The 60,948-nt window shown below is 32.9% G+C and overlaps 5 protein-coding genes and 1 long non-coding RNA gene across 6 annotated transcripts in view; 4 read left to right on the top strand and 2 right to left on the bottom strand.

Annotated features, from left to right (window-relative positions):
- Nucleotides 1-10,311: 10,311 nt before the first annotated feature.
- On the top strand, nucleotides 10,312-13,242 carry LOC129884791 (uncharacterized). The gene is made up of 4 exons (XR_008765981.1): nucleotides 10,312-10,403; nucleotides 10,497-10,589; nucleotides 11,203-11,249; nucleotides 12,815-13,242. It is a non-coding gene; the product is annotated as an uncharacterized LOC129884791 (long non-coding RNA).
- A 4,141-nt stretch (nucleotides 13,243-17,383) lies between these two features.
- On the top strand, nucleotides 17,384-22,160 carry LOC129886744 (putative late blight resistance protein homolog R1B-14). Its single transcript, XM_055961569.1, has 3 exons — nucleotides 17,384-17,961; nucleotides 19,286-21,513; nucleotides 21,911-22,160. The coding sequence occupies exons 1-2, from the start codon at nucleotides 17,521-17,523 to the stop codon at nucleotides 21,488-21,490; spliced, it is 2,646 nt and encodes an 881-aa protein (XP_055817544.1). The 5' UTR covers nucleotides 17,384-17,520; the 3' UTR covers nucleotides 21,491-21,513; nucleotides 21,911-22,160.
- Nucleotides 22,161-24,058: 1,898 nt separating this feature from the next.
- Nucleotides 24,059-26,819, bottom strand: LOC129886743 (uncharacterized). The gene has a single exon (XM_055961568.1). It carries the CDS (start codon nucleotides 26,817-26,819, stop codon nucleotides 24,351-24,353), a length of 2,469 nt encoding a protein of 822 aa, XP_055817543.1. The 3' UTR covers nucleotides 24,059-24,350.
- Nucleotides 26,820-27,689: 870 nt separating this feature from the next.
- Nucleotides 27,690-35,724, top strand: LOC129886742 (actin-related protein 2/3 complex subunit 5A). The gene is made up of 4 exons (XM_055961567.1): nucleotides 27,690-27,884; nucleotides 28,011-28,083; nucleotides 28,213-28,313; nucleotides 35,406-35,724. Exons 1-4 carry the CDS (start codon nucleotides 27,796-27,798, stop codon nucleotides 35,539-35,541), a joined length of 399 nt encoding a protein of 132 aa, XP_055817542.1. The 5' UTR covers nucleotides 27,690-27,795; the 3' UTR covers nucleotides 35,542-35,724.
- A 1,684-nt stretch (nucleotides 35,725-37,408) lies between these two features.
- On the bottom strand, nucleotides 37,409-40,679 carry LOC129886740 (homeobox-leucine zipper protein HAT3-like). Its single transcript, XM_055961566.1, has 4 exons — nucleotides 40,255-40,679; nucleotides 39,730-40,037; nucleotides 39,067-39,146; nucleotides 37,409-38,090 (listed from the first exon to the last, which is right to left on the bottom strand). The coding sequence occupies exons 1-4, from the start codon at nucleotides 40,385-40,387 to the stop codon at nucleotides 37,751-37,753; spliced, it is 861 nt and encodes a 286-aa protein (XP_055817541.1). The 5' UTR covers nucleotides 40,388-40,679; the 3' UTR covers nucleotides 37,409-37,750.
- A 15,460-nt stretch (nucleotides 40,680-56,139) lies between these two features.
- LOC129886739 (uncharacterized) overlaps nucleotides 56,140-60,948 on the top strand; it is a 7,429-nt gene continuing 2,620 nt past the window's right edge. Inside the window, exons 1-8 of the mRNA XM_055961565.1 lie at nucleotides 56,140-56,271; nucleotides 56,785-56,896; nucleotides 57,117-57,331; nucleotides 57,849-57,921; nucleotides 58,395-58,469; nucleotides 58,558-58,668; nucleotides 59,101-59,143; nucleotides 59,741-59,834. Coding sequence (XP_055817540.1) covers nucleotides 56,801-56,896; nucleotides 57,117-57,331; nucleotides 57,849-57,921; nucleotides 58,395-58,469; nucleotides 58,558-58,668; nucleotides 59,101-59,143; nucleotides 59,741-59,834 — 707 coding nt within the window. The 5' untranslated portion in view covers nucleotides 56,140-56,271; nucleotides 56,785-56,800. The remainder of the gene's footprint in view (nucleotides 56,272-56,784; nucleotides 56,897-57,116; nucleotides 57,332-57,848; nucleotides 57,922-58,394; nucleotides 58,470-58,557; nucleotides 58,669-59,100; nucleotides 59,144-59,740; nucleotides 59,835-60,948) is intronic.

The following is a 60,948-nucleotide window of genomic DNA, read 5'->3' as shown; positions in this document are numbered from 1 at the left end:
AATCAGAAAATGAAAACTTTAAAGGTAAATATTTCTTAACTAAACAAGATTCAATGAATTTGGTTAGAAACAAAAAAAGATATCAACAAATTTAAATATTACAAAGTACTCCCTCCGTATTACTTTTACTTGGTCATTATACTAAAAAATATTTACTCGATCATTTTAACAAATTAGTTTTGATGCACGCGTAGTACACTATTTTTTAAAAAATAATATCAATATTATTAAACTAAAACTTTAAGTAAACGATTGCAAATAGAACAGTAAAAGGCTGGTTATGGTGGGTCCCATAGCTCTCTATTTGAGATAGGTGGCCAAAGTAGGCTTTCAAGGATAATGATTTGCCAAAGGGATAGAAGAGCGCCCCCCCCCCCCAATATGGTGCCTCTTTGCAAAAAGAGACTCCTTTCTTACCCTGTCCGAACGAAGAGCTTCCTCTAACTTCAGTTCTATTTGAAATTGGGCCTCCAAAATATCTTTTTTATGATACTCGTTCAAGGGAGACTCGAAACTATTTAGAACAAGTCAGTCGGTGAGCTCTCGACGCCTCTCTCCATCTTCTTATAACGAATGATAAGGCTCCATAATAGGAGGCGTTGCGGATTCACTAGGGTTGGGAGAGTCCGAGACCGATTATAAGTTCTTGTTAATAATGGAGGTAAACTTTCTTATGATTACTAATCGTGTGCATATTGAAAAGCTGTAAAATCAATATTTGAAAATATTTATATCTCTATAATATAAAGTTAGATATAGATTAAGTGATATGACACCTTTGTATGGCTTCCAATTACATTTATCTTTTTTTATTTTTTTTTGACTTTTTTTTCATTTTAAAATTAATTGTGATATGTAAAAATTAAAAAAGTCACTCTTGAAATCTCGTAATTACACCTCTTAAATATAGCTTCTCCTCTTTCCCCTATAATTCATTGGTTAGTTATTTATAATGACCCAGAAAGCCAGTGATGAAAAGATTTGAGCTAGAAAACTTTTGTGTAGTAACTTAAAATTTTTAGACTAGGTCAATCTTAGATGAAATCTAAGTAATGTGAGGTCTAGGGCAATCCAAAAAAGAATTGGAGATAATGTCTAAGGTTGGGTTGAATTTTCTGTTAGTCAAGATGTTAAGGAGTACGTAAGACTTTTTGGAAGTGAATTCGAGTGAGTAGAACTCCCGATATAAAACTTGGCATGAAAGAGTTATTTTAGAACGTCAAGGTTCGAGGGTGTGTTGAGAAATGGGGGCTTGGGGGAGAATTTGTGCGTTTCTGTCTCCGTGCAAACCGCTATAACGGGTGTAATCCTGATATGGTGGGGGCACTATAGCAGTAGCGGGCTGGTGGATGCTATAGCAGGCCAGTCGCAAATTAAGACGAAAAAAGTCCCAAAATCTATCATTATTCTGCAACTTTATTTTTGAAAAAAGAAAAGGCGACCTAGGACTATTTCGTTCAGTTTCCCTACCAATTTCTTTGGTAAAGGTAAAATAGTTACTCTCCTAACTTGTAATTTGATTCTTAAGCCTTAAAATCTATGATAGTACTCTAGGGGAGGTTTTTGAATTGAATTAATGGGGGAAAATTCCCCAATTTGGGTAAAATGATCATGAAATTGACCTAGGATTAGGATTAAGTAATAATCCAAATTTAATTAGTCCATTGATCATTGATTATGTTATTTTGTAATTATCTTAGACCAAGAACAAGCCAAAGAATTACAAAAGGGGAAAACTCAAGTTCTTTAGAGCGTTCATGTTTGTTTCAAGGTAAGTGATGGTTGTTTGTTTTTCAAAAGTATGTAATGTGTGCATGTTAACGGCTTTATAACATTACTTGTGCAATGCATGTGGAGAAAATACAAGGAATGAATGTGAAATGACATCATGTTGATAATATCATGCAATGAATCTTTTAATTCACTTGTGGCTTCAAGTGTGGTTGTTCATTGTGATTGTGATTGTGATTGTGCATGTTGTTTATGATTACTGGTTGGCACGGGTACCATACCTGGTAAGGGTTTAATCTCGGTTGGTACGGGTATCATGTCTGGTACAGGATATTTGTTGATTGGCTCAAGTACTACGCCTGGTACATATTATCGATTAGCTCGGATACCACGCCTGATATAAGATATCATCGGTTGTCTTACATTCATATCTTAGAACTTAACGTATGATCCTATTAGTACACGATGGTTTGTGTACTGATACTGTACACACCCTTTCTGTGTTGAGTACAGTGCATATTCAGGCGGATGCTTTGAGACCTCAACTATGATTTCCGAGCTAACTAAATTCAATGGTGAGCTACTTCTTCTGGTTTGCCTCGGATTCCTCTTCATTTCTTAGTCCATTTGTTCGGACTCAGACTCTTTAGATTTGTTTTATTGTTTTAGGGGTTGCATCTCCTTATTCTAGACAATATAGAATGTTGGTACGCAACTTTCAGGTTCTAGGAAGTTTTTCCGCGAATGTTTTGACGATAGTTAATATAAAAGACTTGTTTACTCATTCAAAAAATTGTTTTAAGTTGTTGACTGCTTATGTGTTAGTAGATAGTTGATTCTCCCATCGGGGATGTAGTACGAGTGCATCTCACGGCGATTTGGATATATCCTGATATTATTATTATATTGTTGGAGATTATGTTTTTAATATAAAATAGATAAATAAATAACTATAAATATAAATATAAAAGATATACTAAATTTGGTGTTTTTAGTTAGGGTATTATAGTAATTTAATATTCAGGTTAAAGGGTGTTCGAATTCCACTTAACTTAAACTCACTCAACAACTACAAATAACACTTGAGTTTTTTTAAAAAAAGAAGAAGAGTAGAAAACTTTAGAAAATCCATAGTTTAAAAATGGAACAAATTACGCCAAAAGATCATTCGGAATATAAAATTACCAAAAAAATGACTAGTTTTTCCTTTGAACTTCGTACGCTTCTTCTTTTTTCTGCTTCGTCCGTCGTCTTCGTCATTGTCCTCCTCCTCCTCCTTCTTCTTCATCATATTCTTCATTCTTCTCCATCTTCTTCATTTTGCTTCGTTTTCTCTTTTTTTTTAAAAACAAATTCAATTATTTCAAAACGAGAATTATTTTGAACGAATTATATATCAAAAGACTTAAAACATTGAGAGGATTTCATATCTAAATTTTTGGGATTGTTTAGAGGTGATTATGAGTTGATCGAGATTGAATAGTCAGTGTATATTTCCTGTATAATTAAGATATATTCAGTTTTTTGAGTGTATCATCATGCATAGCTCATGTATAGATAAGTTGTATTGTATAGTCAATGTATAGTTTCTATATTGTATAGTTAGTGTACTTTTTGTATGATTTTTGACTATTTTTTATGTAAATAAAATATGAATGTATTTGTCGTAAACTAATGACTTTATTGTATATATTTGTAATCAGTCCTTAAAATGAGAAGGGATTCCTCTATTTATAGCGAGCAAATGGTAGTATGAACATGTGTTTATTGTGCATTTTCAGAAAAGTCACAACCCTAAAAAAAGTCACAATCCTTCGAAAAAGTCACAACTCATCAACAAAATCATAATCCTTTAGAAAAGTCACAACCCTTCAATGTGAAAATGTGTTTGCTTTTAATATAATATAAAATAAATAAATAAATAAATATAAATTATAAAATATATACTAAATTGAGTGTTTTAAATAGGGGATATTATAGTAATTTAACATTCAAGTTAAAGAATAAACACATGTCATTAAATAATTATGCAAAGTAATAATGGTCAAAATTAATTTTTCAAAGCATATTTAACAAGAATAATTTAGTAAAAATAAACCCCTAACAAATAGTTTTTTAAAGGAAGTGTAACCCTCGTACCTTTGGGGGAAAGAATTGGATCATTCGTCACTCGATATCTAGCTTATGAAAAGACTCATGAGTGAAATGCTCAGAGATGCGATCATATCTCGCTCATGCATTCCACATCGCGCACCACATGATTTCATTGATTTTTACAAAACCATGCGTTAGGACATGTGATCACATCTAGTGAGATGCGGATCACATACTCCCACCGCATACCAATGATTTTTTACGGCAATCCATCACGAAATTACAATGGGTTCATGTGGTTGCATTTTGTGAGAAGAGGAGCGCATCACCCTTCGCATACTATTAATTTTTTTTATCGAGCTTCTGTTAAGGAGATGCAATGGGACTTGCGGTCGCATATCAGGAGATGCAGACCGTATACACCCCCCTCGCATACTCATCGACGAGGTTTCTTTTGAAATTCATTTTTTGAGAATTTTTATTATATTTTATTTCTCCAAGTCCTAGACTAGTTTTCTCTTCTCCTCTCAGCTTCCCATACCAAGGAAACTCCCTCCCATGAACTCTTATGTTAATTTTAGTGATTCTACTTGATAGTTATAAATTTCTAACAAGGTTATTAAACCTAGAATTTTCAAGAAAACGCATCTTCAAGGTTCAAGGACGAGTTCTTGTTGTTCTTTTCTCCAAAGACTAGATTTTCTCAAGAATTTGGAGCCTTTAAGGTATACCACGATTACATCTAATGTCTACAAAATTTCACTCATGAATATGCTAGGGTTTAGAGTAAAAAACTCATGTCTTGATATTCTTGATTCCTTTTGAAACTTCAAGAACCATCCTTAAAAATGTTCAACCTCAATGATATTCTTATTCCTTGTGTTATATGAATTTTAACGTGAATATATGAATGAATATGCAAGAAATGTTTTTTATTTGAAAATTAAGTTTAACAATTTCTTTTTTTATGATATGACCCTTATGACATGATGGTATGCTTTTCATGATTTCAATCTAAGTGCACGAAACTCAAGACTTATAAACATGGTAATCTAACGTAAGTTAAATAGCTTAGCTAATTGAGAAGGCATAAGTATGAATGACAAATGTTTGAAACTACATTTACAAACATAGATTAAGGACCATACTATTGATTCAGTCGACTTTTCTATGTTCCCCCGATAAAGGCTAGTTTTATTGACTGTCTTGTTCCTATTTTGTTATGTTTCATGTTTCATTCGGCCATATTACATATAATACAATTCAATATATACTTACATCTATTTTACCAGGGTTATTATTTTTTTAAAATGATGCAAACTTAGATTCGCTGACACACACACTAGGCTGTGCACTTCCTGCCAGGGGCGGATCTATGTTATACATAGGGGGTGTCACACCACCCCTTGGTCTCGATTGAAAATTTGTATATACATATATATTTGTATATATATTTATAAGAAAAGTATAAATCTTAAACGTGGTACCCTTAGAAATAATGAATCTTGTGGTGATAGTGGCTAAAGCACAGGTTTACCACCGTGATGCAAGCTTAATCTTTGTTGTGGGGTATATTTTCTTAAAGCTTTTTTTATTATGCAAGATATCGGTAATGAATTTGTTGTAAAAAAAATTGTGAATAAGTAGATTAGAACTCTAGACCTCTTGTAAGTAAAATATTAACTAAACCAACATAACAAGTCTAAATTTTGAATGCAAATTTGCTAATAAATATTAAGTATTATCTTGCTCTACGCTGGAGTTTTCGCTATAGGTTACTGTTCAAAGTAGTGTGACACCCAGAGATTCAAAATCCTGAATCCGCTTCTGCTTATTGGTAAGCTCCGATTTACTCATGGGGTTAGTCATTACTTATAATACTTTAGTATGTTCAGTTTAAGGTATGTAAGGAGCTTTCTTTTAGCGGACACTTTTCACTTTTTCAGTTATGTTAGAGGTTTCATAGACAGTTATCATGATATGTATCTCAATTCTTGACCTTTGTGTCTTTTTATGAATTTCAGTATTATGATATATAAAAATTATTCATTTATAAAACTCGTTTTCCTCAAATGCTTTAAATCATGTTTTTCACTCATGTCTAGATGTATGCTCGATGTTTCATGTAATGTTATGGGTATGCTCAGATTAACAATGACATGAGGTGTAAATTCTGTTCAGGGCGTGACGGAAATTGTCAAGTCAACAATAGTCAAGTGAAACAAAAATGGAGAAGTACATTTTATTTTATACATTCATATGAACAGTGGAATAGACTCACCAAACAGACTTACTTAGAAGGATATAAGAAAAGGCCTCAATACATCGACAATCTCTTAAACAGTACTAGAAAATCATTATTTTCAAATAGACATAACGATCAAAATACAGTCACAAATTAAAATAATTGTACATTTCATCAAACAAATTTGATCAATCAAAAAATAATAGATCGATAAATGCATATCAATAAAAACGATCAATTTTTTTTACCACAGTAGTCAGATAAAAAAAATTAGTTTGTTGTCAAGTTTTATGTCAATTCAAATTAAAGTTATTGGAACAAATTCGACCACTAAGGTCAGTACGTTTATAATTACAAAAATTATGTAATGTATTTTTCTAATCAACACATGAATCATTAAAGTAATAAAAATAATTAATCATATTTTTCGATCGGAGGTGTCAAATAATGTTTTAAAAAAATAATTAAAGCTTTTGACTGTGATGGTAAAATAATAAAAAGTCTAACATATTTTACGCAATTACAGTAATTAAAAATTGATCAAAAATCTAAAAAATATATAGCTGTTAAGAAATATAAATTTAACTTGACAAAAATTTCTAAAGAGAGATAGTGAGGAAAAGAGGAAAGAGAGAAACTGCAGAGTATATTTCTCGTTTTTCTACCAGTACAAGAATGGCCAAGATTGGCCATTTTATAAGAAAAGATGGCAAGTGAATCAACTTGCCAATTTGCCATGCCAATTTGTCAATAGTGGGTCCATGAAATGGATATCCACTCTATTTGGTTTTCTAACACTCCTTCTTGGATGTCCATGTAAAATAAAATAAAAATTACAAGAAATAATATACATAATTATTATGAATACCCATAAATGTTGTATTTCGTTAAAACCTTACTAGAAAAAATCCAGTGGGAAAAAGCCTAGTGAAGGAAAAAGAGTACACACATCTTGTAATACGTCTTGAGTGTTGCTTCATTAAAAACCTTGTTAGAAAAACCCAGTGGGACAAAACCTAAACTAAAAAAAAAGAGTGCAACGCGTATTATACTCCCCCTAATGAAGACATCATTTAATATCTCGAAGATGACGCATTCTAATCTTGTATCTCAATTTCTCAAAGGTTGAAGTTGTCAATGCCTTGGTAAACATATCTGCTAAATTATCACTTGAGCGGATTTGTTGAACATCTATTTCACCTTTCTTTTGAAGATCATGGGTAAAAAAGAATTTTGGTGAAATATGTTTTGTTCTGTCTCCTTTGATGTATCCTCCCTTTAATTGAGCTATATATGCAGCATTGTCTTCATACAATATTGTTGGAACGTCTCTTTTCAAAGAAAGGCCACACATTTCTTGAATGTGTTGAGTTATTGATCTTAACCAAACACATTCTCGACTTGCTTCATAAATGGTATTATCTCTGCATGATTTGAAGAAGTGGCAACCGTAGTTTGCTTTGTTGAATGCCATGATATAGTTGTACCACCACAGGTAAATAAATAGGTTGTCTGCGATCGACCTTTATGGGATCAGACAAATATCCCTCATCTGCGTAACCAATCAATTGTGACGGGGATTCATTCGAGTAAAACAATCACATATCAATGGTCCCTCGGAGGTATCTAAATATATGCTTAATTCCATTCCAGTGTCTTCGCGTTGGGGAAGAACTAAATCTTGCTAACAAGTTTACTGCGAAAGCTATATTTGGCCTAGAATTATTGGCAAGATACATTAATGCACTAATTGCACTAAGATATGGTATTTCAGCACAAACAAGTTCTTTATCATTTTCATGCGGTCGAAATGGATCTTTATTAATATCAAGAGATCTCACAACCATTGCGGTACTCAATGGGTATGCTTTATCCATGTAAAATCTCCTTAAAATATTTTATGTATATATTAATTGAGGGACAAATATTTCATTTGTAAAATGTTCAATTTGTAGACCAAGACAAAATTTTGTCTTTTCAAGGTCTTTCATTTCAAACTCTTTTTTCAGATATTTTACTGCCTTTGAAAGTTCTTCAGAAGTTCCGATAATATTCAGATCATGAACATATAATGCTATTATGAAAAAATTCAGATCCAGACCTTTTCATAAAGACACAGGGGCAAATTGGATCATTTTTATATCCTTCTTTTAGCAAGTATTCGCTAAGACGATTGTACCACATTCGCCCTGATTGTTTCAGCCCATATAAAGATTTTTAAAATTTTATTCGACAAGTTTTCCGAGAATCTTTATATATTTCAGGCATTTTAAATTCTTCAGGAATTTTCATAAAAATATCGTTATCCAGAGAACTATATAAATAGGCTGTAACATGCCAAGTTTTTCATGAACTGCCAGATTTATAAGATACCTGAAAGTGATTGCATCCACAAGTTGTGCTTTATATCTTACGACTTTATTTTTCTCATTTTTTTTCGCACAAAGACCCATTTGTATCCCACTAGTTTTATACCTTCAGGTGTTTGGACTATCGATCCGAAAACTTTACATTTTTCAAACGAAGCTAATTCAACTTGAATTGCATCTTTTTATTTTGGCCAATCATTCCTCTGTCTACATTTATCGACAGATTTTGGTTCAAGATCCTTATTTTGTTGCATTATTTCCATAACAACATTATAAGCAAAATTATTGTAGACAATTATATTATTTCAATTCCATATTTTTCCTAATGAGACATAATTTATTGAAATTTCTTTATCATTTTCGGGCGTCTTAACCTCTTCCAATGTTTTATCAATTGTTATTTCTCTCCGCTCTTCTTGAGCAGGTTCTGTTATATCATGACCATCTTGATTATTTGCTTCTTTTCTTTTTTAAGGATTTTTATCTTTAGAACCGATCGGTCTGCCACGTTTTAAATGTGGTTTAGACTCATTTGCATTATTTAATTGTCCTATTGGATATCAACTCAAATTGGAGCATTAGCAGCTGGGATATGAGATTTAGTAACTCTTGATAGGTCAGTGAATGCATCTGGCAGTTGATTTGCAATATCTTGCAAATGAATTATCTTTTGAATTTTTAGTTCACATTTATTTGTACGAGGATCTAAATGAGGTAGTGATAATGCATTCCAATCTATTTTCCTTTTCAGCTGCTTATTTTCTCCCCCTAATATTGGGTATACTGATTTATCAAAATGACAATCAGCAAACCTTGCGGTGAATAAATCTCCAGTCATAAATTTTAAATATTTTATGATAGAAGGAGATTCATACCCAACATATATCCCCAATCTTCTTTGGGGTTCCATCTTTGTGCATTGTGGTGGAGCAATCAGAACATATACTGCACACCCAAATATTTTAAGATGGAAAATATTCGGCTCCTGACCAAAAGCCAATTGTAACGGAGAGACTTTATGATAACTTGTGGGTCTGATCCGCACAAGACTTGCTGCATGCAAAATAGCACAATCCCATAATGAAATGGGAAATTTTGTTCTCATAAGCATTGGTCTAGCAATTAATTGGAGATGTTTAATCAATGATTCCGCTAGACCATTTTGAGTATGAACATGAGCAACCGGATGCTCAATTGTTATTCCAGTGGACAAACAATAATCATTAAATACTTGAGATGTGAACTCACCAGCATTATCAAGACGAATTGCCTTTATTGCATAATTTGAAAATTGTGCTCTTAACTTGATTATTTGAGCAAGTAATCTCGCAAATGTCATATTATGAGTTGATAGTAAGCACACATGTGACCATCTTGTAGATGCATCTATTAAAACCATATAATATTTGAATGGTCCACATGATGGGTGAATGGGCCCACATATATCACCATGTATTCATTCCAGAAATGTTAGGGATTCAATGCCCACTTTAATTACTGATGGTCTAGTAATCAATTTGCCTTGAGAACATGCAGCACAAGAGAATTCTTTAAACTGAAGAATCTTTTGGTTCTTCAAAGAGTGTCCATGTGAACTCTTAATTATTTTGCGCATCATATTAGTACCGGTGTGATGTTCATGGACAAATTGGTTTGAAAATATGGAGGAAGGCCGAAGGCAAAATTGGAAATTTTGGAAATTAATTTGTGAATTACTAATAAGACGTATGGTCTTGTTGGGCTCAAATGAGGATAATAGTAATAGAAGAATTGAGGCCCAACACAAGAGGGCCCAAGTCTTGGAAATTTAGCTCCTTAATTAAGGGGCCCATAAATATATGTTGATGACTTTTAAGTCATAGTTATCCATATACTTCATCTACATTCAAGAAAACTCTAGAAAGAAGAAGAGAAGAGAAGAAACTAGAGAGGGAGAAGACCAAGGTTTTGGGAGAAAAAAAAAGGTGAGTCTCCGATTTCGTTCCGTAAATTAATTACTTAGCGTATACTACGATGATATGGAAGTATTAGTAGTATAAAATTATGATTTGGTGTAGCAAAAATCGGACAGCAAGTTGCCATGACGATTCAGCGCGCTAAAAAAAGTTCTGAGGCGCGATTTCGGCAAGTTCTAGCCAATTTCGGGAAAGGTAAGTTCTTCCCCTCTAATTTGGAGTTTATGATGTTAAATTAGGGTGTATTACACACCTTAGGAGCTGCTGGAAGTTGGGGAAAAGGTTTGAAAAGTTCTGCGTTCGAAATAAGCGAAATTGGAATCGCTATAGTTAATTGTAATCGTATAATGCATTGTGCTTGGGGGATGTGACTGCTGGTCATATGATAGTGTGTTGTGATGCTGGAAAATGGGTTAATGAGGGCGTGGGGGGGCTGCTGGTTTCAGCCACATGACCCTCCGCTTTGCAATTAATGAATTCGCGAAAGAAAGATTAAAAACTCTAGTTTTGGTATCTTAGTTTCGAGTGAAGTGTTGGGGGTTTATATTGTGTAATGTTGTCGTAATATGTATATGTATGGGCTGCTGGTTGTATTGTTGGTTGGCTGCAGGTGCTAAGGACATGGTTGGGAATTCGTAAAGGGCACATTATAGGGGAGGTGCTGTTCGATTTCCGTTAACGCCTTAACTAGTTAAGGAACTAGTCGAGAATGCGAACGAGGGGATGAGTTCTAGGAATACTCGTGTGTAACCTAAGGCGCTGAAAAGTCTAAGGTTGTTAATACTCGTATTGATTTCGTGTTACCTAGGTTCAAAGGACGACGAGGCGAACGGGATAAAGAGTAACCCGTAAGAGGTATGTAAAGCTATCTTCTTTTCTTTTGGCATGTCTTAGCCTTAAGTGATTGATATACGGAAGGTGGGGATAATTCCATTCATAGAACTCCAAGTATGAATCATAAGTCTTATTTACTTCTCGATGGTAGAATTCCTATACTAGTTGAGTTATTGCCTCTTAAGGCTTATATACGATGGAGAGTAGCAAGTATGTGAAGCTACCTTTTCTTCTTTTGGCATATTTTGGCATAAGTATGTAAAGCTACACTTCTTATCTCTTGATATGCCCTTGACATAAGTTATTATGTTATGATGAAATGTTTATGGTACCGAGTCCCTTAATGGGCCAAGTATGATATATGTTACTATCTAAGGATCGGGCCGTACGTTCCACGACACACATATGTATATATAATGACTCTATGAGGGAAAGTAGAGGGGATGTAAAGCCTATTCTCTTTCTTCTTTTGGCATGGCCCATAGAAAGCCACGAATGAAGAATGCACAAAGTCTACAAAAAGCTCTTATTCTTAAGTACACTAAGATGGCTAACGTTTTTAATTTCCTAGAACTTATGTCCTTTTGCCTCGATTCATGTGAAAGTATCCAACCATCCTAAGTTGGTATAATTTAGGTTGTGGTATAAATCATGACTCTTATTCACTCCTTTAAGCTAGAACTCTTCCAATAATTGAACTATGACTTCTCAAGTTTTTCTATACCTTGGGAAGTAGTAAGTAGATAAAGTTAATCTTTTTTTCTTTTTTGGCATGAACTTTATGAAACAAATAGATGAAGTATGGGTGATCCCAAGGAAGCCCCATTCTCAAGGCCACTAAGATGGCCATTTTCATAACTTCCAAAAGATATTTTATTATGCTTTGATACGAGTAGATAACTCCAAAAGTGCTACTTTGATGCAAGCCATAAGGACACTCCAAAGGTACTTGTTATGACTGTTGTCTTAATTTTTGAGTGATAGTTCATTTTTGATTATTTTAATACGTCCCCAATGATGGTTTAGATTGCATATGGTTACTTACTACTTCATTCGGGTATACTGTAATACATCTTTCATCGAGTCCCGAGCCGGCTATAATATAATTATATGATATACGGATCGAGCCGAACGTTCCTCGGCATTACTATATAATATATGGATCGAGCTGAACATTCCTCGACATTACTATATAATATATGGATCGGGCCGAACGTTCCTCGACATTACTATATGATATATAGATCGGGCCGAACGCTCCTCGGCATTACTATATGATAAATGAGTCGGGTCGTACGTTCCTCGACATTATTATATGAGATAGCACTAATAGTACATAGATGCTTATGATAACAGAGTGATATGGATGTTACATCGGGTCCCCGAACAGGTCGGGTACAATATGTGATGATAGTATGTACGACTTTATTTTATGAGATGTAGGTACAGTAGTTTGTTGAATGTTATACTTTCCCCTGCATCCCTATGTTAGATGTGCACTCCTTTTGATGTTTTATACTTTACATACTCAGTACATATGCCGTACTGACCCCCTCTTTTCGGGGGGTTGCATTTCATGCCCGCAGGTACAGGCGCGCACTTTGGGGATCCGCTAGCTTAGGATTCCACCCAGCAAATTTGGAAGAAGCTCCATTGAATCGGAGCCGATCTTGGGTACTAAACCTTTTATGTATATATTTACTTGATTACGGGTACGGTGGGGGCCCTGTCCCGACTTATGTTACTTTTCTTACTCTTAGAGGTCTGTAGACATATATGTGGGTTGTATATGTATGTGTGAACAGTTGTGCCTATATGTTACGATAGCCTCATCGACTTATATATTATCTTGCCTGTTGGCACACTATGACTCAAATAGGAGACAGGTTTACTTATAACTAGCAGGGGTATATGCGAGTGTCCAGTTCGGGCACCCGTCACGGCCCACGGGGTTGGGTTGTGACATAATGCTTCATTAATTGTTAAATTTGTTCCCCCAACAAGTATAACTTTAGCTTTTCTGGATCCTTCAATTAACCTTGTACTACCAGATATTGTATTAATATTAGCTTTTTTCATAATCAAATAAGAAAAATATTTCTTATCTCTTAAAATAGTGTGTGTTGTGGCACTATCAATAAGACACATATCATCATAATTGATTTTAGATTCAACTGATGATTGGGGAATTTTTATATTCTTCATAAATAAAAGAGATACATTATAAGAACGTGAAAAACTAACAACATAAAAACTTTAAGAAATTGAACTGCTTTAAGAAATATTTTTACAAAGTACAACATAATATCAAACATATAATTAAGAAAACAGTAACTATTTTATAAGATTTATCCCCCGTTAGATGATCAATTCCTCAATCAATACTCATAAAGTCTTCTGCATCCAAATGAGTAATATTTGGAAGATCTCTGAAATCATCATCTTTATAAGCAATATTTGCCTCAATATTTTCATGTTTATTTGATGGGATTGCTTCATCATCATTATTTCGAAAATGCAAGTGTGCCTCCACATTATTATCTCTTCTTTTGAGAGAGGCTTGATAGAGTTTCACAAAATGATCGGACGTATGACACTCACGTGCCCAATGACCCTTCATACTACACCGGTGACAAATATTGGATTTACCCCTAGAAGAATTATTTTGAGAAACTTTATTGTTCTCATGTCTATTTACAACATGATGACGATAATTGTTTCGTCCTCTACCATGTCCTCGCCTACGTCTACGACCACGGTCACGACCGCAACCATGATAATTATTTTGTCTTGATTCAGACTAATTATGCGCTGCTACAACATTTGCTTCAGGGAATGGAGCAGACCCAGTGGGACGGGCTTCATGATTTTTCATCAGCAAAGTATTATTTTGCTCAGCCATAAGTAAACATGTAATTAATTCAGAATATTTCTTAAATCCCCTTTCACGATATTGTTGTTGTAGCAACACATTTGAAGCGTGAAAAGTGGAAAGAGTTTTCTCAAGTAAGTCATCATCAGTGATAGAATCTCCACATAATTTTAACATGGAACTTACCTTGTGGATAACCGAATTATACTCTGTCACAATTTTAAAATCTTGAAAGCGAAGGTGAATTCAGTCATATCGGGCTTTTGGTAACACCGTAAGTTTTAGGTGGTGATACCGATCCTTCAAATTAGTTCATAATTCAAGAGGGTCTTTCACAGTTAAATATTCAGTTTTTAATCCTTCATGAATATGATGACGGAGAAAAATCATGGCATTTGCTTTATCTTGACTTGATACGTTATTATTTTGTTTAATAGTATCACCAAGACCTTTAGCGTCAAGGTGAATTTCAGCATCAAGGATCTATGATAAGTAATTTTTTTCAGAAATGTCAAGTGCCACAAACTCAAATTTTGATAAATTTGACATGATAAAACTGGGATAGAAATTAAATTTAGAAATAGAAAAGACAACTAAAATAAAATTTCTTTAGTAAATATACCTGATATAGAAGTTAATTTCTCTGGAAAAAATTAAAGCTTTGTACTGATAACATGTTAAGAAATATAAATTTAACTTCACAAAAATTTCTAAAGAGAGATAGTGAGGGCTTCCAGGAAAAAGAGAAACTGTAGAGTATATTTATTGTTTTTCTACCCGTACAAGAATGGCCAAGATTGACCATTTTATCAAAAAAGATGACAAGTGAATCAACTTGCCAATTTGTCAATAGTGGGTCATGAAATGGACATCCACTCCATTTGCTTTTCTAACAATAGCAGAATTATATTATATTTCCAGTCATACCACTTGTCAAATCAGAAAGAAAGAGTTAACAGCAAAGAGAAATAGGGGGGAGTATTTAATAGTATTCACTATAATTCTATTATTTCTTCTCACTTCTCCTTTCTTCTCCTTCTTCTTTCTGTGCGTTGTAGAAAATTAAAGACTCATTACTTATTATGGCTCAAATTAAGCAAATACTATTTCATTTAGCTTATGTTGTTTATCTTTAATGATTTCAATAAGTTTGGTTATAAACAAAATGAAGTGTATGATTGCTGAATTTTGTAGAGTTTGAAAATAATAATTTTGAAGATGATAAATTAATGGGCTACTATTTTTTGAAGCTATAGGTTAAATTTAAAAATTAAAAATTATTGATATCTGTACGAGAAGGTTGTATATCAATTTTGGAGTTACTTAAAGTTGATTTAAACCAATTTTGATGAATAAATGTGTTGGTGAAATTTTTACACATCAAAAATTTGTGGTCAAGTCAAGCAATTTATCGAGATTTTTTATCATAATTTTGATATTCCATCACAAATTCTAGTGATTCATCAAAAATTTTATCATTAAATATTATGAGTCTAAAAACCCAAAGATCTTCAACCCCCTCTCTAGTCCACCCCGAAAAAAATCTTTAAAAATAGTAAATTATATATAAATACAAATATAGATATGAAATAAAAGTAAAATAGCCAAGTTGGATTGAATACAAGTAATGCAAGTAGATATGACATACAAACTACTATATCTGCTAAAATTGCTATAGGTCTTACGACATTATCTATCTTGACCAAGCTATGTGTGCTTACTAGCTATATGATAATGCATGATAAATTTAAACAACTAAACAGATATCACAAGTAAATATTATCAACAACTCAAAGGTAAATGAGTGATAAACATGCTGAACAACTAAATAGTGTCACTACAAATCAAAGAACCTGGTAGAAGTATCAATCAATGCATCACTACAAGCATAGGAATTAGATGATTTAAATACATACAAACAACACATGCATCATGTTTTTAAGGAAGAACAAACAATCGAATTAGTTAAAGTCTGCCTTATATCAGCTAAACAAATCTTTCTTGAAATATTCAAATCTGTTCAAACAACCTCCAATAATATTAATATGTTCAAAGCTACGAATAACATGTCCACATTAGTGCGTGTAGAAAACTTATCCCATAATTTTAGAATACCTTGTATTAAAATCAATCTCGATCAATTCCCGCCCCTCAGATAAATTGTTTTATGTTTGAAATTGATTGCATAATTGTGTTACTTATAAGCTATGTAGTTCGATTCAATAATCTAAATTAGATTTTGACATCATTTGCTAAGTCAAATTAATAATTTTTCAATTCTATATAGGTCTAAATTTAAGCCGTTAAAATCACATGTTGGCAAATGGCAAGTGTGCACAAAATCAATGAGTACAATAAGTGATTTTCCTAGAATCTTGATCTCAATGAATGTCGTCAGGGTGGATCTAGGCCTTCAACAAGGTGGTTTAGAACCCAATATTACATGCGGAAGATAATATATGTTATTTTTTTAATAAAAAAATTCAATAAATATTAGATTTAATCAAATAATTTTAAATATATAGTCTAGTAATTTAAGGAAAATATTGCTTTTGGAAAAAGAACGAATTGTGCCATAACACGTGGTTGCAAAGACATTGATTCATACTTACTCCGACTCGAGAAAAATTTGGGGAATCATTCGCGGCATGACATGAATCGATATTGTCTCGACGCGATCAAGATTGCTTTGTAACACGGTAGCCTACAGGATCCCTCCCCGGAGACAAACTACTATACAGTTGTATCACTCTCATAATGATCCTCAAACAAATCGACAATTAGTCTCGAGCCTAGCGTCAACCTGTCCTCAATCAGCCTCGAATTCAAACGTCAGAGTGCATACACGTACATACTATTAAGTAGTCTTTTCAAAGCTAGCGTATAGTCATTTAACAGTTTAGCAAAAGATTAACTTTTTGACATATAAAAGAGTGTGAAAAAGAAAAGTCATCCAAAACTTAATTTCTACAAAATATTTCATCTTTTTTTTCTTAGAATTTCAATAAAAAAAGACTTTCGACCTTACCTTTTTTGTATTTTATTCCTACTTTGAGAGTTAGATCGAAAGAAAATGAGCTTGATCAAACTTAACTGATTTTTATAAATTTTACGGTTAACCAAAATAAGGATTTTTTCCGTAAATAATATAACGAATCGATCAAGTTGAAAAGAACAACAGTCGACATCTTTTAAATTACTAATTTTAAAATGCTAATTGGAATACAAAATTCAGAAAAGGACGGAAGTAAACCAAAGAGGAAATAGTAAGGCAATAGTAAGTTATCGAAGTCAACTTTTCAAATGAAACTTAAGAATTAATGCATTCGTTGATTATTTGCAAGAAGCCTACACCATACATATCCATCTTGCACATACTTTTTACTTCTTCTCCAGAAATCATCGGAAAAGGAAAACAATATGGTTGATGTAGGGGTGGATTTTCTGCTAGAGAACTTGATGCAATTGTTGCGGGACAATGCGGAGTTAATAGGAGGAGTTAAAGATGAAGTCGAGAATCTGCGTGAAGATCTGCGCGAATTCAATGCCTTTCTGCAGCAAGCTGCCATGATCCGCAGAGAAAACCCAGTTCAGAAAGAATTAGTGAGGAGTATAAGGAAAGTGGTGAATCTTGCTGAAGATGCTATTGATAAGTTTGTAATCGAAGCTAAGCTTCATAAGGATAAAGGGGTTAAAGGGGTTTTCGACAAACCTGGACATTATAAAAGAGTGAGGGAGGCCGCTCAGGAGATTAAAGGTATCAGAGATAGAATGAGAGAAATCCGGCAAAACAACGCACATAGCCTTCAGGCAGTTCAACATCACGATGATTCAATCAACAGAGCTGGGGAAGAGAGACAGGTATCGCTTCAAGCCCTCAATTTCGGCAAAATTAACCCATGAAAATATAAGGATCTGTTCAATTCGCCCATATTTTTGCGGGTTTAATGACCTGTTTATTTATTAATTTGATCCGTCCAATTCAGCTCATCTAAAAGTTAAAACCAAATTGATCATGAAAAATCTTATCAATTTTTATTTGATATGTTACATATAACTATATTAATAAAAAAAACAAAATTCATTAGATACTTAAAGAAATTAAAACTTATTAAGAGTGGGGGAGAACTTGCATATTCGGTTCTGGTATCATGCAAAAATTTTGATCATCTAACTCAAAACCTTGAGGCAATGAGTGGAGTAGTCTCCTCAGTGGCGGAGGCAGTAGTCCGGCTACGGGTTCCAATCCAACCCAAAAGCTTTTGTTTAAATTGTGTATTTGTATTGAAAATTTCATTAAATCTGTATGCATATTAAATAACAAGAAAACAATGTAATGTCTACCAAAAGGAAGCAAAGATAATAACAGATTAGTGCGATAATCAATAAACAAAAAAGATTATTGAAAACAAGAATACACAATACTATATATCAAAAAAATATACAATTCAAATAAGAAAGTATTTAATAAAATAAAATTATTATTTAATCAAAAAAATGAACCATTTATGTCCGCTAGTCATAGTGAAGATGATTTGTAGTTATGATTGTGGTAATGATTGGTATTGGTGATTAGTAATGGTGGTGGTAATAGTTATGATGATAGAACTAGCTGGTATTGTAGTAACTGGTGTGATGGTGGCGGTTGATAGTGGTGATGGTGAAGTTGTTGATATTAATATTGGGTGGTCTTGATAGGGATGGCTAAAGAATGTGTAGTGGTAATTTGTGGCGATGCTAGTTATGATGCATGATGGAGGTGATGGATAGTACAAATTGGCCGCAATAGTGGTAGTGATGGTGGAGATGGTGGATGCGGTGATAGCAGTGGTGGTAGCAGTTGATAGAATTGATTATATTAATTGAAATAGTAAGTGTGGTAGCGAATGAAAATAGTAATTGGCATTGGTGATGGTGGTAGATGACGTTAATGGTGATGGTAGTTGTGATGACTAAATTGGTTAGTCGTGGTGATTGGACAATATTATAATAATTATGTCTTAAGTGTTGTAATGTTAGTGCTCTCTGTCTGAAAAATCCAGCTTTGGTACTATTAGTTGACCTATCCTTTTCTGCTGCAGGCACAAATGCATACTATAATACTACTATTTCTTTTGGCTGCATGTGCTTTTTCTTGTCAATGTTAACTTCCTATGTTTAATCTTTATCTTTGCTATTTTAAAAGCCTCCTGTAGTTGAGGAAGATGATGTGGTTGGCTTTGACGATGAGGCGCAGACAGTAATCGACCGTCTTCTTGAAGGATCAGATGATTTAGAGGTTATTCCAGTTGTTGGAATGCCTGGTCTTGGCAAAACTACACTAGCCACTAAGATCTTCAAGCATCCAAAGATTGAGTACGAGTTCTTTACTCGAGTTTGGCTTTATGTTTCCCAATCATACAAGACAAGAGAATTATATCTCAACATCATCAGTAAATTCACCGGAAACACCAAGCATTGCCGTGATATGTCTGAAAAGGATTTAGCTGATCAGGTACGAGAGATTTTGGGAGAAGGAGGAAAATACTTGATTGTCTTGGATGATGTATGGTCGAGAGATGCTTGGGATCGTATCAAGATTGCTTTTCCGAAAAACGAAAAGGGAAATAGAGTATTGTTGACTACTCGAGATCTCAGTGTTGCTAAATATTCGAACAAGAGTCCACATAATTTAAAATTTCTGACTGATGAAGAAAGTTGGATTTTACTGGAGAAAAAAGCTTTTCACAAGGCTAAATGCCCTCCCGAATTGGAAACATACGGACAAAGCATAGCCAGGAAGTGTAATGGACTACCCCTTGCTATTGTGGTGATTGCAGGAGCTCTAATTGGGAAAGGCGAGACAACAAAGGAATGGGAACAAGTGGATCAGAGTGTGGGCGAACATTTCATAAATAGAGATCAGCCAAATAATTGTAATAAATTGGTGCGGATGAGTTATGATGTTTTGCCTTATGACTGGAAAGCTTGCTTTTTATATTTTGGTGCATTCCCCAGAGGCTATTTAATCCCTGCTAGGAAATTGATCCGTTTATGGATCGCGGAAGGGTTCATCCAGTACAGAGGGAACTTATCCCTTGAGTGTAAAGCAGAGGATTACTTGAATGAACTCGTAAACAGAAATTTAGTCATGGTAATGCGAAGGACGTCAGATGGCCAAATCAAAACTTGTCGTGTTCATGATATGTTGTATGAGTTTTGCTGGCAAGAGGCCACGACAGAGGAAAATCTTTTCCATGAAGTAAAATTCGATGGTGAGCAATCTGTTCGTGAAATATCCACTCACCGCCGCTTGTGCATTCATTCATCTGTTGTGGAATTCATTTCTAAGAAGCCCTCTGGAGAGCATGTTAGGTCATTCCTATGTTTTTCTCCAGAAAAAATTGACACTCCCCCGACTGTCATTGCAAACATATCAAAAGTCTTTCCATTGCTAAGGGTGTTTGACACTGAATCCGTCAAAATCAATCGCTTTTGCAAGGAGTTTTTTCAATTGTATCATCTGAGGTATATTGCTTTCTCATTTGACTTGATCAAGGTCCTTCCTAAACATATTGGGGAACTTTGGAACGTACAAACCCTCATCGTTAACACACAACAGATCAATCTTGATATTCAAGCAGACATACTGAACATGCCCCGACTGAGGCATCTGCACACCAACACGTCTGCTAAATTGCCTACGCCTGCTGCCCCCAAAACTAGTAAGATTACCTTGGTAAATGAAAGCCTGCAAACCCTCTCCACAATTGCACCAGAAAGCTGCACTGAAGATGTTCTCTCGAGGGCTCCAAACTTGAAAAAACTGGGCATTCGTGGAAAAATAGCTAAGCTACTGGAACCAAGTAAGCCCGTATTGTTCAACAATGTTAAGAAGCTGCAATGTCTTGAGAACTTGAAGCTGATAAATGTTGGTCAGACTGATCAGAAACAATTACGCCTTCCTCCAGCATCTGTATTTCCAAGAAAGTTGAGGAAGCTGACATTATCAGACACCTGGTTGGAGTGGGATGATATATCTGTATTGAATCAGCTGGAGTACCTTCAAATCTTGAAGCTGAAAGACAATGCATTTAAGGGAGAGCACTGGGAACTAAAGGTTGGAGGTTTTCCTTTCCTACAAGTGTTATGCATTGAAAGGGCAAACTTAGTTTCTTGGAATGCTTCAGGTGATCACTTCCCGAGACTTAAACATCTTCTCATATCATGTGATAAACTTGAGAAGATCCCCATCGGCCTGGCTGATATACGCAGCCTCAGAGTGATGGAGTTGCGAAATTCCACCAAATCAGCAGCAAAATCTGCCCGAGAGATACAAGCCAAAAAAAACAAGCTGCAAACCGTTAAATCCCAAAGGTTCGAGCTTTCTGTATTCCCTCCTGATCTCTGATGTACAGACAGCTTCTTCGAAAGGTTAGTTAAATCTTCCTCTTAACATCAAACTCTTTGATTTGTGTTTTATATTCCATAAGAAATGTTTAATTATCTGCTATCTCCCCTTTCCCAATGAGCGTATAACTTGCTAAAATACTAGCCAGTAGCATGCAGATAAGAATATCCAGTAAAAAATTTACACATCATTTGGAATAGTAATCATAATATCTTATGCATGTTTTCTCCATTTTGCTATGACAGATGCTTATGAAATTACCTATAGATTTCCAGTTGCATTTAGGAATTAACCTTATGGATTTTGATAAAACTTCAGTAGGTAGTAATAACATTTTTCTCCTTTTTTCTCGGTAGGGTTACATTTTTTTTTTCCATTGTGACCTACTCGTGAACAACTAACACCATGCTATTGGTACAGGTCTTAAATAATCGCACGCTACTGGTTGGCGTGCATGTTTTTTTGCTTCATTTGGCTCACTGCTCTCACAGTGAAACCTATTGCATTTCATAAGTGGAACGATTGAACCACGGTTTTATAACTCTGGTTTCTTTCTGTATTTGATGTGTTCATGTATTATTGATTGTGCAATCTCAGACGTTGTTACTGATACTCTCTTCATTCAGATATAATAACAGAACAATAAACACTTGTTCTGATTCATACACAATCTGATCCTGTTTTATTATTTAAAAAAGCGCCTCTGGCTCTTCAAAGATAGTTTTCTTCTTTTCATACAGTCATATATAGTTAGAGGCATTTGATTGTGCAGTTGTATTTCCTCAATGGATAGAAATATTTCCAGTTTTTTTTTTTTTTATGAAAAGTAATGAAGTTGGAACGCTATTAATTATTAGAGGATGAGATGAATCGAAAACATACCGGTGGATGTATCAGTTAACTATACACATTAAAACGTGTTAAGGAAAATTCAAGGTTGATTTGTAAAGCTTTTTCAAATTATCATTTGTGGGGTAAGGTTTGCATATACGCCACCCTCCTCATATCATACTTATGAGATTACACTAGGTACTAGGTATGTTGTTGTATCGTCTAATCATCTCAACTTTTTACCTCTAAGCAGAATGTTTAAAAATAAAAAAATGTCTTCGCACTCTGTTTAAAAGAAATAATCAATTCTAGAAAATACTTAAATATGTAGTTTCATTATCAATATCGTCATCAATTTGCTTCTTTCATCATAGTCTATGTTTATTACAAAATTCATCCGAACAAGCTAAATCAAATTCCAAAAATAGAAGTACTAATAAAATTTAGAATTTGACCACCAAGTATGGAAAGTGTCACGGAGATGAAGAAAAGATGGGGGAAGGAACAATTGGATGGTGATAGAGAAGGAACACGACATTCCCATAATACTACTGCTGTTGATATGGGATGGGATCAACGAAGATGAATGTTGGGCATCAAACGTGTACAAGTTGCTCCTCCTCCAGAAAAACAATTTATTTCACCACAGTTGAAGAAGAAACTTGATGAAGGAGAGAAAACAACGAAAGAGAAACAGAGTCCCAAAGGTTTCACGAAGATGGAGAGTAACACACAAAAGAAGCGAGAAGGAGGAGCACGACAGATCCCTACCTAACACAGGAATAATGGAGACAATATTAGTGTTAATATGATGAGATCAGCAAAGAGCCGCCACCATTGATGAAGATGAATGTGGCCATCAAGCGTGTAGAAGTTGCTCCTCCTCCTCATCAAAAACAACTCCTATCTGATTGTTCCCCACAGAAACAGAGGAACTGCAGTGCAATTACAGGACCAATGCAAAAAACAACACAAAGTTCTCTGCAGTTGCATTATCAATAATGCAAAAAGCAACACAAATCGTCAATGATATGAAGAGATTTGAATCAAGCAAGAGGAAATTTGAGGAAAGGTTTGCAAAGCAAACGGAAGCCAAGAGAATTTGTGAAATCATGCCGACCAAGAGAAGCCCAGTTCTTTTAGTTTTGGACAATAGGTCCTGACAGTTCACACTACTGTTTATCATGAGGCAGGGTACATTTTTATTAGTTTGCAAATTATTAGGAATTAGGATCATATGTCATATCGTTGAAACTTCATCTTTTCGGTTGGACTTCAAAAAACAACTGATTTCCTTAAGACATTCAATTATGACAAAGAAGAAGCAGGTCTTTAAGTTCAACAATATGAAAAGACAACTTCGCAATACTTAATTGGACAAAAACAGATAATCCTTTTGTTTCAACTAAACATGTAAGATTTTTGCAAACTGAAAAGAAAAATAGAGAGAATCTCCACCTGTTTTGAAACAAAAGCCAACTTTTGCAGGTCAAGATAGAGATGTCAGGGGTCAAATAACAAAGTAATGAGAATTAAAAATGACAAAGCAAAGGAAAATAGTGAAAGCTAATGCAATTATGAATGAAAAAAGCAGTTGCGGCACAATAAGAGAGAAACATATTTGTCGCAGCAATCTGATAATAATGTTTGGGCAATTCAGCTTTCTGTTACTTGTATAATGAAAATAACGGATGACCCAAATGTGGATATGTATTCACCTTGAAGAATATATCTAGATGAAAATACATAAAATATAATCTTGGAAAATGAATTGCAAGGTTACAAGAATTCTGAGTAAACTGGAAGTTAAAATGAGACTACAGATTTCTCTTCCGAGAAGAGAAGGGCGCAAGAAAGTGTGTCCCTCCTAGATACCTGAGCAGGTAATTTCTAATAACATTCCAATGTATGTTTACACAAAGAGAGGCTAAACATATAAACAAATGATCAATTTTACTAGGGTTCCCACAAAACAAGGGAAGACATCCTTCTTTAGCATACTAATAACATTCCAATAGACTTTTAGCAACTAACCACTGGTTCGTCGAAATGATTCAATTTTCTGAAGCCTAATCTGTTCTCTGAACTTGGCAATGAATTCACCAGCTTTTCTATCAACCTCACTTCCTAGATCCACATCATCAGCAAGGTCAAAGTCAGCTTCTTCATCTGAACTCATGTGAGAATTGGTTAACGCAGTCTCTGAGTTCCCTTTGGATTCTGAGTTTTCCTTGGCCTCCACAATGTCTGTATTCGTAAAATGTTGCTTTGCTTCAGGCTCACTTTCAAAGAATGTTGAGCTTGGAATTGGCCCACTGTTGTCAAGAATGCCTTTTCTGGAATTGACTGGTTGTTTTGAATCCCCTTTTCGATTAATGCATTTCAAGGAGGATGTTGTGTCAAATTGATTACAACTTACCTCATTTACATCGCCGCCTTCTTTTGGACAATCGACCTTTCTTTTTGATCTATCAATATAACTTCTTCGGGATCTAAATGTTCTGACAGATTTTCCCCTTGATGAATTTTTCGCAGGTACTGGCTGCTTCACTTCTGAGACCAAAGAGTTGACACTTTCTTTTCGTGTGTACGACGAATCCTGTTTAAGATCCTTGCTGACATGCTTCAATTTATCTTTTGAACTTTCCTGCATGCTTATTTCTGAAGAAGAACCAATGCTTAATGCTCGAGACTTTGAGATATGGTATGTTGCTTCACCATTCACAGGTGCAGCATCCTTCAGTTTATCTTCAGATGTGCGAAGCGTATCAAACTCTGAGGAAGAACCAACAGTAGATTGTCGAGCCTTTGAAGCAACAGATGCAGCTGCATCATCCATTGATCTCGCTGTTGGTTGACTAACTTGGATGGGTGGAGGCTTGACATTCTTGAGTCTCTCGAGGTCTTGCTTTCTGGAGTTTGGCATCTCTGGAGAAGCAGAGGATATTGGTGAGATTGTTCTGGGCGAAGAAGAATTGGGAACTATTTGAGCGCGTACTCGAGTCCAGAATGACCAAGGCTCTTGATACTCAAACTCAGTTTCTCCAGCAGAGTGGGACTTAGAATGTGGATGACCTTGAACATGACACGCTTCTCTGCTGGAAGGATACATTTTCATCTTCTTTTCATCCTCTCCGTAGTCATCTCTCAGCAGCACATTCATTTCTGAACATGACTCATTGCTAGATTGTTTGACATTTGAAGTTAGCACTGCTGATTCTCCAATGGATGCTCCTGTCTGTTGTGAAGCTGAGATGGACATACTGTCAAATGCATAATGTGGGTCAGAGTGTGGCATTTTTCCACTTCCATTTTCTGAAGAACAAGAGGATGAAGGTGAGGTAATGCTTGGTGAACAAGAAGTAGGACTAGTCCGAGAGGATACTGGTTTACTGAATGACCTAGACTTGAGATACCCAAACTCCAATTGTCCAACTGAGTGAGGTCTAGAATGAGAAGGCGGTCTAACTGTATTCACTTCTTCTAGCTCCCTCCTCTCAGACCTCGAGCGCCATGAAACTTGGCGAGGTCCAGAAGCTTCCTCAAACTTCCTCCTCAAATTGACTGGAGCCATACCTCTTATCGTCTCCTCTCTAACTTCATAACCCATACTATCAGACGAAGCCCCTGAATTAACAGTATCTTCAACAACAGATTCAGAGTTTTCAGCATTAACTCTGTATCTCAGGCTCCTAACTGGCAAGCCTAAAGGTTTATGGTCAATGTGGGATACCTTTTCAACCCCATAGTTTCCATTGGCAACAACCACCACAGATTCACCAAGAAAGTACTGTGAATTCCAAACTTGAGCTACTTCCCTCTCATTAAACACCTCTGTATTTTTGACACCATCTATATCTGAAAAGGATCTATGCTTCTCAACTTCATCAAGATTAGACCTTTCTTGGCCGCTGTACTCATAATGCAAAAACTGAGAATCCCAATTTGGGATCACTCTTTTGTCATCAGACCCACATAAAATCTCAGCCTCATTTTCATCAGAAAAAGATCTACTTCTTTCACCCTCAACAAGCTCAAACCTTTCCTGTTCCCTACTCTCATGATGCAAGAATTGAGAATCCCAATTTGGGATCACTCTTTTCTCATCAGACCCACAATAATTTTCAAGCCCATTATCAAAGATTGAAGCTACATTAGACATCCCAGAAGCATATGCATCTGAACTATCAAATCTTGAATGTGTTTCAGCATAAGTCTTGCTACTACTTCTTTTACAAAACAAGCCGTAACACACAACAATGCCAATGAACAAAAGGTGAAAAAGCTCCCAGAACTGAGTTACTATACTTTGGGTTATAAAGTCAGGAGCTTGGGAAGGAAAGAGTGGGACAACAACAAGAACAATCATGACTAGTAGAGATTTCAAGAAGATGTGAGAGCGAGACTTACTCGAATGCTGCTGCTGCTGCTTAACTGTTGAGTCTCTTTGAGCGAAATGGGAATGTTGGGAAAAGTCTGAAGCTGAAGTTGCTGCCATTGTTGAAAGAAATAAGAGAAGATTTGGAGGTTAGGTGAAGCAGAAGAAAGGAAGACTTAACAGCAAAGGGAAAGACAAAAAGGGCATGAGTGTGTGGAAGAGAGAGTATATATTTCTCTCTCTCTGTGTGAAAGAGAGAGAGAAGGAACACACAACACATCAATATTCAAAAGGTGTCATTATTTTACGGTTTTGTTTCTCTCCATTATCAAGCAAAGGTCCATTTTGTTGCGGTGATTGCGATCGACAATGTAACCCCCCAAAGAAAAAGAAAAAAACGGAGCTACAAGTTCGGAGTTTTGAGGAAATTCAGTATTTTTCTAAAATGGTGTATTTCTATTAAAAAAATTATTAAATATTTATAAATATTAAATTTAAAATTCAATTATTAACTTTTGAGATTATGGTTATATAATTCCAGTTTCGCATTTGCACATTAGTCCCTCCTGCATTTCCAATCAATTTGTTTTATGTTTGAAAATGTCAGATAAAATCATGTTAACTTCTTTCTAACAAAAAATAATGCACTATTACAAGTATCATATTATATGTGAATGACATAAATTGATATAAAGGTACAAGTAATTAAATAACCATTTCGATAATATTTAGAAATACAAAAAAGCAAAATAAACATATCAAAGATTTATGTAATTTTTAGACGTTGGCAATCCTTTTCCACGTAATCTAAGCCTATTTCATTCACAAAACATTTTTCATCTTACCTTTGAACTTGTCCTTGTCGCATAGGTAAATCTAAAAGACCATCAAAAGTTAAATTTTGAATTATGTTTGAATGTAAAATTTTAAAATTTTAATTTATGCAAGTGAATATTATTAATTTAAGGGGCATTTTATTTCATTTTGATATAAATATTCTCACTCCTGTTAGTAATCATGAAAACCAAAATTCGAAGCATCCAAAATCCCTCTCAATAAAGATCCCAAAAGCTGATTGCTTTGGGCAATTCTACAAATGGCTGAGATTGTAGAAGCAGATAATTACGAAGCCATAATCACCAGAATCGAGCACAAGTCCCGCAAGATCGAAAGCTTACTCAAACAGTACACAAATTTCTACCCTTAAAAGTTCCAAATTTTTTTCCCTTTTTCATATCTGCACAAAAACAAAAACCCACATCTATAACTGTTTAATGATGAATACCCACTTGTGATTTTGGTTATTGTTAGGTATAAACCAGTGGAAGCTCTGAAAACAGCTCTAGAAGGATCACCTCCCAAGACCAAGGATGAAAGATGCAAGGTTCAATCTTTTTGCCCATGTCTTTTGTAAAAGTATGTTTTTGTATTAGAATATTAGTCTATGATGCAACTTGTGAGTTGACAGTTTTTTTTTTTTTTTGGTGTGTGTGTGTGTTTTGGGAATTTGCAGTCTGCTAATTGGATAGTGGTGCATAGGGCTATAATGGCTATCAAGGATATGGATAGCTTGTTCTCTGCATTGGATCCTGAGTACTATGATATTCTCATGAAGTAAGCTCTTTTTTGTTCCTAATTGTTCTATGTATTTCGGACTAGATGTGAATCATGTCCACATAAAATTGTTATGCTAGTATTCTATGAATACTCTATTTCCGATTCTTCGTTATTCCCTACTGGAATATAGAATGTAAATGTCAAGATCATGGGAATTGTGTGAAATGGATGATTTTATCCACTTGAGGGCCTTGATGCATTTTTGACTGATTGAGATTTGGACAAAGGGACTCCACTTAATTATTGATACTTGTTTAGCAATCCTCAAAATATTATTGTTGAGCCTCTGGTGATACTGTTATGCACACAGAAATGGCTATGTGTTACAAGGCTTGTAACCCATTTTCACAAAGATATTGAGAAATTTAATATTTCAGTTGAGTTACGAAAATTGATGCGAGGAAGTGGAAAATAAAGAAATCTAAATCTGGTAGAGAAGTATCTGGCAATATTCTAATGAAATCAAACCTCCAATGGAAATCAGAGATGGTATTTTGAAGTTCCAAAGCTTTTCTTTTCAGGAAATAGCTGATGAACTCTTTGAGCTGATGGTGGTGCAATGCATTAATAGATTCGTGCAGTTATATACACATGTTATTAATTTTAAGATCAACAAGAGAGTGGAATACACAATGTTCTGCTCTATGATTAAATAGACAAATTTTGTTCTATGTCAGTTTGCTATAAGGACCAGTTTAGAGTGATTAACATGCCCAAGTGGAAATAGGCCAGGACGGAATAGCCTAGTAATAAGATCCTTCCACCTCCAGCTTTGATGTTGGAGTTCGAGTCACCAATGGTAGAAAAATGGAAAAAGCCACACTATTGGACTCCTAGGTTCAGGAACTTTGGGGATGGGGTTTACCATGCTCAGAAAACAAAAGAAGTAGAATAATTGGCTGAACAATCTTTTAAAGATCTTTATATCAAGTATCATGGACTGAAAATCACATATTTTGAAATTGCACATTCTTATACACTGCACTAAATATCTTATGTTTATTTACTTTAGGTTACAATGGATTTGAGATGGGTCATGAAATCTGTTGACAATGAGATACTTTGTTAAGATTTTCGAACAACTTTAATTGGACATTTTGGTAAATGCCAACAATATGCTTCAAAAGTTGATCGACAACATGCAAGCATTTTTTTACCTCAGTTTGGGTTTTTAATGTGCAACAACTAGCTTAAACTTGGCATTGGTCTTACATCTCCATGAATACAAGATATTACATCTTTAAAGAAATGTTTTTTAAATGAATTCACCATGTTGGTAGGTGAGATTGCCGTTTCATTGATTTTCTACCACCAGCAACCAGGGAACTGGTGTAATACTTGCTAGTTGCTTGATCGGGTGCAAATCTCAGTACTGTAATCTGAGGCGAGACTAAATATTTAAACACTAAAATAAAGTTGAAGGAATCATCTGTCAAGAAGGGCCTGAAAGTTCACTGGGAATAACTTGGGTTGGTAGCTTAGCTGGCACTAAGATGAAGATATTTCAGCTTAAGAACCAATATGACTTACTCTTACTCTTACTCTTATCTAGATGTTGTTTCTTTACAAAGCTTTACCTTCGACATATGATAAAGGGCTGAATTCAGGGGTTGGAAGGGGTAATAGATGGGCTTGAAGTGCCTATTTTCTGGAAACATCTGAACATAATGACTTGATCAATGAAGCAAAGTTGGCTCTACTCTTAAATGTGCCAGCATATTTACTACTCTACAGTAGCTTAAGATATTGGCCGAGGAGATTGAGACTAGAGAGATATAAAGCTTTAACTTGTTACTGGGATGAGTTGGAGAAATTTTGCATGATCTGCAATTAAGATAAGTTTGATCTATATGGCAATCATGTTTGGGTACTTTTTATTGGTTTTATACTGGTTAAAATGAGTTGAGTTAGTACGGAAATCAGGTTTTGGTATTATGATCTTGAACTTGAGATGCTCAGGTTAGTATAGATTTTTCAGTAACAAGGATACACCCTGTCCTGTTGTAACTTAGAATATTATGGGATAGCTCAGTGCTGCAAAGCAAGGAAGAAATATTGAACGCATAGTCACAGAGATTTAATCTGTATGGCCACTCTTCCAAATGGTGGCCATTATCGATATTGAGAATTGAGAGAGAGAGACTCTCCCACCCCATCTGCCAATTTAAATGGTAGGCAAGTACACCATTTACATACTGCTCCGCACTTAGAAGTCAGTCCGCTGGTTCAAAATTGTCTCTTAGGATAAATGTGGCTGATAAGATCTCGTTTTTCTTTCCACTTATTAGGAAGAGAAGGACCTTGTCTTTCGTTTTTGTTAGAATAGGAATAGATATATATAATCCTACGTAGAATAGGAATAGAAATAGTAAATAGTATCCTACTTGGTAAAGGATTGTATTGTAGTGTCTATAAATAGGGTCTCTGTGTAATAATGTAGAGACAACGATTCAATAATATTTTTCTCCTATATTTTCTCAGATTGATTTGTGTGGTTCCATGCGTCTTTCCGGTGACTCCTCAAATCTGATTTGTGTAGGGTCGTGCCATCATTCCGACCCTACCCATATAATTTCTCTGTTTTAGTAGGGTCGTGCCGTCAATCCGACCCTACCCATATAATACTCTTTTTCAATAGGGTTGTGCCATCATTCCGATCCTACTTATATAACTTTATTTCTCATATTGTGACCACTTTTAGCCATCAAATCTAATACTCCGACACATGAGAATGTTTCGACCATTTTTTTTGTTACTTTCGTCTACTCGTCTATTGATTCCAAGACGATCAATACATTTTATACTAGATTCTAAGCACTTCCTGGCGACCGTTGCACTATGAAGAAGTCTATGGAGCAACCACCTAGTTTTGTTGCTCAGGGGGAGTATGGTAGCCTTGTATGTCGATTGTGTAAGTCACTCTATGGTCTGAAACAGTCTTCTCAAACTTGGTTTGGGAAGTTCAACACTGTAATTTAGGAATTTATCACTCCGTGTTTTATCAACATTATGCATCAATTCCAGTATTTCATGAGAAGACCAAGCACATTGAGATTGACTGGCATTTTGCATCAAATTCAGTATTTCCACATTGAGATTGACTGGCATTTTGCATCAAATTCAGTATTTTATGAGAAGACTGAGCGCATTCAGATTGACTGACAATTTTGTGAAGTTAGGGATCAACTTGCAGATATCTCACCAAGCCCCTAATCGGTCCTCGTATGAATTACATTTGCAACAAGCTAGGTACATATGACTTGTATGTACTAGCTTGAGGGGGAGTGTTAGAATAGGAATAGGTATATACAATCATACTTAGAATAGGAATAGTAATAGGAATAGAAATAGTAAATAGTATCCTACTTGGTAAAGGATTGTATTGTAGTGTCTATAAATAGGGTCTCTGTGTAATAATGTAGGGACAACAATTCAATAATATTTTTCTCCTATATTTCTAACAGTTTTTGTTTACTGAAACAAATTGACTTATTTTTCTTCTATCAAGATATTGTATAGCCTTCTTCCTTTGACATATGTACATTCTGCACTGCTGTAACTTGTAAGAATACAATAGTAGGAGATGCATAGACCAAAATGTCTTGATATGTATTTGGCTCTATTTCGGTGTTTTAGGGGTTTAACTTGACCAATTTACTGAATGTGTACAAAAGTTTGAAATAATACTTATAAATTTAGATAACACTGAAAAAATGCTAAAGGTTGAATTTTCTTATAGTCAGAAATCATTTTCATTAATATGTCAAGATGGTGCTAAAAAATACACATACCATGTGGTAATGTAGGCTACTTTTTGGTCTTCTTATAAGCTATCTAATTTACTATTCAAGAATATATTATTTCTCTATGCCAAATATATAAATGAAACGAAAGAAATTCTTCAGATTACTTAAGCTTTTCTCATTACTTTGAAAGAGCTTCTACTTTTTCTATTCCATGAAGTCATAGAAAAGCAAAGTGGCCAGTTTTTCATGTTGTTTTCAACTCTTCTGACTCTTCCTTATCCTCCAACTTGCCATGCTCTTAACACTCTCTTATGGTATAGAAAGAACATCTCTGTCCATCGCTATTATGCAGTGTACAATTAGTAATCACCATCCTTCTCGTAGTCCTTGCACATGAAACCCCAACTTACAGCAATCCGTTTCCTCCTCCTGTGATTTTCTGTTGAAAAGAATCACATCCCACTCCATGCAGCATATGAAGAAGGTCACTTTATTTGGTCTGTGTGTATTCATATCTCCTTTCCACCTTGTCTTCTTCTTTCCTCCCTAGTAAGACCCGTATAGTAGAAGCTCATTAAAAATGTACTTGCACTGCCACCACTTTCTGCTACAGAGGAAATGTAGATTTATGTCAACTCCTCTGCTTCTTTCCATTCCCTTTCTGAATAGGTCTTCTCAAGCTAGTTTTCCAAGATGAACCCTTAATTCTTTTGTGATGAGTTCAGCAACAATTGCCATGCTGTCATATAAGCATTCACATACACCCTTGAATAAGCATGCTTCAATAAAAATTTCAGTATCCACATCATCTGTTGAACTAAATTGTTTCCAATTATGTTTCCCAACAATAAAGCCAATGAACCTTGTAAATTCATCTTTCCCCTTCATAATACCTTTTCATAGTGTTACTCAGTTACTTCATTCGATTACCGTCCATTTCTCGATATTCTGTGTTTTGCAACTATTGCCTTTTCTTAACCAACTTTGTCAACAACAAAAAAACTTTCACCTTTTTCTGTAAAGCATCACCTTATATGCAAATCTTCATATTCATTTTCATGTCAAGGCCATATATATACATCTGATCTCCTTACTCCTCTTATGTATGGGGCTTTATTTTCTCCCATTCCATCAAAAGATATATCTACTCCATCCTTTTCCTCAGATAAAACCTTCAGTGATTTCTAGCTAGACAGTAGATTTCAACAGCTTTCTCTTCTCTCTTTTGACAAGTATGGTGTCTTCCTCCCGCTTGACATCCGTCTAAATTTTCAATCACCTATTGCAATATATTGACAATATGCAATTAATTTTTAAAAAACAAATCCCGCAAAGGATTGTTCATGGAACTACTCTCGAGATTCTTTAGACCATATTTAAGTTTTTTCCGATATATATATTTTATTTTCTCTGAGTTTAATATACTAATATAAGGCCATGATGGAGTTGCATCCCAAATATGAAGACTTGAGAATTTATGCTCCCCATTGGGTGCGACATAAGTAGCAGAGAAACAAACAACAGACATGAGAGTCATGTCCTACAGTAAGACACAAAATATTGAAAATAAGGGAATATGACACAAGTTGGACAGGATCTTAGAGTTTTGAAGTTTATTATATGATATATGACCCAAACTAGTAGAAAACTATGTTGTTCTGATCCTAAAAATTGTTGCCTGATGTGTGTTGGTTCGTTCAAAAGTTGTGCATTTTTTGGAGGATCCGACTCAGTGCAAGAACATCTTTGGAGGATCTGAGCAACAGAGAAAAAAAATATTGTAAGTATTAAAAAAGATACAAAAAGAAACATTAAATGATTCCACAAAATAAATCTTTGTAAAGCATCCAAATCGCACCAAATAACATATAGCAAATACAAAGCTTGGCTATGTTCCAACAACAAAAAAAAAAAAAAAAAAAAAAAAAGCTTCATCTATTGGCCAATTGGTCTCAAATGCATCTCTTAACCTATGTAGACCACCCTGGGACTGAAAACTCAGAAGAAACTTCCAGGACTGGGAATTGAATGAGCCACTGGAATTAGTCACCAAACTAGCAGGGATTGCCCAAACTCTCAAGTGGATGGTAGGCTGATATGGGGTGATTCTAGTAAGGGGACGGACCTTTAATGTGAAAAGAGGTTAATCACCACTCTGTTCCAATAAGGATCTGATTGACAAATGACCTTGGAAACTAATATGGAGGACTATACCAAAGTGATCTTGCTTCAGTTGGGTAACTCTTCATGAAGCCTCACACTGGAAAGCCTCAGCAAGAGAAGGATTCAGACAGTAAATAGATGTTATATGTGTCAGTCGGAATCTGAAAGTGTTTTGAATCTCTTCCTTCATTGTGCAGTTGCAAGAGACTTTTGGAATATGTTCCTCTCCTTCTTTAGAGTAGCCTGGGTCATGCCTGACATTAATAAGGAAGCTCATGAAAGCTGGTGCTCTTGGAGAGTTGGAAAGTCCATCAAAAAGGTTTGGTAAATGGTGCCGCCTTCTATTTTTTGGTGCATCTGGAATGAGAGAACTCACAGATGTTTTGATGGGATTTCAACTCCAATTCATGATCTCAAAGCAAAATGTTTACTTAGTATTTTTAGTTGGCTAGACCAGCCCCTGTAACTAGTGGTGATTATTTTTTAGAATGTGTATGCTCCTTGGTGTTTGCTTAGACTAGTTTTCTTCTTCTTAAGCAGTTTATTCACTCACTCTTTTGTACTTCTGATGTATCTTCTTGATGCCTTCTAATAGAATTTTCTTACTTTATTGAAAAAAATCATAGTATCTAGATAATCAAGGTGAGGGACAAAGAAAAGAGATTTCTTACCTGTACAGTTATGGTTGTATGCTGATTAGCATTGAGTTCTTTAGCAGCAGTACCCGTGGTTACCACAATATTCTACCTTTGAAACATGATGCCAACTTTAAACAATTCACCGCTGATTTGGTTTCTTTTGGTTCTGTGTTTAATGTTTAAGCCTAAATCTGCTTATATCTTCGTTAGTGTAAAGAAGATGAAGGAATTATGTGATGCAAGGTGACATTTTCTCATTGAATGAACTCTTTTTGACAGCTTTCATTTGTTTAATGGACCGTAGCAGCGACCCCAGCATAACTCATTTTCTTTTCTGATATTGGACCATCTAGACTCTGCTTCACAAACGCTAGTAGTTGAAATGAACTCGTTTGATGTAAAAGCATATTTGAGACGCAAAGAAGAAATGTGAAATTGCCTTGTGATTTATCCAATAGATATACCTGATTCACAAGTAATGTGGCATATTTCTGAAGTTGGGTTACGATATTCACTGTTGAACCTTTTTATCTGATGTGCAGGTACTTGTACAGAGGTTTGTCTACTGGAGACCGCCCAACATGTGACCAATGCCTAAGGATCCATGAAAAACTAACAGAAAAAGCTGGTTTGGGATGCATACTGCGTTGTCTTGCTGACACTGTGAATACTGTGTGACTAATAGCAGTTTATTAGAGCTGGATGAACACAATACTGTAGCAATTTATTGGGGGGGGGGGGGGGGAAGTCATCACTAGTGATGAATGTTGACTTTGGAAGTGTACCTGTATATATCATTCTGATGAATATTGATGTTGAGATTGAGTTTAGCTTATTCAAAGGGCTGCTTCCTCTGCTTTAGTCGTCTGTATTCTTCTCGACAATATAACATACGAACTGTAACAATGCAATTTGAGATTTCTGCCATCATTTTTTATTCGTATTTCTGTTGTATTTTATGTGGCTATCATGTAAAGAAGATGTTTGCTCCAAAGAGTTGTCTATTACCAAAAATTGATAAACGTATATTAACTGTATCGAAAGTTTTGTTGTAGAAACTTTGCTGATGTTTGAGATCGTGTCATCCCCCCAACTCCCAAACCAAAACAATTGCTACTTATTACCTTCTTGGGCATGCCTGTTTCATATACCTGCCAATAAATCAAGTGCATTTTGTGACTCTTGTACCACTTGATACTGGGGGGTTGATTGCACATGAGGGTGTGACATAGTTATCGATGAGTAAAGAAAACAATAGAGATCATCATTCAAACACTGGTAGATAAGGGCGGAGCCACCTTGTGGTCAGGAGGTTCATCCGAACCTCCTTTGGTAGAAAATTATATTATTTATACATGGTTAAAATATTTTTTTATATATATATAGTAGATTTTGAACCTCCTTCGGCAAGTTCATGTGTCTACTTTTTCAAATTTTGAACCCCCTTAATCAAAATTCTGGTTACGTCACTGATGGTAGAGACAAAAAACTAAGTAATTTCCTCATATTTGCATATGAATAGAATCGTGAAAAAAATAGAGATTGAAATTTGAATCTCGATTCATACGGAAAAAATAAAGTAAAATCATCACATTTGTCTAAATGTTGATGGACAAATCTATGTGGTACTGGCTTTGATGGACAAATCTATATAGTACTTGATGGAATTAGGAAACTTACATAAATATATAATATTAAGAAAATATTTACCATTTATAGCAATAAAAAAAAATTACTAAACATTTATAATATATTTATAATACAATTTTAATATATATTGCAAAAAACTATTTATAAAACATATATAATACAAGTTTTATAAATGGATAATACATTTAACACATAATTTAATAAACTTATAATACATTATGTCAGTTTCTTACTACACAAACATAATATATATTTTAAAACACTTATAATACATTTATATTGTATGCATAATTCACTTTTAATACAAGTATAGATTTATCATAGTATTGCTATGTATTGCTATAAATGGTAATAAATAAAAAATATCGCTAAAATCAATAATTAATTTTTTAAAAAGACTCAATCAAGTAATTTTTCCATCTAATTATGTACAAGTTGATCCAACACCACAATTATTTAAAAAAAATACCATGATTATTAAGACATACTCGATTCTCTTCAATTTGTTTGTCCTAGTTTTTTTTAGTTTATTTTTTAAAAAAAAATGTTTTTTTTCTTTGTTTTACTATTCTTTAATTTCAATGTGACATGTTTAAAATTGTAAGATTAAAAAATCTTCTTTACTTTTTTAAACTCCGTATCAAATAAAATCAAACAAATAAATTAAAACAGAGCAAACTACATAAAAGGATATTAAGTTAATAGATTTTGGTGAACTAGATGGAGAATCCTAGCTAGTCAAATACCCTTTAGGTGGAAAAGTGGATAATAGTACATATATAGCAATCATATCCACAAGTTGCCCAAGAGGAGCCCATGATTCTTGGGTAGGGGAAATTTTGGAATAGAGGATCTTCATGCAAAAAGTATAGATATACTATATAAAAATAGTTACTCAACACAATTATGTCTTCCCCATTTAAGTAGAGCATTTTCCTACACAAATGAAATGAACAAATTCAACAACTGTTCCTCTCAAACCCAACACATCACATCCTACTTTTGGAACATTAAATCATTCACCAACTAAAGAGAGAACCCAAACAAAAATAAAACTAACTCAGATTCTCTTGTAATCATCTCATTCATCATCTTACTCTATAAACACTTCCCTACTCTACTATCTTGGGACCACTTTTCACTACCCTTTTGTCTATCTGTTTGGCTCCAAAAAAAGGAGTTCCAACAATCTTGTCCAAAATTACTTCTTCACCCTCAAAACAAGAGTAAAATTGCGTTAGAGTGTTTTAGGGGCAAATATTGCAGCCCATGGTTTGTTGAGGGGCACTGGAGCTTGGTGGAGAGCGCCTACCAGGTGGTGGTGTGAGCGAGAGGCACTAGCTCCGGTTACTGAAGAAGACACGGCGGAGGATGAAGAGGATGATACAGCTACACGCTCGCATTGAGGGCACATGGTGAGGGTGGTAGGAGGGCTCATATTCATGTACAATTGTGGAGAAAGCTTCAATGCTCTAAGCTCACTAACTTCTTTCTGCAAACGTCTGTTTTCCTCCGTCAGATTTTCGCAACAACGCTTCAAGTATTCACACTCAACCTCTGTTTGCTTCAACTTGGTCCTGCATCATTTAGACAATATCGATTGAGTTCAGTGTTAACAACGTTAAAAATCGAAAACTAATTCAAAAGTACAATATAATCTAATGCTAAAAATCTTAAAAGTTAAAACACATCAAGTCTAAATATTGAAATCGCCTCCAAACAAAGTGTCATGGCAACACAACCTACTCCATATCTCGAATGCTTTCATTTCAACCGTCCATTTAAAATCATTATACTGGCAAAGTTTATTATAATTCATTAATTCTCAAATTTTGATTTTAATCTCCGCCCTGATTAATTAAAAATACTCACCCATTTTAACCTTATGTTGACCCTTACTAAAGGTTATGGTGGTCCCTCCGGCCTTAATTAAAGATTTTGTCTTTTTGCTTTGAGCCCTGAGAACAAATTCACCACTGACCCCAAAGTGGTTTTCCGATGTAAATCTAAAATTAATCGAGCTACAAAGAAGGTATCAAACATCAAATGAAATGAATCATTTTTTTTCATATTGTGAAACTTAAACTAATAGTAAAAGTTATGTGGCCAACAACATAATTTGCTATTTTTAAAAGACAATAAAGTGTAATGCATGAAATTGTTTCTCCTTTAATTAGAAGTCTCGAGTTGAAATTCTGAGTATGAAATTTATTTATTTTTGATAAGAAGCATTTTCTTTCGAACGTGGCCTTACGCGGAGCGAATCCAAAATAGTTGAACTCGCGGGTACCAAAAAATGGGATAAATCTTTTTTATTTGCAAAAGTAGAATAGATTGTTAAGACAATTTTAAATTCTAAGGTGAGAAAGATAATCCATGCACACGTGTATCACCCGACAGGACATTACTTTAATTAGTACTATAATCATAATTTAAATTTTATCATGGAACACTTACACGTGTGTCCATAATAACATCGAAGATTCATGCTACAAACGTGAAATATTATTCTAATGCCAAATATGCCCTTGAATCTGTAAACAAATAACTTACCTTGCCCTCCTGTTCTGAAACCACACCTCCACTTGTCTTGGCCTCAGATTCAGCTGTTTCGCCAGAACCAATTTTTGCTTCTGGAAAAAATGAAAAACAAATTAATATTTGTTTGGCCATAAAATTTTATCACATTTTAATATCTCATCATAAAATGCATGATCAAACATAATTTTAAATAGCATTTGACCATAAAATATTGAAATTCAACCATTTTCACGATTTTTAAAAACATCTAAAAGTATTTTTGACTCTAAATTACTCATAAAAGTTCAAAAAATAAAGTCAAATTTATATTCATAGCCAAACATTTTAAATCATTTTCACTTTAGAAACAAAAATATTTCTTTTTTTGAAATACTCACAATCTTCATGACTAAATGCCCCCAAATTTCAACAATTACCCCTTTTAAAATCCGAAATTTATGGCATTACACCTTTGCATTTTATAAAATTAGAATTCTTTGAGAAATTATGTTTTTATGACAGAAAAATTGAGTGAGAAGTAAATGGTTCCACACAATAAATTCACAAAAGAATTTACAAAAACTGTTATCCTACAATAAATTTTTATTTTATTATAAATTAAAAATCAGAAGTTATTACCCTGTTTTCCAAAATTAACCTTGACCCACAAAGTTATTTACGAAAACTACCACTCACCGGATTAAGAGTGTTATACTCCTTGAATGTCTCTTCAAGAACCGCAGCTTGCTCCTTTGACAGCCGGAGTTTCTTCCTTGCCGCCGCATCTCCGCCGTCATCCTCCAACGAGCTGGTGGCCCTCTCCCCTTCGTTCTCTTCTCTTTCATGACTCCTCTTCCCACTCACACTCGAAACAGTGCTGTTAGGTGATGAAACCATTATCATTTGATCTTCTTCTTCATCATCATCACACTCCAAAATCATCCTCGCTGGTTCATTCATATCTATCTCCCTTCTTATCCTTTCTCCTTCCTCATCTTTTCTCCCTGCAAAATAAAAAATTGGGTGTTTTCATTTGGACCCATAAAACAGAGCATAGCATTCATAAGTGGCGGAGTCAAAATTTTTACTACGCCAAAGGGGTTCAGTTCACCATTTATTTATATTTGGATAGCTCTATTTGGCTCCGCCCCTGGGATCCAAGACCAAAACAAATGAAGAAAAAAATAGAGAAGAAAAAGATTGAATCTTTATAACTTTTACCTGATGAAATTTGATGATGGGGCATGAAGGGCAAGAGATTCAAAGGTAACGGAGGAGTTTTGAGATTGTTTTTAGGGCAACTCATGATTCCTAAGCTGAGACTCAAACCTAAACCATCTTTTTCACCACTCATCTTTTTGCTCTGTTTTTTGTTTTTTTTTTGCCCCTCAGAAGAATCAAACAACTTTATTTTTTTCTTCCCCTTTTGGAATCCAAAAGAAAGGAAATGGGGGCTTTTCTTGCTCTGGGGTTTGAAATGTGTGTTGGGGAAGGGGTAGGGAGTGGGGCTAGCGGTTAGGGGGGACAGAACGAAGAGAAATGGGGTGTTCCTTTTTGTAGCAGAAGAGTTGCAGCTTTTTTCCTTTGGCTAGTGCAATACAGTTCGTAGGATAGGTCAGAAAGATTCAGAACCTATCAATATATATATATATACACACACAAATATTTATACTTGTGTTTTATATATATTTTGAAACAAAGAAAATATTTCTTCTCAATTTTTTAAAGTCTTTTCATTTATTTATATTTGTTCAATATTAACTTGACATATTATTTTTTTAAAAAAAAAAATGATAAATTTTGTATAAAATAATTTTTATTAAAATATTTTAAACTTTTAAAAATAAATTTAAATATGAATATTGAATATATATCTGCGGACCGATAGGTCATACCCAAAAGGTCGAAGGCTGCTATTTTTATGTTTTTTTTGGGGTGAATCTTATCTAAACGAAAATTAGGAGAAAGAGATGTGTGAATATATGGAGAATAATGGAAAATAGATGTTGAATGATGATATGTCTCAAATTGATGATGATAGAGATTGGGTTTGAATAAGATTGGCTTTTTCCTTGTTTCTTATGCTTTTCTGTCTATGGGAATTGGGGGCCTATTTTTAAGCATGGTTAGACTAGTTGAAATTCAGTCGTGATGAATGACTAAACGTAACTGAAGAGTTTGAGTATTTTTAATTACACTAGTGTAAATAATCTTTTTCTTGACTTGTAACTTCTCATTGAAAAGTGGCCTTTTTTCCAGCGTTGACTGTTGACTAGCGTGCGTTCTATCTCCTGAAACACTTTTTCAGTACCCAACTTTTTGCACTTACGCGCTCAATGTTGTCTGTAAAAACTGATTTAGAGTCTGTTTTGTATGGGCTTAAAAAAAATAGCTTTTATGTATGAGGTGTTTTTAGAACTTTGAAGTGTTGAAATTATTTTTATAAATAAGCAGTTGAGTGTTTGAATAAAAGTATTTTATGATGTGAATTTTAGGGTTAAAAGAATAAAAAAATGTAATTTGAGAAATTAGTTAAAATATAAGGGATATAAAAGTAATTTTCATGGTTAAAGAAAATGACTTTAAGCACTTTGGAAAAAAAAGTTAGGAATCCTAACTTTTCATTTTTGACTGACTTTAAGAACTTTATGGGTTAAAGTCAGCATTAGGCAAACACGTCCAAAAGCTAAAAGGGCCTTTAAGTTGGTTTTGATCAACTTAAAGTCAATCCAAACGGGCTCTTAATCTATAAATTGAATCCAAAATACATTACTCCCTCCATTTATGAACACCGTATATGTATGATCATATCAACATTTTCTTAGTTATTAAATTAAAAATTGAATTATTAAGAATTAAAAATTGATAATAAATATTTTATTGATTTTATTATTAATTTAGTGTGTTAATAAATCGAGAATTGACAAATCGAATAGATAATAAATAAAATCAAATCAATAGATGCACACTCTTAATAAAAAATAGAGTGATTATGTTGATGCAGAATATATTTGTCTTTTCATTTCATATTATTTGACTCATGTTATTATTTACTCGTAAAGAAAATATTCTCAATCAGATTTATTTTTTATATATATATTTAGAGGTTGAACTCTATATATTTAGTCAAAAATAAAGAAATTTTATTTATTTTATCACACAAATAAATGCAGAGTAACAATATCAATTTCATTTGAACCCAATATTTTTTTAGCTAACCATAAATTCACGAGTTATTAAAAATCTACGAAAATTACCATAAATAATAAATTTAATGTTAAGAACATTAAAGGTATAATTTACAAATCTAAAATTTTGGATATACAGAGCCCTTTTAACTTGTCAACGATTTTCATTTTTGTACTTTATCTTAACCTTCTTTCATTTTAATTTTTAAACTTCATTTTTATGTACCGTTTGAACATAAAATATTAATTTTTATAATTTTTTTATTTTTATTTATATGGTATTCAATTATAACTTTTTATTTTAAAAATTGCTGTATGTCCGTTAGTTTTCATAAAAGAAAAACTAAAAAATTGACGAACGAATATTAACTTTTTAAAATTAAAAATTAAAAAAATTGAGATTTGCTCTGCATTTTTTGCATGAATTGACGAAAGTGCATCGATTTTCTGTGTTTGGTATGAAAGGAAAATGTTTTCTAGAAAAATATAAAAAATAAGTGTTTTTTTTTTACTTATTTTTTAGTATTTGATGAGTAAATAAAAAAAATAATATCTCAAGAGTTTTAATATGTAAAGTTAATAAAATATCATGAGTGTGGAATAGTGTATAGAGTGGGGGGTCGGGTTGAAGGGGGTGGGTTGGATTTTGGAGACCCTTAAAAGTTACTTATGAAATTTGTTTTAAAAGACATTTTTCTAATTTTAAAAAAATATATATTTTAATCAAAAATATTTTTACGAAACACACCCTATGCATTAACATTACTCCATATGCATAGAAAATAAGGTGGATTTGAGCTAGATCCACCACATTATTTTTATGACCATTGACTTCCCAAATAAGAAGAGGATGACAAAATAATGAAAAAGTAAAGCAATAAAAAGGGGAAAAAAGTTACATATTTAAAACTTTGTGCTAAAAAAGTTTGAGCCAAGCAAATTGGAAGAATCCAAAGCCAAGCATGAGCTCCAAAAAAGAGACGTGAGTTAAAAATGAAAAAAGAAAAAGTTTTAAAAAGAGGGGGGAAAAAAGACAAGAAAAGGATCACGTGCTAGTTCACGTGATGAAGCATGGAGGTGTTTGTCCACGTGAGATGAGGGGACCCACTAAAGATAGATCACTCGTGCGTGTCACACATCCGACACCCATATCTGTACAATCATTGGATACTCTCCTATGGACTACATACATCATCATTCCCCACGAGTTTTCCTTTTTTAGTACTCCTATCACCCACTCGCTGTCACGATCCGAATTCGGGTGTGATGACACTCATCTTAACCCATCAAAATAAGTCAATTTAAAACTCAACAGAAAGTAAATGCGGAAGTAATTGAGATAAAACAAGGTTTAACTTAGTCAAAAACAAATAAATAATCTCAAAATCCCCCAAGACTGATTGTCACGTATACAAGCCACTAATAAATTATCAAAGTACAAAAGAAAATACAGTCACAATATATTTATCTCTAGAGTAGGACTAAAACATAATAAAAGAGTGAGACGTGTCCGCTAGATGGATGTAACAGCTACCTCAACACTCGGAATGATAGCCTCGGATGTAGTAGAAAATAGTAGGAGATCAAGTAGGTCCGAACTCACAACCTACACAAGTGTGGAAGCAAGGGGTTACCAAACAACACGGTACTCAGCAAGTGGATAACTAAAACTAAGCAAAGCTTAATAGATACAAGTACTCATGTCCTCCCAACCGAACCTCCTTAACTGCAACCTGCATAAAATCAGCCCAACTCTACACTTGTACAATAACAACAGTAATACAGTCCACAAATACTCATCAATAGTCTCGTCAATGAATCATACCAAATCAAGTTCAGCACACACAGAGCAATATAGGGGTAAACATAAATTCACAAGTATCAGAAAGGTGCAATGCAATGCAATGAAATGATACATGTTTGTCCTATCGATACACATCCGCTGAATCACAGTCTGAAACCTATGGGGGACATTTCTGTCCATGTAACCTGCCACGGAACGTGTGGCCCATCCCCTCAACATATATATCTTGCCACGGAGCGTGTGACCCGACCCCTTTATTTCATAATACCTGTCATTGAGCATGTGGCCCGATCCCTTTCTTTCATAATATCTGTCATGGAGCGTGTGGCCCGACCCCTTTTATTTCATATCATTTTCAGTCTCGACACAATATGTCAGAATCAATGAAATCAATTCATGTTCATATAATTCACGATAATAAAATGACAACAACAATAATTTTTCCTATCTCACATCAACATAGTCATTTCACATGTCCAAAATAAATCCATAATCACAACATATCAATTCTACCAATTCATGTCATTAGATCACCATTTTATACCCCTCATCTCTATTTTTTAAGGCCAATCATACAGTCAATAACCCAGTCCAATTCTCATTACTCCCTAGTACACATAACATGGAAATACAAGCATCTATAAGCTTAAATTGAGATTTAAAAATTCACTTGCCTTAATTAATCAAGCAATTACTCTGGTACTTGAGCCTTCCCTTTTCGTTGGGCCTCCTAATAAGTATAATCTAATCAAATAAATAACCACAATAAGATTTTGAAACTAACAACACTCGTATTATTATATGTCTAGCCTAGACCCAAAAACTCACACAAATCTATAATCACGTTCCTAATCTTGATGCCACTTAACATGTTAAATCCCATATTTTTCTGAATTTCAAGCCTAGGGCTAGGTTCTAATTTGCCCAATATCATAAATTTAATGAAATTCATAAAATATAATATACCAAATATTTAATTATCTATCTCAATATATCAAAATTCTGGAACTAACTCATTTTATGTCATTGAAGTCAAATCTGAAATTTTCTTTCCGATTATGTTCACTCGTGATAAAATAAACTCACATGTCAAATTTCAGTTAAAACGGATCATTATTCGACCCCTAAATCAAGATTTTATATGAAGAACCCTATGGTCATATTTTCTTATTTCAACATTGTTTCTCCATCAATATACCCTAAAAATATGTTCATAATCACATGAAAATTTAATGGAAAGGATGAGAATAATTAACTTGACGCTTTGGAATGAAAATCCATATTTTTCTTTTCTCCTTTATTTTTCTTTTCCCCTTTCTTTTCTTTCTTCCTCCGTATTTTTTTCTTCCCGTTTTTATTTCTCGTTTTCTCGTCACGTTACATCTGATGGCATTAAGCCATCAAATTATGTATCTATATATAATTATTTTTGTTCTTTTCTTTTATTTTATTTTTTTCATTTTCCAAACTGATTATGTATTAAAATTTACAAATCCTACTAACTTATTTTAATAAATATAAGAAAAGTGGTATAGGGTATTAAATAAATTAACACTTGAGCCCATCAGTTAAATTAATTTTCTAAAATTATCCCTCAACTAATTAACCAAAGTTACCAAATAATCCAAATAACCCATTAAAATTTTACGGAAAGGATCTCATATGAAAGGAGGAAGACTCATTCTCAAATGACCTAATGGGTCATTACACTCGCTCAACTGACTTACACGCACTTCTTATTTTGAAGCAAAAATATTCTAATATGCTATTCAAATTTATCATTTAAATTTGATATATACCTCGTTACAGGTGTAAAATATCTCACATATAGTCTTACTGTTATAAAATTGACTCACATATGCTTTATTATCTAATCTTTTTAGTGCATTGTTAGACTCCTTGTGGGCAGAGCGGTGCAGAGCGGGAGGGTGGTCCAAAATTTTCGTCAATTCAATAATTTTTGACGTGAGTTTGAAAAATACAGCAAATATATAAGAACTATAAGTATTTATAAATGTATTGTGTTATTGATCTAGTGGTAGAAAAGGATCTTGTTAAAGATAATATTGTCGCCTTAGTTTAGTGTTCGAACCTCCTTGGTTACCATGGAGTATGCTTTAATTTTTAATTTGAGATAGATAAAAAATCATAAATTTTAAATTATGAAATTGCATTTTTTTATGAGTGATGGTTAATGATGATAATCGGTGGAGATTATGTGTGGTGGTGTATATATATATATGTGTGTGTGATAGTTATCGATATGAAATGGCGATTTTTGTCGTGACGATGGTTTGTGTTTAATGTTACAGATGGTGATTATTAATAGTAGTGATTAGTGATTAGTGATTAATGATGGCGATAATGGTTTGAAGATGAGACCGCAATTAAGGTAAAAATGGAGAAAATAGTGATTAAATATCATCTCTCTAGTAATCCGAGTACATACTTTCTTTGTTTCAATTTTACTGTTTCAAAAAGATTTTTTTTTAATTATAACTAAAACATAATTTAATACTAAATTTATATTTTTACTCTTAATGAAATGATTTAGGGGAGCTTACATAAATTCTATTAGTTTAGGAACTAATTACTTAAATTCTATCATATGTTTGTGCGTCTAGATACGTTTTATATACATTGTATTCAAATGAATTCACATGTATCTGTGATGCATAACAAATCTTGATCGCCTCCCTCGACTTTCTTCCATCTCGTTCATCACTCTCGCATGTATCTATTATCTCAGATATATGCAAATCAAGCCAAATACATACATATACCATATCTAATATGTATCTAATGTGATTCACATGTATCTGGAATACATACGAATCTCGCTCACCTACTTTCGCAATCTCGCTCGCCTCTCTCCCCATTTAAATATATTTAATAGAAAAAATACATATATTTGATAGAAAACTCTTAATTAGTGGTAACATTTTAAAAATATAGACAATAATAGTAAATATAATAGTGAAGTGTGTGTAATTATACAATTCTTTTTAATAATTTAAAGCCATAAAAATAACTGAGACATATTTAAAATCATAAATTTCAAAATTCTTTATTTCTAACTCTTAAATTTTATATCAAATTAATGGGATGTCTGCATATTTTAAAACGGAGAAAGTTTCAGTAATGATGTCAACATTTTGTTATGTGTCGTTGTTCGTCAAACATTTTGTTATGTGCCATTGTTCATCAAATCTAGTAAAACACAATAAATGATTATAATATTTAAAAAGATGAACTTAATAACTAGTAAAATATATTATTTAATTAAAATGGGCATTTTATTAAAAATCTTATATTACTTATTACTATTAAATCAGAATAGAATTACTTAATTAATTTTATTTATCCCTTACAATTAATATGACTTTTCGAATGTAATAATTTCCAATACTAGTTATTCTTATATTTTATGTATATTTTTTCTAACTTATTTTTATGTGCATTAATATGAACAAAGTGTAAATTAATAAAGTTAATCAATTTATTAATATTTTTTAAATTATCATATAAAATAAAAAATATTCATCTAATATGAAATGGGGAAGTAAATAATTAACTTTTCGATGGTATTTACTAAGGGAAAATATATACGGTCTTCACTGTTGGTTCAAATTTGAATCATATATACTATGCATAAGTTGAAACTAAACTCGATTGCTTTTGAATTTATTAATATTCTTGTGTTATATCATCGCCCAACTGTTGATCTGAAATATCAGATACCTAATTGAATATATTTTTAAACACTTATTTATAAGTTAAAATAATAAATATAAGTTAAAAATCCTAATTTATGGCATTTGGCTTATAAATCATAAGTTATAAGATCATCTAAACAGGTTCTAATTTATATTTTTATTAATTTGGCTTTAAAATATTGTTTATCTTACTCAAACACTATAAATTTTCTAAATTAAAAAACACCTAAAATAAGTCAATTCACAAAAATTCTTATAAGTTGGCCAAATTTTTATATAAGCACCTTTAACTTATTGACGTGTTTGACAAACGTCTAAAGTGCTTATAAAACAAAAGTTATAAATTAATCACTCCCTAATTTCAATTTATGATTTTTCAACTTATAAGTAATTTGAATTTGACCAATTAAATTTTGCTATTCTATTCTTAAAATATCTTATTCAAAATAAACCCTCATTTCCTCTTGTTCTATATTGTCGTTCAATATTTTCCTTGCAAACATCATGCTTTTAGATTTTTAATTTTAAAAATAAACCAAAGATATTTTATTCATTTTAACCCAAAAAAGAAAAAACATATCATTCTTTTTTATCGAACACATTAAAGGTTTATTATCAATTTGGACATAATTATCTAAACCCATACTACTACTTATTCATAAAATTAATTTATGCATATAAAAATACTTATGAGCAAACGTAATGTTTATCAATTATTTACCACTATCTAATCTGAGCTATTTTAAAATTCATTAATTTGATATTAATATCAAGTAAGTTATTTTAAATCAAAAATGCTAATTACTCAAAGAAGACGGCGACTACTAGAGAGTTTCGAAGGTGCTAGCAATAGAAATTTCAAGATTTAAAAATTTATGAATTCTAAATTTTTTATCAAATTTATAACTCATTTTAGTATAATAAAATTCACAATAAAATATTTTTACATATTTAATAAATTTTCTAATATATGTATAATGTTCTATTGAATTAGAAAGTAACTTGCATACTAACTCAATCCCTTGCTAGCCATATGTATTTGAGAGGCGTCAATAGACACTTTTTTATAAAAACTGTATAACTAGGTAAAAATATTTTTTTCATGTATATATCTTATATATTGATATTTTTTAAAATAAAAAAATTATAACTTTTTATTTTATTTTATATTTTAACCATCATTAATAAAAAATCTAAATTCGCCACGACTAGCAATCATGTGGCTTGTCGGACCATGGAGGGTTCCTACCAAATAATTGGGGTGTCATTGTTCGATCAACCATCAAATCATTGCTTTTTATATATATCTTGAAATAACTTTACAGAATACAACTTGAACTCCATATTGGCTATATATCCATGTGATGCTCACGTGATGGAGGTCCCTCTACTTCTTCTTCTTTTTTTTTTTCGAGTATTCGCTCAAACTCGTAGGGATCGTTTGGTGTGATTGATAAAATGAGTTAATTCCACGATAATTTTATAAGAGTTCTTAATTCCTCATTTGGTTGCAAAAGATGGAATAACTTAAATTAACATGAATTAGTAATGAGATAAGTTATCTCTTCCTGATGATAGAATAGTAATATCAGGATAACTTATCCTGCGATAAGGTATATTAAATAACTAAAATATCCCCCCTGAAACTCTCTTTTATACACTATTTTTTACATTAATGTATATTAACATAATTTTTAACAACATTTATAATAACATTCACAAACTTAATTAATTGTTATTTGTATGATAATATATTTTTCTATTAAAAAATTATATTTTATAAAAAAAATCTATTTATGAATATATTATAAGTTGAAATTATTTATTTAATTCTGATGTTTATTTATATTTTGATTTCTCTTAAAATATTCACTTCACTACTAAGCTACATATTTTAATTAAATAGTTTATTACTCACTTAAAAATTATATTTTTATATGTCAATTAAAATGTAAATAACTTTTAATATGTAGATAATTTTAACAATAAAATTTATTTTACTTTAATAAACTTAAAATGAATGTTTTATTTTTAAACTAAATAAGATGGAAATTTTATTTTTAGGCTAAATAGGATGAAAGTTTTATTTTTAAGCTAAATAAGATGAAAATTTTATTTTTAAGAATGAATAACTAAAACCCTGCTAAGTAGATAAAACAAAAAAACGTGGAGGGTATTTTTGTAAACGAACAGCTTATTTTTAGATTTATGCCATGAGTATAATTTTGAATATGGCAAACCAAACAGGCAATAAAAATTACTCTCAACATAACTAATCCTATCATAATTTATCCAGCATAACTTATCCTATCATTACTAATTCCATCATCACTAGTATCCCAACCAAACGACCCCGTAGTGATGTGAGATACGATCACAGCTTCAATCAGTGCATTAAAATGAGTTTTGATTATAAGAATATACAATTAAATAAATCGTTCTTTCTTAGATTATCTATATAGTATATACAAAAAAAAAAAGCTATCCGATGCACGTGCACCCTTACGCCACCAGATAGGTCCGCCTCTATTTATTTATTTATTTATTTATTTATTTATTTATTTATTTCTATAGACGATTAGGCAAATTCCAAATATATATATATATCTTCCTACTGAACACACCCATAGTAATTTTGTTACAAGTATAATATCTACATTCATATCTTTCTAGATACAAAATTTCCCATTTTTATTATAAAATTTGTGATACACCACAATATTTGGTTTATGTTTCGGGGTTACAAGTTATGACACAATGCAGCAGCAACCAATATATTTGGGAAAGATTTCATTATATTGGAGAGCATAAGTGCTTTATAGTGGTGTTGACATACATTTTCTTTTATTTATCTCGTGATGTTGGGTGTTCATGTTGAAGCCCGACTAGCATACATTCAAATCTAGCTAAGTAGGTAGTCCGAGGCCGGTAACTAGTCGCACGTGTGCAGGGCCAGAGAATAAAATTTTCATTTTTTTTGTTTTTAATATTAAAAAACTACCAAAAAAATAAATTTCGTAAAAGAACCTTAATTAACGAGGTACAGACATACAATGGCGTCAAATTAGGAGATATTTGAGTATGTACATGTGCAATCATCAGCACTTTGTGTAAAGATTGAAAATTAATAACTTAATTAAATGATACAGACCAAAATTCTCCAAATTGCACGTGTGGCTGTTTGTGAAATGTTGCAACTATTACTTATAGAGTAATTATTACTTGAGTTAGATTTGGGATTTAATTGTGAAGGAACTTTCTAAAATAAGGCTTGAAACATAATTAGGCTACTTAGCTATAGTTTTTCTAATTACGTTTCATAGCTATAGTCTCAGTTGTTATACTAATTTTCATTTGTATATCTCGCTGCATTATACAAAGTGAATTTTCAAAGAGATTATATATAGAAATATAAATTTGCTTTAGAGATTTACATATGAGCCCCTAAATTCATTTTTTATACAAATACAAACCTTTAGAGATTTGTATATGAGCCCCCATATATTTGTTAAGAGCCCCGAAATATATAAATACAAAAAAAAAAATACAAATTTAATTTAGAAATTTGTAAATGAGCCCTTAAATTCACTTTCAGGTTTGTATATGAGTCCTCGATTTGTATAATAGCAAATTTCATTGAAATGTAGCCGCGATTCATATTTATGTGAAACTATAGCTATATTATATAGGCGGAATTCATCGTTGACCCCCTAAAGTTGGCACCAACTTTCACTTAGACACCTCAACAAAACTTTATTCATTTTAGACGTCTCGAATAAGGTCCCGAGGTGTTATTTTGATACTTTGTGCTGACTTGGCACATTGCGTGTGCTGCACCCATTTTGAGTGCGTGAAGAGCGTTTTTTTTAAAAAAATATATTGTTTTTTTTCTTGTTCTTGTTCTTCTCCATTTTCTAGCTACTATTTTTCAAGGTTAAATTTTTTCGCAAAATCAAACCTTTCAGACTGGGTTTCAATGGAAGCGCTCTGCAAAATTCCATTATCGTTATACCTTTGTTGTTCAAATTGCTTGTAGACTAGAGCAGAGATTGTTAACTTTCTGCACAACAGTTATATAGACTTACGTAACTGAAATTTCAGTCATTTATATGTAGTTTACCACTCATTGACATGAAATATTGCTATCTAATATTGATATCAGATTAATTTTTTCTTCTGAACAATTTATAAGTCTTATGGATCTTATAAGACTACGAAATTCTTCTATAAACTTGAAAATTTTACAATGAGACTTAATTGATAAAATTATAAAGGTCACAGAGACATTGGCAAAATGTGCTCGATTTGTGTTCTTAAGAAAAAATTATGTCATTGTAAAATAATTTTTTCAAAATAGTTTCTTTTGATAGTGTTCTTGAGAAGACAATATGGATGGGGAAGGAATTGGGGTTGGAGTGGGTGGAGATGGAGAAGACGACCTGATAGGGAGGAGGAGGAGTTGGGGGTGGGCTGAGTGGAGGTGGAGGTGGAGTCGTGGTGAAGACGACTGGATCGGGTGGGTGAAGAAGACGACGAAGTGAGGGGTGGGTTTTTTCTTTTTTCCGAAAATCACTTTTTTTTTAGAAGTGATGAATATCTTTTTTTTTTTAATTATTATTTGGGTATAAAATGCCACATGTCATCAAGTTAATGACCATTTTTTTTTTACTCAAAAGTCATTATTTCAAAATTATTTTTGATATATATGCCACATGTCTTCATTTAATTGACCACTTTGACATATCATCGTCAAGTGTATTACACACACTTTAGATATTTGGGTGATTATAAAAAAAGCGTCAAAATGACAGATCGAGACCTTACTTGAGGTGTCTAAAATGAACAAAGCCTAGTTGAGGTATTTAAGTGAAAGTTGGTGCCAATTTTAGGAGCTACCGATGAATTATGCCTATTATATAATACACTAATAATATTTATCATTTCACATAATTTTCCTTAATTGTATAGGTTTGATTTTTAATATTATTATGGAAGAAAAAATGTGTACCAAGTATACAACTATATGTTTAAGAAAAATGTATACGGTTTTACAGCTTTTTTTCAAGAGTTTTATTAGCAGCATAGGTGACACAATTGGATACCTAAAATCAGTTGATGCAGTTAAACATTTCAAACCTTTGTACCATCTCTATTTGAATAAATAATATTTCAGTACTTACATAGATATTGAAGATCACTATTTCTCGATATTATTATAGCCATAGTGAAACTTCGATATTTGATAAAATTTTCTGTTTCTTTTCAAATTCAATTCATGTCAAAACATAATTTGAACTTTGCAATGTATTTTACTTCGTCTTTAACGTCAAGTATTGTTCAAATGCCTAAATCTTAGAATTGTGCTTTTGCTAACACTTTATAATCATGAATTTTCGCATATAGACACTCAAAAATATCTTAATTATGTTCCATAGCTATAATTTGCTAATTACAATTTGTAGTTATAGTTATAGCAACGTTTGTATAATTCGAGCAACATTTGTATACATTTGTATAATTCGCTATACAATTCACAGTTTTTGTATAACGTTTGTATATTTCACTATATAATTCATACACAACGTTTGTATAATTCGCTATACAATTTGTAGTGTTTGTATATCTCGCTATATAATTCGATTTGCGCACAGGATTTGTATAAATTGTGCGAATTATACAAAACTCAATTATATAATCGCGCGAATTATACAAAATTCAAACAGTAATTACAATTAGATGTTTGCCGCGAGCCATAATTAATTCAAATTATAGCTATGTTAGCTAATTAACTAGTATATATTTGCTTATGCGCGTAATTTTTCCAATAAAAAAAAGGGTTTTGGTTGTTGCACAACTTTTACGGTCTATGGCTCAAACTTGGGCCATTCAATGCATGATAAGAATGGCTAAATTATGCAAAGTGGCCATTCACCTCTTTTGCTTTATCAAAAAATTGGTCTAATATATCAAAATTAATGAAATTGGTCAAATATGTTCTTCTTCTTCTTCCTTTCAGTTTCACCATGAATGGCTTCTTTTCCTACTTCTTCCTCCCCCTTCTTCTTCTTCTTCTCTTTTTTTTTTCTAATTTTTTTTTATATATTTTGACATACCGAAAACAATAATTATTTCAAAAAAATTATATATCAAACGACTCGGAACATCAAGAGGATTTCACATCTAATTTTTTGGACTGTTTAGAGCTTAAAGGTGATTTTGAGTTGATCGAGATTGAATAGCTAGCGTATACTTCATGTATAGTTAAGCTATATTCAAATTTTTTAGTGTATCATAATGTATAATCAGTGTATGACTCATGTATAAGTGAGTTATTTTGTATAATCAGTGTATGCTTTTTATAACTTTTGACAAGCTATATTGTATAATCAGTTTATACTTTCTATGACTTTTGATTTTTTTTATGTTAATAAAACATGATGATATTTGTAGTAACTAATTACTTTATCATATATATTCGAAATTAACCCAAAATTTAATACCAACCCATTTAAAGGGAAAATTGTGCAACTAAATGTATTAATTTCTATAATTAGCATATGTGACATACTTTAATTAATTAACTCATTTACGTAATGAACATTTCAGAACACATACAAAATAGTTTTCTAAAAGTTTGAACCCAATATATTTAATAGAAACACTATATCATGTGTCAAGTCCTTGATTAAACAAGCCGTAGTTGGATTGTTTATATGAATTTTACTGACAAATTTGAAAAATTATTGATGTAGTAAGCCTTTGCTAATTAAATACCGTTGCTAGGAGCCTAAGAGCTTGCTTGGTATTGTTGTAGGTAGGTAAAACTACTATTAAATGGAAGTCTAAACAGTTTTTTTGTTGTTGGGAATAAACTAAAATTTTCTGCATCTTAAAAAAAGTAGAAGCAGTGGCATAATTTTTTTTCAAAACCAAAATATTCCTGTCATATATACATATTTACCAATATATCCTTTATATTTATTTATTTATATGGGAAAATTTTCGTATGCAGTGATTTAATTTGTGGAATAATTTTATTTTTTATTTGCTTGGTATTTTTAATTATATTTAAATCATCATATTAATATTTATTTTTAAAAATATTATTTTATAATATTGTTTTTATTTGTTATTTTAATCCAAAAAATGTATAATATTAATTAAAAATTTGAATATGTACACTTTAATTTATTAAAAATAAAAATTAAATTAATTTTTTATAATAAATATTTAAAATAATTTATCTCTATAAAATAATATTAAACTTAAAAGTGCATTGATACTTGTCTTTTATCGTAATTTGACTCTTAGAAGTATTTTTTTTTTAATTTAATCAAATACAATTTGCTTATAAAATATACTTTAACCAAACACAAATTATTGTTTTTCAAAATACTTTTTTGAAAAACTATTTTTTAAAAGTGTTTCTAAAATTAAGAACTTTAGGAGCAATGTCAAACAGATTATCATAAATTGTGTATAGATGTATAAACGAGTGACCCGCAAACATCGAATTAAAGCCTCATCAAACGACGGGTTGGAGCAACTTACATGTCTTCACTCCAAAGCAAAAACCTTTGTTTTTCTCCTGTTAAAAGTTGGTGGTTGAGTTCCATACCTGGTAATGCTCTCAACTTTTATTTACACATTTCTTCTTCTTTCAATTTTATAACTAAATTTATATATTAAATTTTTTCTCCTTCTTTTACTAGAAAGTTCACCATGATTTGATGTGGTGTAGCTTCTTACGCATGATTTATTTTCATAAATTCTAAAAAAATATTGTAATAGATTATAATTTAATAATTAATTTTTTTAATTGTCTATATAACATTTTTTTGTAATATTTTGTAAGACAAAAATAAATATATATAAATTATTGTACGTTACATAACAATACAAATGTATAAATCTCTCTTATCGATTATAGTTTTGAAAACTTCTTAATATAATTAATTATTATATGAACTATCAAAATTATTCTAAAAGAGTTTTAAAATAAAATTAAGACTTCACTTCATTGAATATGTTAATTAGAATATTATTTTTTATATAATATTTTGTAATACTTTAAATTACAAAAATCAATATTATAGTGATTGATACCTTTAGAAGACATACAAAGTTATGACATTTAAATTTAAATATTTGATGATCTAATTAGTTTGAGGTTGAAATGTTTAATGAAACATCCGAAAGAATTAAAAACAATTTTACAAAGCCAATATTAAAATACGATTGATTCAAATTAGAGTAAATTAGATAAAGAAAAAATAAAAAATATCTATAAATTTAATTGCTTACGATTTTAAAAAAAATTATATCAATAATAATTTTTTAAAAATATGTGCATAATAATTAGTAAGAAATTAACAACAAATGCCTATTTTTTTTTTATTCTACTTTTAGGGTTTCTTCCAACCGGTGCTTCTCACCATTAATATTAACATTTTACATCGCCTTCGTCACTCAAGTGCTTTTGGTTCTTCGTTTAATCGGTGGAATTTATTTCTTTTGTTGTGCATCTTCGGTATGTTTTCGTATTTGAGCGAACTGAATTTGGGGATTCTTGGTTCTTTAGTGGCTTTAGGGTTGAGCCGCCCTCCTAAACTAGGAACTTGTTGCTTCAACTGCAACACATGTATACTTTATTTTTTTCTTTTCTTTTCTAGTTTAATTCTGAGTCTGACTATTTGTTTTCCTGTAATTATGGCTCAGAAATTTAAAACTAGTAATTGGCTTATTGTATTGTTGACAATGTGTTTGATGATATGCCTAAATTAGTAACCTTTGGTCTATCAAGGTTGTCAATTGATAGAGAGTGAACTGTATATGGAGATGTATAAAGCAAAATACTATGACATACTGCACAAGGAAAGCACTCCACTATAGCCAACTCCACGCCTTTAGAGTGTGTCTTGTGATTTCCAGCTCACCTTTTAAATATTACTGTTCGAAAAAATAGGCTGTGTTTTTGTCCTGTCGCACTTCTAATAACCCGATTGATAACTGATGAATTCTTTTTTTTTGTTTGTTTCTTTAGATTTAGGAGGCGGAAAATGGGCACGTCTTCAAAGAGATCGATGAAAGTAGAGGAGAGTGAAAGCAACTCTGAATTTGAGAATGATGAAATATTAAATGAGATGTCGGATGATGTTAGTTTTCTCCATTAAAATCTATGTTGCTCGGACTCTTCAAAAATGTCAATGGCTGCGTGTCGGATTCTCAAGGGAGAATCCAACACGGGTGCCACATCGAAAGTGAAGAGTCAGCGCAACTTAGCTTAAAATTACTCTTAAGTACTTATCTGGTTCTGTCCTTGAGTTTTTTGTTACAAATAGTTTATATATGATATATGTTCTCTAATATGCTTAGGCTGAGAACTTTGATGACGACAACAATGACTATACTGACAATGACGATGACATCGACCATTACAGCAACGAAGACGAAAGTGGAGAACAAGATGAAGAGGAAGATGAGGAAGGAGATCAAGAAGAAGAAGAGCGAGAGAAACTGACCGAGGAACATAAAATTGCTGAAATGGAAGAACTCGAGAAAGAATATATGGAGCTTAGGCACAAGGAACAGTAAGTTTCTTTCTTTACAAGGATCACACTGGGTTCGTTGTTGTTGTTTATGAAATGTGAGTAAAAGATGCAATACATTTCATGTCTGCATTTATAAGAATTATTGTTTCTATTTTGAACTTATCACCTAATTACTATGTATTTGCTCTTCAATCTCATTAGAGACACATAGGCTTCTGGCATAAAAAGTGATTCATATCACAATTTCTAAGATCACTTGTTTAATAATGGATTTAATCCATCTAGCTAATATTAAAAAAACTTTCATCATAATTGTATCAAAGTTTCTCCACAGTTTGATGTGTCTTTCCAGTATTAAGTAACTTGCATCATATTTTTATCAAGCTTCAGCCGGGATTTCCTTGTTCAGTTTGGTTCAAGTCTTGATGATCACGTAGTAAGTCTCAAAGATAAATAATGTCAGCAGTAAACAAGTAGGACGTTCTTGCTATCAAAGATGTGGTACTCTTGCCTACTATTGGTAGACATTTGATTTTGGCGGTTATTATGTGCACAGAGATCTTTTGAAGAATCTGACGCAACATAAGGATGAGGATCTTCTCAAAGGTCAAGCAGTTAAAAATCAGAAGGTATAATGTACCAGATGGCACAGACGATAATCTTTAGTTTTATCTTGTTACTATCGTTTATTTGGTAATAATGCACACTTCCTGTTGCTTCAATTAAAAGTAATCCTCGTTACAGGGAACATAAATCGCTATCATGTGATTGGACGTGATTTGTTTCCCTGTATGTTTTCCATTAATATCTATGTTGTATCTCCAATAGATACTATATGATTGAGTTGCATATAAACTATACTTCTGTTGCTTCTTGGCTTGCCAATGGCTGAAATTTTAGCTATAGTACTAATATCATTTACATGATTATTCTTTTCAAGTAATATGATTAATGATTGACTTGTAATTCAAGTATTTAACCTAGAGTAATATATGATTAATGGCTTGCTATCTCCTACTTGCATTGTCCAAGCTTGTCTGTCTTAATTTTCAAAATATGTTGTTAACTTATTTCTTTTTTTTTCTCTTTTAATTTCCCAAAGGCTCTCTGGGACAAGACACTTGAGCTAAGATTCTTGCTGCAAAAGGCTTTCTCGAACGCCAATAGACTTCCGCAGGTTCACTGGGTTACCGTTTTGTTTCATCACCAGCACTAGATTCATGATATTGACAAATTGAACTTGAACGCTTGTTGACTGCCTGCAGGAACCAATGAGGTCTTCCTTTTGTGATTCGGAGGACACAGTTAAAGATGCATATTCGGATCTTCTTGCCTCTTCCAGTAAAACCTTGGATTCTATACTGGAATTGCAAGAGGTACAGCGAGAATTTTACTTCATAGTTGATTTTCTTTTGGTGTAACTAAAGATTAGTATGCTTTTGTTTTTCTGGAAACCTGACCATTGTTCCTCCCTCCGTGGCCCCATTATGTGATAGCGTTGCCATTTTGATATGCCAATATATCCTTAACACTTCACTGAATAGTCATATTGTAAGCACCTTGCTAAATAGTTAAACTGTGATCTGTTAGCAATATTCTCTTGCCAAATAATCTTCAAACTTCAAAATTGTTTGTCTTGTAATAAAATTTTAAAGCTTATAGGTCGAACAAAGTCAACTGATTTTTTGATTGCTATGCATAGTGAATATATGGCTCATGAAGTAGGATGAAGGGAATGTTATCTTGTGTTCAGGTTAATACAGTTCCTCTTTGCTTATTTAACCGGTTATTCAAAAAAAAATTGACAGGTACTACTGGAGAAGAATCCATCAATTACTCAATCAATAGGCGGTATGACATGTAGCTTTGATTATGTAGCCATGCGATGAGTTGCATCTATATGCAAAATTTGAGTGTTTAATGTTCTTTATTCCGAGTTTTTGAAAATCTGAATTTTCTTATTGAAACAATCTAATAATAGTAGTAGTAATTAGTAAAATATTACTAAAATTAGGATGCAGCAAAATGTTCCTTATCAAAATCTGATCCTCAAACTCAATGTATTGACTACTGGAAAGGACCTGGGGACTTGTTTAAAAGCACCAAATAGATTAGGTTATAGAGGGTCAGAAATTTGCTAGATTTTCAAGACATGCAAAATAAACCAATTTGCTTCTATGTTGCAGATCTAAACAGTGGTTCCCAAGTAAAATTCTATAAGCCCCTGTTGTCTGTGACCAACTGAAAAAGAATTCCTGGAAATTCTTTCATAAATCACCATATTTTAGTAATGTTGCCAAACTGGAAAACCAAGTCCCTGTTTTGCACATTTTTCATATTTAAGGGCCTAATGAACATCATTTTTTCTCATAAGCTCAAAGACACCATACACATCTTTTGGGATTAATATATTCACTGCTTGATTTTTCTGTAATTTTCTTTCTGAAGTTAATTCTGGTAAACGGTCGAAGCTTTCGGAAGATTCTGTAAGGTCAGGTGAAGTTGATGAAGATTGGCATAAGATTTCTCAAATGCATTCAAGGTAAGAATGTTTAGCTGAGGCTTACTGCCGCATTCCTTGTTTTATAGCTGCCTGTCAACTTTTTTTGTGTTCTGTTAGATCACTGCCTCAATTTGCTTGCTACAAGATATACATGTTTTATATGACAAATCAGGAGAAACTTCCAACCTTATAACTGTAAAAACTAGGAAGAAGAGTGTGATTTAGGTGGAAATTCAGCCAACATAGCCGGTGGATGTTTATCAGTCTTCCACTTATAAAAAAAGGAAAAGAAAATTACCGATGCTGCACCTATGTTTGGCCTAAGCATTTAAGGGGATTGACATGTATTATTCCTGGAAGCTAAAAAGCCTGAACACTTTCTAAGCAGAACATAAGTTATATGGTCTGGGCTTCAAATAATACCAACTAACTGAAGTGATTATGATCACTTACAGAAAATAACAGAAGATATGGCCAAATTTGTGTGTAAGCATTTCCTTGCCAATTTCATTTGCTTATTATAGAACACCAGTAAAGCCTAAGCTGGATACATCATTGGCAGAATGTGAATATACAATGCCTGAATCCTAGTAATTTTTGTCTTTTGTCGAATTTAAAACTTGGGTATGATTTTAAATGCATGAACCCAAATTATGATATAATAGTTCACAAGAAGGAAATGTTTGGATGCTAAGTGCATTTCTCTTTGTGTTTTACTATAATCAAAATGAGCAATAGACTGGTGCTGGAAGAAGCTAAGGCCTAAGTGGGGTGAGGTAACAGAATCTGGTGGATACAATCTTCACTTTGTTCTACCTTGTCTGCCTTGCACACTTTCCAGTTTCCACTGCTTATGAGTAATGGAAAACCAGTTTCTTTTCATTTATCTTATTTATCTCTTCTCCAGGTCCTTTGTGTTTACTCCATGCATGCCTTTGTCTATTTGTATGACATGTCTGAATGTGCCCTTCCCCAAGAGCAAGATAAGACTTGTGTGTCATAATTATCTTAAACCTCTTAAGAGAAACAAAAGATATCTTATTCTTATGTTTTTCTACTGTTCCCCAAGTATGTATGCCTTTACTCCATGTATGTGACCTCTGTCTAGTTCTAGAGAGCTGAGAGCAAAATAAGAACTATGTGTATGTAAGTT

This window comes from Solanum dulcamara, chromosome 4, assembly GCF_947179165.1.
Source record: "Solanum dulcamara chromosome 4, daSolDulc1.2, whole genome shotgun sequence".
Taxonomy (NCBI): domain Eukaryota; kingdom Viridiplantae; phylum Streptophyta; class Magnoliopsida; order Solanales; family Solanaceae; genus Solanum; species Solanum dulcamara.
The sequence above is the reverse complement of the archived record's forward strand: the minus strand, read 5'-3'. Positions and strand labels throughout refer to the sequence as shown.

Bases quoted from the DNA above. Each gene is read 5' to 3' on its own strand.
- LOC129886740 (XM_055961566.1), bottom strand. From the start codon at position 40,387: ATGAGTGGTGAAAAAGATGGTTTAGGTTTGAGTCTCAGCTTAGGAATC. The intron at 39,147-39,729 runs GTGAGTGGTAGT...CATTTTTTCCAG, and splicing joins AGTATAACACTCTTAATCCG to AAGCAAAAATTGGTTCTGGC. The intron at 38,091-39,066 runs GTAAGTTATTTG...TAAATGATGCAG, and splicing joins TTTCAGAACAGGAGGGCAAG to GACCAAGTTGAAGCAAACAG.
- LOC129886742 (XM_055961567.1), top strand. From the start codon at position 27,796: ATGGCTGAGATTGTAGAAGCAGATAATTACGAAGCCATAATCACCAGA. The intron at 27,885-28,010 runs GTACACAAATTT...GGTTATTGTTAG, and splicing joins ATCGAAAGCTTACTCAAACA to GTATAAACCAGTGGAAGCTC. The intron at 28,084-28,212 runs GTTCAATCTTTT...GGGAATTTGCAG, and splicing joins CCAAGGATGAAAGATGCAAG to TCTGCTAATTGGATAGTGGT.
- LOC129886743 (XM_055961568.1), bottom strand. From the start codon at position 26,819: ATGGCAGCAACTTCAGCTTCAGACTTTTCCCAACATTCCCATTTCGCT.
- LOC129886744 (XM_055961569.1), top strand. From the start codon at position 17,521: ATGGTTGATGTAGGGGTGGATTTTCTGCTAGAGAACTTGATGCAATTG. The intron at 17,962-19,285 runs GTATCGCTTCAA...CTATTTTAAAAG, and splicing joins GAGCTGGGGAAGAGAGACAG to CCTCCTGTAGTTGAGGAAGA.